The sequence below is a fragment of the Leptodactylus fuscus genome, chromosome 5, assembly GCF_031893055.1.
Source record: "Leptodactylus fuscus isolate aLepFus1 chromosome 5, aLepFus1.hap2, whole genome shotgun sequence".
NCBI lineage: Eukaryota > Metazoa > Chordata > Amphibia > Anura > Leptodactylidae > Leptodactylus > Leptodactylus fuscus.
Window position 1 is genome coordinate 118478140 of NC_134269.1, and position 72089 is coordinate 118550228.

General features: G+C 43.5%; 1 protein-coding gene across 1 annotated transcript; it reads right to left on the minus strand.

Annotated features, from left to right (window-relative positions):
- Window positions 1-990: 990 nt before the first annotated feature.
- LOC142203390 (chloride anion exchanger-like) lies at window positions 991-52942 on the minus strand. The gene is made up of 20 exons (XM_075274068.1): window positions 52731-52942; window positions 51444-51583; window positions 49023-49133; window positions 48284-48456; window positions 47848-48012; window positions 42528-42683; window positions 40908-40990; window positions 40016-40163; window positions 38848-38961; window positions 38138-38215; window positions 36687-36782; window positions 28975-29081; window positions 28387-28456; window positions 28203-28295; window positions 28013-28108; window positions 27404-27634; window positions 26515-26569; window positions 24787-24932; window positions 20378-20443; window positions 991-1055 (listed from the first exon to the last, which is right to left on the minus strand). Exons 1-20 carry the CDS (start codon window positions 52940-52942, stop codon window positions 1032-1034), a joined length of 2364 nt encoding a protein of 787 aa, XP_075130169.1. The 3' UTR covers window positions 991-1031.
- Window positions 52943-72089: the final 19147 nt, after the last annotated feature.

Genomic DNA, 72089 nt, shown 5'->3' on the forward strand with positions numbered 1-72089 from the left:
ATGTTACTAAAAGGGACAATAGGTTTTTTGGGCTTGTAATATCAAAGATCAGCAGGGATCCAACAACTGGGACCCCGGTGGACTGGCTATTTAAAGAAATTGCAGCATTCAGACAAAGGCTACATTGCCAATGAAAAGCAACTATTGCATTATACAATGTACAGTTGCAATATTTGGTATTGAAGCTTAGCCCATTGACTTGAATGGGACACAGTAACAAACAGACCATAAGCCAGGAAAACTTGTTTAAGGCTGGGGCCCCTTGTAGCCAAAATGCTGCAATTTGGCCATGATGGAAATGTCATGACAAAAACCGCTCTATTTTATAGTCCCTACAATGTGGAAGGGATTCTGGCTAAAGCCATCCACACATTGCAGAAAAATATCCGCAGCAAAAATCATGTGATTTCAAAAACTGCTGCATTTTGTAAATCGTAGCATGTCAATTATAACTAGAGGAATACTGCTGTTTTCCATTTAGTTATAATAGAGAATATTATATAGTTATAATAGAGAAGAAACTCTGCAGAGGAAAATTCTGTGGATTTTCTGTGAAAAATGCTGGGAAAAAAATGCAATGTGTTTCTGGCGTGGTCTTTTTTGCAGTGCTTTTTAGCTATGGTTTGCTACGTGGAACATTACTCTAATGCTCCAATACTTCTTGTTCTAGTGGTAAAAGGCGTAAATCTCTGCATGCTGACATTGTTAAAAGTTAGGTTATGTTGATTTTGTATGTAATTTGATCTGGCTGTCTAGAGCGGATGGAGTAATATTTCATTCATTGGGAATATAGTGCCTGTGTGATGTAGAATCTTCATGAACAGCTCTTTAGTCTAACAGAAATGAGGACTGAACTTGTAGAAAAATCATCCAAAGGATACATTTTATATTCAAAAGCAAGAAATGTGAAATATACAAAAATATGATCAAGTTAAGAAGTGCAATGACATCTGCAGAACTTATTTCCAGCGAGTGATTCGGAAGTAAGGCCTAAACATTGACTTCCTCAATAAGATGGTATCAGCAATACTTTAGAATTTGGTTTCCGAGGCCACCTAAAAGAGAAATCATTATTAAAAATGGGATCTATAACAACAACTGCTAAGTCTCCCACAATGAGTCCTCAGTATATTTTACCTACAAATGACTAACTTTAAACATCCAATGCTTAAAGGGGTATTCCCATGTACACAATCATATCCATATTTGTAGGCCATTAAAAGTTAAACATTTTTGCAAATATAAGTAGTTAAAAATTCTGCAGAGTTTTAAAGATTTTCTCCAACTATCTTAGTGGTGACAGTCTATTGTGTTGATCGGTTGCCAATGGATACGACCACGAATGCAGAAACTTTCAGTGGTCTGGCACTTGTTAAAAACCAGACATGATTTTCTTATTGTAGCTGGGATATCAGGCAGGAACACTACATGTATGAGGAGAAAATCTGGTCACAGTAAGCACATCATTTTCTGACCTTAGAAAGATCTTGCATTCATGGTCGTATCCATTGGCAACTGTTTATGACAATAAGACTGTGACAACAAGATATTATAGAAAATCTTTAAAATGCTGCAAAATATTTAATTATTTATATTTGCAAAAATGTTAAACTTTTTATTATCTACAAATTTAAAAAATGTTATGCACATGGGAATACCCCTTTAAGAGAAACAGTTAGCATGTGAAGTATTCCGAAAAGCTTATCATCTGTGATCAATTTTATTTTTAGATAGCTATTAAAAGGGATGGTGGCCATATAGATCTGCCATACAGCTACCATAACCTGTTATGGGCCTATACAGAAGCAAACAAAGATTTGTTTTTATCACAAAAAATAGTCATCACATACCTTTTTACACAGGAGAGCTTTTTCAATATAAGCAAAGTTCACCCTCTTTGAATTCTATTTTTTTTTGTGTATGAGGGCATAATGAACAAAATCTACTCCTTAGAAGTAGAGATGAGCGAGTAGTATTCGATCGAATACTCGTATCGGTCCAATACCACGCTGGAAAATTCCATTGAATTCAATGCAAAAACTTCCTCGTGCTCCTCGTCCTGCTACTTCCGGAACTCGGAGGATCCAAGGTGTCGAACTGTGGTTTCCATGGAAACCGGAACAACATTCCCATTTTTTCCCATACACTATAATAGGATTCAATATTCGATCAAATACTACTCGCTCATCTCCACTTAGAAGGGCTTAAACTTAGGTAAATACTAGAGATGAGCGAACAGTGTTCTATCGAACTCATGTTCGATCGGATATTAGGCTGTTCGGCATGTTCGAATCGAATCGAACACCGCGTGGTAAAGTGCGCCATTACTCGATTCCCCTCCCACCTTCCCTGGCGCCTTTTTTGCTCCAATAACAGCGCAGGGTAGGTGGGACAGGAACTACGACACCGGTGACGTTGAAAAAAGTAGGCAAAACCCATTGGCTGCCGAAAACATGTGACCTCTAATTTAAAAGAACAGCGACGCCCAGCTTCGCGTCATTCTGAGCTTGCAATTCACCGAGGACGGAGGTTTCCGTCCAGCTAGCTAGGGCTTAGATTCTGGGTAGGCAGGGACAGGCTAGGATAGGAAGGAGAAGACAACCAACAGCTCTTGTAAGAGCTAAATTCCAGGGAGAAGCTTGTCAGTGTAACGTGGCACTGACGGGCTCAATCGCCGCAACCCAGCTTTCCCAGGATCCTGAATGGAATACACTGTCAGTGTATTCCCGTATACCCGATATATACCCCGATACCCGTTCCAACGGTGTGCCCCCCCACCTTCACCCCAGAAATACCCTGCAAGTCCCCTAGCAATAGAATTGGGGCTATATACACCCACAATTTTTACTACTGGTATACAGTGCCATTGTCTGACTGGGAATTCAAAGAATATATTGGGAATACAAATACCCTCATTTCTTGCTACTGCCATATAGTGCCAGTTTCTGACTGGTAATTCAAAGAATATATTGGGGTTACGTGCACCCACAATTTTTACTACTGGTATACAGTGCCATTGTCTGACTGGGAATTCAAAGAATATATTGGGAATACAAATACCCTCATTTCTTGCTACTGCCATATAGTGCCAGTGTCTGACTGGGAATTCAAAGAATATATTGGGGTTACGTGCACCCACAATTTTTACTACTGGTATACAGTGCCATTGTCTGACTGGGAATTCAAAGAGTATATTGGGAATACAAATACCCTCATTTCTTGCTACTGCCATATAGTGCCAGTTTCTGACTGGGAATTCAAAGAATATATTGGGGTTACGTGCACCCACAATTTTTACTACTGGTATACAGTGCCATTGTCTGACTGGGAATTCAAAGAATATATTGGGGTTATAAATACCCTCATTTCTTGCTACTGCCATATAGTGCCAGTTTCTGACTGGTAATTCAAAGAATATATTGGGGTTACGTGCACCCACAATTTTTACTACTGGTATACAGTGCCATTGTCTGACTGGGAATTCAAAGAGTATATTGGGAATACAAATACCCTCATTTCTTGCTACTGCCATATAGTGCCAGTTTCTGACTGGGAATTCAAAGAATATATTGGGGTTACGTGCACCCACAATTTTTACTACTGGTATACAGTGCCATTGTCTGACTGGGAATTCAAAGAGTATATTGGGAATACAAATACCCTCATTTCTTGCTACTGCCATATAGTGCCAGTTTCTGACTGGGAATTCAAAGAATATATTGGGGTTACGTGCACCCACAATTTTTACTACTGGTATACAGTGCCATTGTCTGACTGGGAATTCAAAGAGTATATTGGGAATACAAATACCCTCATTTCTTGCTACTGCCATATAGTGCCAGTTTCTGACTGGGAATTCAAAGAATATATTGGGGTTACGTGCACCCACAATTTTTACTACTGGTATACAGTGCCATTGTCTGACTGGGAATTCAAAGAGTATATTGGGAATACAAATACCCTCATTTCTTGCTACTGCCATATAGTGCCAGTTTCTGACTGGTAATTCAAAGAATATATTGGGGTTACGTGCACCCACAATTTTTACTACTGGTATACAGTGCCATTGTCTGACTGGGAATTCAAAGAGTATATTGGGAATACAAATACCCTCATTTCTTGCTACTGCCATATAGTGCCAGTTTCTGACTGGGAATTCAAAGAATATATTGGGGTTACGTGCACCCACAATTTTTACTACTGGTATACAGTGCCATTGTCTGACTGGGAATTCAAAGAGTATATTGGGAATACAAATACCCTCATTTCTTGCTACTGCCATATAGTGCCAGTTTCTGACTGGGAATTCAAAGAATATATTGGGGTTACGTGCACCCACAATTTTTACTACTGGTATACAGTGCCATTGTCTGACTGGGAATTCAAAGAATATATTGGGGTTATAAATACCCTCATTTCTTGCTACTGCCATATAGTGCCAGTTTCTGACTGGTAATTCAAAGAATATATTGGGGTTACGTGCACCCACAATTTTTACTACTGGTATACAGTGCCATTGTCTGACTGGGAATTCAAAGAGTATATTGGGAATACAAATACCCTCATTTCTTGCTACTGCCATATAGTGCCAGTTTCTGACTGGGAATTCAAAGAATATATTGGGGTTACGTGCACCCACAATTTTTACTACTGGTATACAGTGCCATTGTCTGACTGGGAATTCAAAGAGTATATTGGGAATACAAATACCCTCATTTCTTGCTACTGCCATATAGTGCCAGTTTCTGACTGGGAATTCAAAGAATATATTGGGGTTACGTGCACCCACAATTTTTACTACTGGTATACAGTGCCATTGTCTGACTGGGAATTCAAAGAGTATATTGGGAATACAAATACCCTCATTTCTTGCTACTGCCATATAGTGCCAGTTTCTGACTGGGAATTCAAAGAATATATTGGGGTTACGTGCACCCACAATTTTTACTACTGGTATACAGTGCCATTGTCTGACTGGGAATTCAAAGAGTATATTGGGAATACAAATACCCTCATTTCTTGCTACTGCCATATAGTGCCAGTTTCTGACTGGGAATTCAAAGAATATATTGGGGTTACGTGCACCCACAATTTTTACTACTGGTATACAGTGCCATTGTCTGACTGGGAATTCAAAGAGTATATTGGGAATACAAATACCCTCATTTCTTGCTACTGCCATATAGTGCCAGTTTCTGACTGGGAATTCAAAGAATATATTGGGGTTACGTGCACCCACAATTTTTACTACTGGTATACAGTGCCATTGTCTGACTGGGAATTCAAAGAATATATTGGGGTTATAAATACCCTCATTTCTTGCTACTGCCATATAGTGCCAGTTTCTGACTGGTAATTCAAAGAATATATTGGGGTTACGTGCACCCACAATTTTTACTACTGGTATACAGTGCCATTGTCTGACTGGGAATTCAAAGAGTATATTGGGAATACAAATACCCTCATTTCTTGCTACTGCCATATAGTGCCAGTTTCTGACTGGGAATTCAAAGAATATATTGGGGTTACGTGCACCCACAATTTTTACTACTGGTATACAGTGCCATTGTCTGACTGGGAATTCAAAGAGTATATTGGGAATACAAATACCCTCATTTCTTGCTACTGCCATATAGTGCCAGTTTCTGACTGGGAATTCAAAGAATATATTGGGGTTACGTGCACCCACAATTTTTACTACTGGTATACAGTGCCATTGTCTGACTGGGAATTCAAAGAGTATATTGGGAATACAAATACCCTCATTTCTTGCTACTGCCATATAGTGCCAGTTTCTGACTGGGAATTCAAAGAATATATTGGGGTTACGTGCACCCACAATTTTTACTACTGGTATACAGTGCCATTGTCTGACTGGGAATTCAAAGAGTATATTGGGAATACAAATACCCTCATTTCTTGCTACTGCCATATAGTGCCAGTTTCTGACTGGGAATTCAAAGAATATATTGGGGTTACGTGCACCCACAATTTTTACTACTGGTATACAGTGCCATTGTCTGACTGGGAATTCAAAGAGTATATTGGGAATACAAATACCCTCATTTCTTGCTACTGCCATATAGTGCCAGTTTCTGACTGGGAATTCAAAGAATATATTGGGGTTACGTGCACCCACAATTTTTACTACTGGTATACAGTGCCATTGTCTGACTGGGAATTCAAAGAATATATTGGGGTTATAAATACCCTCATTTCTTGCTACTGCCATATAGTGCCAGTTTCTGACTGGTAATTCAAAGAATATATTGGGGTTACGTGCACCCACAATTTTTACTACTGGTATACAGTGCCATTGTCTGACTGGGAATTCAAAGAGTATATTGGGAATACAAATACCCTCATTTCTTGCTACTGCCATATAGTGCCAGTTTCTGACTGGGAATTCAAAGAATATATTGGGGTTACGTGCACCCACAATTTTTACTACTGGTATACAGTGCCATTGTCTGACTGGGAATTCAAAGAGTATATTGGGAATACAAATACCCTCATTTCTTGCTACTGCCATATAGTGCCAGTTTCTGACTGGGAATTCAAAGAATATATTGGGGTTACGTGCACCCACAATTTTTACTACTGGTATACAGTGCCATTGTCTGACTGGGAATTCAAAGAGTATATTGGGAATACAAATACCCTCATTTCTTGCTACTGCCATATAGTGCCAGTTTCTGACTGGGAATTCAAAGAATATATTGGGGTTACGTGCACCCACAATTTTTACTACTGGTATACAGTGCCATTGTCTGACTGGGAATTCAAAGAGTATATTGGGAATACAAATACCCTCATTTCTTGCTACTGCCATATAGTGCCAGTTTCTGACTGGGAATTCAAAGAATATATTGGGGTTACGTGCACCCACAATTTTTACTACTGGTATACAGTGCCATTGTCTGACTGGGAATTCAAAGAGTATATTGGGAATACAAATACCCTCATTTCTTGCTACTGCCATATAGTGCCAGTTTCTGACTGGGAATTCAAAGAATATATTGGGGTTACGTGCACCCACAATTTTTACTACTGGTATACAGTGCCATTGTCTGACTGGGAATTCAAAGAGTATATTGGGAATACAAATACCCTCATTTCTTGCTACTGCCATATAGTGCCAGTTTCTGACTGGTAATTCAAAGAATATATTGGGGTTACGTGCACCCACAATTTTTACTACTGGTATACAGTGCCATTGTCTGACTGGGAATTCAAAGAGTATATTGGGAATACAAATACCCTCATTTCTTGCTACTGCCATATAGTGCCAGTTTCTGACTGGGAATTCAAAGAATATATTGGGGTTACGTGCACCCACAATTTTTACTACTGGTATACAGTGCCATTGTCTGACTGGGAATTCAAAGAGTATATTGGGAATACAAATACCCTCATTTCTTGCTACTGCCATATAGTGCCAGTTTCTGACTGGGAATTCAAAGAATATATTGGGGTTACGTGCACCCACAATTTTTACTACTGGTATACAGTGCCATTGTCTGACTGGGAATTCAAAGAGTATATTGGGAATACAAATACCCTCATTTCTTGCTACTGCCATATAGTGCCAGTTTCTGACTGGGAATTCAAAGAATATATTGGGGTTACGTGCACCCACAATTTTTACTACTGGTATACAGTGCCATTGTCTGACTGGGAATTCAAAGAGTATATTGGGAATACAAATACCCTCATTTCTTGCTACTGCCATATAGTGCCAGTTTCTGACTGGGAATTCAAAGAATATATTGGGGTTACGTGCACCCACAATTTTTACTACTGGTATACAGTGCCATTGTCTGACTGGGAATTCAAAGAGTATATTGGGAATACAAATACCCTCATTTCTTGCTACTGCCATATAGTGCCAGTTTCTGACTGGGAATTCAAAGAATATATTGGGGTTACGTGCACCCACAATTTTTACTACTGGTATACAGTGCCATTGTCTGACTGGGAATTCAAAGAGTATATTGGGAATACAAATACCCTCATTTCTTGCTACTGCCATATAGTGCCAGTTTCTGACTGGGAATTCAAAGAATATATTGGGGTTACGTGCACCCACAATTTTTACTACTGGTATACAGTGCCATTGTCTGACTGGGAATTCAAAGAGTATATTGGGAATACAAATACCCTCATTTCTTGCTACTGCCATATAGTGCCAGTTTCTGACTGGGAATTCAAAGAATATATTGGGGTTACGTGCACCCACAATTTTTACTACTGGTATACAGTGCCATTGTCTGACTGGGAATTCAAAGAGTATATTGGGAATACAAATACCCTCATTTCTTGCTACTGCCATATAGTGCCAGTTTCTGACTGGGAATTCAAAGAATATATTGGGGTTACGTGCACCCACAATTTTTACTACTGGTATACAGTGCCATTGTCTGACTGGGAATTCAAAGAGTATATTGGGAATACAAATACCCTCATTTCTTGCTACTGCCATATAGTGCCAGTTTCTGACTGGGAATTCAAAGAATATATTGGGGTTACGTGCACCCACAATTTTTACTACTGGTATACAGTGCCATTGTCTGACTGGGAATTCAAAGAGTATATTGGGAATACAAATACCCTCATTTCTTGCTACTGCCATATAGTGCCAGTTTCTGACTGGGAATTCAAAGAATATATTGGGGTTACGTGCACCCACAATTTTTACTACTGGTATACAGTGCCAATTTCTAACTAGGAATTCAAAATGCGCAAGGCTCCCGGAAAGGGACGTGGACGAGGCCGTGGGCGAGGTCGGGGGAATGGTTCTGGGGAGCAAGGTAGCAGTGAAGCCACAGGGCGTCCCGTGCCTACTCCTGTGGGGCAGCAAGCATTGCGCCACTCCACAGTGCCAGGGTTGCTTGCCACATTAACTAAACTGCAGGGTACAAACCTTAGTAGGCCCGAGAACCAGGAACAGGTCTTGCAATGGCTGTCAGAGAACGCTTACAGCACATTGTCCAGCAGCCAGTCAGACTCTGCCTCCTCTCCTCCTATTACCCAACAGTCTTGTCTTCCTTCCTCCCAAAATTCCGAAGCTTTACAGAACAATAACCCAAACTGTCCCTGCTCCCCAGAGCTGTTCTCCGCTCCTTTCATTGTCCCTCAACCTGCCTCTCCACGTCACGATTCCACGAACCTAACAGAGGAGCATCTGTGTCCAGATGCTCAAACACTAGAGTCTCCTCCATCTCCGTTCGATTTGGTGGTGGATGACCAGCAACCCACCCTCATCGACGATGATGTGACGCAGTTGCCGTCAGGGCATCCAGTTGACCGGCGCATTGTGCGGGAGGAGGAGATGAGACAGGAGTTGGAAGAGGAAGTGGTGGATGATGAGGACACTGACCCGACCTGGACAGGGGGGATGTCAAGCGGGGAAAGTAGTGTGGATGTTGAGGCAGGTGCAGCACCAAAAAGGGTAGCTAGAGGCAGAGGCAGAGGTCAGCAGCTTAGGCGAAGCCAGGCCACACCCGGAATCTCCCAAGATGTTCCAGTTCGTACCCAGCCCCGAAAAACTCCCACCTCGAGGGCACGTTTCTCGAAGGTGTGGAGTTTTTTCAAGGAATGCGCCGAGGACAGATATAGTGTTGTCTGCACAATTTGCCTCTCGAAATTGATTAGGGGCTCTGAGAAGAGCAACCTGTCCACCACTTCAATGCGCCGTCATTTGGAATCCAAGCACTGGAATCAGTGGCAGGCAGCAACGGCAGGACAAAGGCCGCCTGCCGTTCACGCCACTGCCACTGCCTCTGCCTCTGCCACTGCCACTGCTGACTGTGCTGGCGATGCACTCCAGAGGACGAGCCAGGACACCACTTCATCTGCCTCCGCCACTTTGTTGACTTCTACCTCATCCTCCCCTGGTCCTGTCTTATCTCCTTCTCCTGCACCATCAAAGGCACCATCAGGCGTTTCTTTACAACAACCCACCATCTCTCAGACATTGGAGCGGCGGCAGAAATACACTGCTAACCACCCACACGCGCAAGCCTTGAACGCCAACATCGCTAAACTGCTGGCCCAGGAGATGTTGGCGTTCCGGCTTGTTGAAACTCCCGCCTTCCTGGACCTGATGGCAACTGCGGCACCTCGCTATGCCGTCCCTAGCCGTCACTACTTCTCCCGGTGTGCCGTCCCCGCCTTGCACCAGCACGTGTCACTCAACATCAGGCGGGCCCTTAGTTCCGCGCTTTGCACAAAGGTCCACTTGACCACCGACGCGTGGACAAGTGCATGCGGACAGGGACGCTACATTTCACTGACGGCACACTGGGTGAATGTAGTTGAGGCTGGGACTGCTTCCCAAACTGGCCCGGTGTACCTCGTGTCCCCGCCTAACATTCCTGGCAGGGACACGAGAAGAACACCCCCCTCCTCCTCCTCCTCTACCGCCTCCTCCTCCGCCACCGCCTCCTCCTCCGCCACCGCCTCCTCCTCCGCTGTTAGATTGACCCCAGCTACGAGTTGGAAACGTTGCAGCACTGGCGTTGGTAGACGTCAGCAGGCTGTGCTGAAGCTGATCAGCTTGGGGGACAGACAGCACACTGCCTCCGAGGTGAGGGATGCCCTCCTCGATGAGACGGCAATATGGTTTGAGCCGCTGCACCTGGGCCCAGGCATGGTCGTTTGTGATAACGGCCGGAACCTGGTAGCAGCTCTGGAGCTTGCCGGACTCCAACATGTTCCATGCCTGGCCCACGTCTTCAACCTAGTGGTGCAACGTTTCCTAAAGAGCTACCCCAATGTTCCAGAGCTACTGGTGAAAGTGCGGCGCATGTGCGCCCACTTTCGCAAGTCGACAGTAGCCGCTGCTAGCTTAAAATCTCTCCAGCAACGCCTGCATGTGCCACAACACCGGCTTTTGTGCGACGTCCCCACACGCTGGAACTCAACGTTTCAGATGTTGAATAGAGTGGTTGAGCAGCAGAGACCTTTGATGGAATACCAGCTACAAAACCCTAGGGTGCCACAAAGTCAGCTGCCTCAGTTTCACATCCATGAGTGGCCATGGATGAGAGACCTTTGTGACATCCTACGGGTCTTTGAGGAGTCCACAAGGAGGGTGAGCTCTGAGGATGCGATGGTGAGCCTTACAATCCCGCTCTTGTGTGTTCTGAGAGAATCCCTGATTGACATCAGGGATAACTCAGATCACACAGAGGAGTTAGGGATAGCATCCGATCCGTCACAGCTGGAGAGTAGGTCCACACATCTGTCCGCTTCACTGCGTTTAATGGAGGAGGAGGAGGAGGAGGAAGAAGAGTTGTCCGATGATGTGATGGTGATACAGGAGGCTTCCGGGCAACTTCGAATCGTCCCATTGTTGCAGCGCGGATGGGTAGACATGGAGGATGAGGAGGAAATGGAGATTGAACTTTCCGGTGGGGCCAGAGGAGTCATGCCAACTAACACTGTGGCAGACATGGCTGAGTTCATGTTGGGGTGCTTTACAACCGACAAGCGTATTGTCAAAATCATGGAGGACAACCAGTACTGGATCTTTGCTATCCTTGACCCCCGGTATAAAAACAACATCTCGTCTTTTATTCCGGTAGAGGGGAGGGCCAATCGCATCAATGCTTGCCACAGGCAATTGGTGCAGAATATGATGGAGATGTTTCCAGCATGTGACGTTGGCGGCAGGGAGGGCAGTTCCTCCAGTAGGCAACCAAGTTCTCACCGGTCCACACAAACGAGGGGCACACTGTCTAAGGTCTGGGACACCTTGATGGCACCCCCTCGCCAAAGTGCCGCCACGGAGGGTCCTAGTGTCACCAGGCGTGAGAAGTATAGGCGCATGTTGCGGGAATACCTTTCCGACCACAGCCCTGTCCTCTCCGACCCCTCTGCGCCCTACACGTATTGGGTGTCGAAGTTGGACCTGTGGCTTGAACTTGCCCTATATGCCTTGGAGGTGCTGTCCTGTCCTGCCGCCAGCGTCCTATCTGAGAGGGTGTTCAGTGCAGCCGGTGGCATCATCACTGACAAGCGCACCCGTCTGTCAGCTGAGAGTGCCGACCGGCTCACTTTGATAAAAATGAACCACCACTGGATAGAGCCTTCATTTTTGTGCCCACCTGTGTAAAGCACCCCAACATGAAACTCCATGTCTGTACTCAACCTCTCCAATTCCTCCGCATCCTCATACTCATCCACCATAAGCGTTGCACAATTCTGCTAATACTAGGCTCCCTCCAACATGATTTCCCCCAACTCTGCTGGTTAGAGGCTCCCTCCACCCTGATTTCCACCAACTCTGCTGGTTAGAGGCTCCCTCCACCCTGCTTTCCCACAACTCTGCTGGTTAGAGGCTCCTTCCACCATGAATTTGCCCAAACTGGGCTGTTTAGAGGCTCCCTCCACCATGAATTGGTCCAAACTGGGTTTTTTAGAGGCTCCCTCCACCATGAATTGGTCCAAACTGGGCTGGTTAGAGGCTCCCTCCACCATGAATTGGTCCAAACTGGGCTGGTTAGAGGCTCCCTCCACCATGAATTTGCCCAAACTGGGCTGGTTAGAGGCTCCCTCCACAATTAATTGGTCCAAACTGGGCTAATTAGAGGCTCCCTCCACCATGAATTGGTCCAAACTGGGCTGGTTAGAGGCTCCCTCCACAATTAATTGGTCCAAACTGGGCTAATTAGAGGCTCCCTCCACCATGAATTGGTCCAAACTGGGTTTTTTAGAGGCTCCCTCCACCATGAATTTGCCCAAACTGGGCTGTTTAGAGGCTCCCTCCACCATGAATTGGTCCAAACTGGGCTGGTTAGAGGCTCCCTCCACCATGAATTGGTCCAAACTGGGCTGGTTAGAGGCTCCCTCCACCATGAATTTCCCAAAACTTGGCTGTTTAGAGGCTCCCTCCACCATTAATTGGTCCAAACTGGGCTGGTTAGAGGCTCCCTCCACCATGAATTTGCCCAAACTGGGCTGTTTAGAGGCTCCCTCCACCATGAATTTGCCCAAACTGGGCTGGTTAGAGGCTCCCTCCACCATGAATTGGTCCAAACTGGGCTGGTTAGAGGCTCCCTCCACCATGAATTTGCCCAAACTGGGCTGTTTAGAGGCTCCCTCCACCATGAATTTGCCCAAACTGGGCTGGTTAGAGGCTCCCTCCACCATGAATTGGTCCAAACGGGTTTTTAGAGGCTCCCTTCACCATGAATTGGTCCAAACTTGGCTGTTTAGAGGCTCCCTCCACCATGAATTTGCCCAAACTGGGCTGTTTAGAGGCTCCCTCCACCATGAATTGGTCCAAACTGGGCTGGTTAGAGGCTCCCTCCACCATGAATTTCCCAAAACTTGGCTGTTTAGAGGCTCCCTCCACCATTAATTGGTCCAAACTGGGCTGGTTAGAGGCTCCCTCCACCATGAATTTGCCCAAACTGGGCTGTTTAGAGGCTCCCTCCACCATGAATTTGCCCAAACTGGGCTGGTTAGAGGCTCCCTCCACCATGAATTGGTCCAAACTGGGCTGGTTAGAGGCTCCCTCCACAATTAATTGGTCCAAACTGGGCTAATTAGAGGCTCCCTCCACCATGAATTGGTCCAAACTGGGTTTTTTAGAGGCTCCCTCCACCATGAATTTGCCCAAACTGGGCTGTTTAGAGGCTCCCTCCACCATGAATTGGTCCAAACTGGGCTGGTTAGAGGCTCCCTCCACCATGAATTTCCCAAAACTTGGCTGTTTAGAGGCTCCCTCCACCATTAATTGGTCCAAACTGGGCTGGTTAGAGGCTCCCTCCACCATGAATTTGCCCAAACTGGGGTGGTTAGAGGCTCCCTCCACCATTAATTGGTCCAAACTGGGCTGGTTAGAGGCTCCCTCCACAATTAATTGGTCCAAACTGGGCTAATTAGAGGCTCCCTCCACCATGAATTGGTCCAAACTGGGTTTTTTAGAGGCTCCCTCCACCATGAATTTGCCCAAACTGGGCTGTTTAGAGGCTCCCTCCACCATGAATTGGTCCAAACTGGGCTGGTTAGAGGCTCCCTCCACCATGAATTGGTCCAAACTGGGCTGGTTAGAGGCTCCCTCCACCATGAATTTCCCAAAACTTGGCTGTTTAGAGGCTCCCTCCACCATTAATTGGTCCAAACTGGGCTGGTTAGAGGCTCCCTCCACCATGAATTTGCCCAAACTGGGCTGTTTAGAGGCTCCCTCCACCATGAATTTGCCCAAACTGGGCTGGTTAGAGGCTCCCTCCACCATGAATTGGTCCAAACTGGGCTGGTTAGAGGCTCCCTCCACCATGAATTTGCCCAAACTGGGCTGTTTAGAGGCTCCCTCCACCATGAATTTGCCCAAACTGGGCTGGTTAGAGGCTCCCTCCACCATGAATTGGTCCAAACGGGTTTTTAGAGGCTCCCTTCACCATGAATTGGTCCAAACTTGGCTGTTTAGAGGCTCCCTCCACCATGAATTTGCCCAAACTGGGCTGTTTAGAGGCTCCCTCCACCATGAATTTCCCAAAACTTGGCTGTTTAGAGGCTCCCTCCACCATTAATTGGTCCAAACTGGGCTGGTTAGAGGCTCCCTCCACCATGAATTTGCCCAAACTGGGCTGTTTAGAGGCTCCCTCCACCATGAATTTGCCCAAACTGGGCTGGTTAGAGGCTCCCTCCACCATGAATTGGTCCAAACTGGGCTGGTTAGAGGCTCCCTCCACCATGAATTTGCCCAAACTGGGCTGTTTAGAGGCTCCCTCCACCATGAATTTGCCCAAACTGGGCTGGTTAGAGGCTCCCTCCACCATTAATTGGTCCAAACTGGGCTGGTTAGAGGCTCCCTCCACCATGAATTTGCCCAAACTGGGCTGTTTAGAGGCTCCCTCCACCATGAATTTGCCCAAACTGGGCTGGTTAGAGGCTCCCTCCACCATGAATTGGTCCAAACTGGGCTGGTTAGAGGCTCCCTCCACCATGAATTTGCCCAAACTGGGCTGTTTAGAGGCTCCCTCCACCATGAATTTGCCCAAACTGGGCTGGTTAGAGGCTCCCTCCACCATGAATTGGTCCAAACGGGTTTTTAGAGGCTCCCTTCACCATGAATTGGTCCAAACTTGGCTGGTTAGAGGCTCCCTCCACCATGAATTTGCCCAAACTGGGCTGTTTAGAGGCTCCCTCCACCATGAATTGGTCCAAACTGGGCTGGTTAGAGGCTCCCTCCACCATGAATTTCCCAAAACTTGGCTGTTTAGAGGCTCCCTCCACCATTAATTGGTCCAAACTGGGCTGGTTAGAGGCTCCCTCCACCATGAATTTGCCCAAACTGGGGTGGTTAGAGGCTCCCTCCACCATTAATTGGTCCAAACTGGGCTGGTTAGAGGCTCCCTCCACAATTAATTGGTCCAAACTGGGCTAATTAGAGGCTCCCTCCACCATGAATTGGTCCAAACTGGGTTTTTTAGAGGCTCCCTCCACCATGAATTTGCCCAAACTGGGCTGTTTAGAGGCTCCCTCCACCATGAATTGGTCCAAACTGGGCTGGTTAGAGGCTCCCTCCACCATGAATTGGTCCAAACTGGGCTGGTTAGAGGCTCCCTCCACCATGAATTTCCCAAAACTTGGCTGTTTAGAGGCTCCCTCCACCATTAATTGGTCCAAACTGGGCTGGTTAGAGGCTCCCTCCACCATGAATTTGCCCAAACTGGGCTGTTTAGAGGCTCCCTCCACCATGAATTTGCCCAAACTGGGCTGGTTAGAGGCTCCCTCCACCATGAATTGGTCCAAACTGGGCTGGTTAGAGGCTCCCTCCACCATGAATTTGCCCAAACTGGGCTGTTTAGAGGCTCCCTCCACCATGAATTTGCCCAAACTGGGCTGGTTAGAGGCTCCCTCCACCATGAATTGGTCCAAACTGGGCTGGTTAGAGGCTCCCTCCACCATGAATTTGCCCAAACTGGGCTGTTTAGAGGCTCCCTCCACCATGAATTTGCCCAAACTGGGCTGGTTAGAGGCTCCCTCCACCATGAATTGGTCCAAACGGGTTTTTAGAGGCTCCCTTCACCATGAATTGGTCCAAACTTGGCTGTTTAGAGGCTCCCTCCACCATGAATTGGTCCAAACTGGGGTGGTTAGAGGCTCCCTCCACCATGAATTTGCCCAAACTGGGCTGTTTAGAGGCTCCCTCCACCATGAATTGGTCCAAACTGGGTTTTTTAGAGGCTCCCTCCACCATGAATTGGTCCAAACTGGGCTGGTTAGAGGCTCCCTCCACCATGAATTGGTCCAAACTGGGGTGGTTAGAGGCTCCCTCCACCATTAATTGGTCCAAACTGGGCTGGTTAGAGGCTCCCTCCACCATTAATTGGTCCAAACTGGGCTGGTTAGAGGCTCCCTCCACCATGAATTTGCCCAAACTGGGCTGGTTAGAGGCTCCCTCCACCATGAATTGGTCCAAACTGGGGTTTTTAGAGGCTCCCTCCACCATGAATTGGTCCAAACTGGGGTTTTTAGAGTCTCCCTCCACCATGAATTGGTCCAAACTGGGGTTTTTAGAGGCTCCCTCCACCATGAATTTGCCCAAACTCTGCTGGTTAGAGGCTCAATCCACCCTGATTTTCAAAACAAATGTTGGTGCCAACCTCAACTTACTACAAGGGCCAAATTCACTGCTGGTGACAAGCTCTCCTCACTGCAAGTGCCAAATACACATGTTTCAAGGTGTTTTCCTACTGTCAGAGAGGTGGTATTGAGTGTGTAAAGTGTGTAGTTGTTAGGCTGTGATGTTGGGGTAATAGAGGGTCTTTGGTGTGTTAGATGCCCCCAGACATGCTTCCCCTGCTGTCCCAGTGTGATTCCAGAGGTGTTGGCATCATTTCCTGGGGTGTCATAGTGGACTTGGTGACCCTCCAGACACGGATTTGGGTTTCCCCCTTAACGAGTATCTGTTCCCCATAGACTATAATGGGGTTCGAAACCCGTTCGAACACACGAACATTGAGCGGCTGTTCGAATCGAATTTCGAACCTCGAACATTTTAGTGTTCGCTCATCTCTAGTAAATACAACTTCAGATGAAAAGCAACCCATGACAAATGACACTGTCAAAATATTTAATGTAAGCTAGGATGACAGACATCAGCAATGATCTTAGAGAAGCAATTGTTGCTGCTCATCAATCTGAAAGGGTTATGAAAAATCATTTAGGTCATTAGTTTTCACCTTGCTCTAAACCTTACATTTTTACGCCAGTTTGCACTCATTCAGCATACTCCTCAGGTCCCTCTGAATTGCTTCAGCCTCTTTACTATTCCACCTGGCAAACACCTTCTTCTTCTTGTTCAATACCGTGTTTCCCTGAAATTAGGACACCCCCGAAAGTAAGGCATGTGGGGGGGGGGGGGGTTCTGTTGAATTGCCTAATATGCTCTGGCTCTGTGCTCCGTGTGAACAGCAAAGCCGGCTGCTGCCTCTGCTGTTTTTCCATTGTCCCTGCTGCTGTAGGATGATCTCTCCCAGCTCATCCCAGAGGCAGAGACAGCAACCGGCTTTGCCGTGCACACGGAGCACAGAACCAGAGCACGGCTGCTGTGTCAGTGAAGTGGGGATCGCTAAGCCCCGCCCACCACTGTCGGGACGAACAGCAGTACCAACGCTGCTATAAAGAAGGGAAAGGTAAGTATGATATCTTCCCCCCCTCCCCTACACTACCTACAACCGGCAGTCATGCTGACTCTCCGCTAAGGAAGTGCCGGCATGACTGCCGGTTGTAACAAGACATTCCCCGAAAATAAGACAGGTCCTATATTTAGGGTGACAATTTAATATAAGACACTGTCTTATTTTTGGGGAAACACGGTAGGTATTTAAGGTCTCTTGTTAAGTGTAATTACGGAAGCATGTAGCGACCCTAACAGTCACCACTGTGTCTGTGCAGAAGTTGATGTAGTCTGTAAAGACCCCCACTGCCTGGTCAACATCCCCTCCCATTTGGTCAATAAGTACGTCTCACAGTGTAGTGTCAAACAAAAAAAACCGAGTTCAAGCTCAGCATCTCTAGTCCACATCCGGATCAACTTACTCTTTATAGGTTGTCACATTACCCCTGGCTTATAGGCAGGACTTCAGGTTATGGTCTGACTCAACCAGTGGGAGCAAGGGGATGGACTTATAGGCATTGTTAAAGATGACGACCAGCAGGTCACTAGCTCTCTCTTCACTTGTGGTGCAATCCACATATTGGTAGAAATTTGGTAGCAGGCCCGAAACTCCCACATGGTTAAGTAACCTGTCACAAATATTAGAATGTTGGGATATCTTATCTGTCAATGTGGGACCATCCCTGCGATGGCATCACCTGCATTGTTTCTTACCACAAAAGTGGGCTATGTGCACAGCTAGGAGAATCACCACTGAGAATACCCTCGAGAGGTAGTATGGACACATGGCTACTGCAAGGATCTTAGCATCCCTAACTCAGTGACCATCTTTCACTGTGGCATGCGCACTTGGATACCGCTGTTGTGGAAACAAACCCCCTACTCTTGATGGTCATACTGGCATCACTGTCCCATCTCACAGTCGTAAAGCCCGGGGATGTCACTTTTAAGCCAGGTTTCAGTAAATATAGAGCACTGCACTGTGAGAACTGCTTCTGATTTTAAACAAGGGCACAGAGCTCATGAAACTTCTTGGAAATGGAGCATATATTGCCGTTTATGACTGACGAGATAAATGGTTTGGCCTCTGCGCTTCTGAAAGTCAGCTCTACTATCAAGAGTTCTACCTACTACTATGTCTCATGATCTCCCTGGGCCTCGAGCCAGCTTCATTGGACATAGACCAGTTGGCTACAGTCCTCAGTTAAGTATGTTAAATGTTCAAGTTCATGACGGTACAATTAGACTTAAGTATGATTTGTTTGTTTGTAAAGCTGGGTTCACACGGAGTATTTTGGTTCATCATGTGGAACGTAGACGCCGCGGGATCTTTTGCGGGCCGTATACGCTCCCATTGTTTTCAATGGGAGCTGGTACCGTATACGCGGTGCTATTTTGCGGCCGCCGCAAAATCATGGCCGCAAAATAGCGCTGCGTATACGGTACCGGCTCCCATTGAAAACAATGGGAGCGTATACGGCCCGCAAAAGATCCCGCGGCGTCTACGTTCCACATTACGAACCAAAATACTCCGTGTGAACCCGGCCTAAGGGTTACCACAAGACAGTCTCTTTTGTTGCAAATTTGCATCTAAACAACCTGCAGGACTTCTGGACTGATGAGAACAAAGTAGAATATTTGGCCATAATGCAAACAAACACTTCATACCAAATTTAAAGGGTGGTGGAGGTGGTGCTGTACACATTGCAGTCATTGAGTTGACCATCAACTCCTCTGTATAAGAAAGAATTCTAGAGTGAAATGTGATCCTATCTTTCTAACAGCTAAAGCTTCCCCAAAAATGGGTAATATAGCAGGACAATGACCCTAAGCACACCAAGATCAGGGGATAATAACACTCCTTAGGGAGAGTGTGCACCTTCACAGGCGAATGGAGAACAGATTTGCATATTTTTTCCCCATAATCCCCCAGTGGAGCAGAAATGACTTGTAAGTCACCATTTGCCTGTGAAGGTGCACACTCTCCCTAAGGAGTGCTATTATCCTTTTGGAATAGAAATACTAGTTTGGCAATAATCCCCGCATTATATTATTAGGCTTATTAAAGTCATGCATGATGTTAAGGGGGCTGCCCTAGAGGGCAGCAAACAGAGGAACTGTTCTCCTAATTACATCCTGGAGAACACATTTGCATATTTTTTTCCCCTAAGCACACCAGTAAATCTGGAACAGACTGGCTCAAAAAGAAAAGAATCAAGGCATTAAATGGCCCGGTTAAAGCTCAACCATCAAATGAGATGTTGAAGAGAGCTGTCAGTATATGAATAACCAGAAATCTCAATGAGCTGTGAGCCAGAATTCTGCCAAACCATGTGAGGGACTGATAAAGTTATCCAGAAGATGATTACTTCAAGACTTTGCTTCAGGCTATCGATTCGTGGGGTGGATTTCAATTTTTAATACATGACTTTTCTATACTAATTTTGGCAAATAAATAGTGAAACAATGGAATCTGTACTGTGTTGTTTGTCTAAGGTTGTAGTTACCTAATTTTTATACCTTCTAAGTACCAGATTTTTTTTGCCCTGATATGTATAACCATAGTATTAGGAAAGCCGGGTACTTTGTTTTTCTCATGCCTGTATATGTGTATATACATACACACTATACATAGTTTATATTATGATGCATAAAAAGTAAAACAACATTAAAAAATGTAAACAATCACATATCTTGGTTGTTAAAAAATTATATGCAAAGCAAAAGTTTTTTTCTACTTACCACATGGTCATTAATGTAGATAGTTCCATTGGTGACACCTTGTAGAGACAATATTGTGCCAGGATCCTTACAAATTACAAAGAAGTATAAAGTGAGAGGTGAAGGTGTGTTTTATTTCATATGCATAGTAAAACAGAGCAGTGCTAGCATCATGTCAGCTATTTCCAAAGCTTATCTCAAAAAAAAGAAAAATGGGACGGGGACTGTACAGTGGGGTGCTTGGGTATAGGTGATGAAATCTGAATAATTCCTTTAAATGAAGTCTATCATTTGATAACTTTTTTTCAACTAAACACACGGTGGAATAGCCTATAGATAGGCTACTCTAGTCCTACCTTTCTTTTTTTCCTTTCTTTTGAATTATTTCGGTTTTGGTTTATGATAATGCAACTCAGGGAGCACAGGAGGCGTTCCCCCTGTGCTCCGAGCACAGCAATGTCATAACCTACATGCCGCCTCCTGGCCCTTTTTTTTCATGCCCACTCTATTCAAATGACATCTGGTCATCTTCTTGGCTGCTTCAGCAGCAGCAAGTGTCTCAAAGAGCGCACTATGCAGGAGCAGTATGCTTGCGTAGTTGGAGTACTTAGCTACTTAGAACTAGCCATAAATCACATTAGAGGTTCGATATTAGGTGGAGCTCACACTCTGCAGATATGTGTTGTGTATTGCATTCAACACATTGATATTTTCATTGCCTGTTCTGTGTCCGTTAGCCATCACTCTTATCTAATATCTGCACTTGACACTTTTCCCCACCAGGACCTAACCCAGAAGTTCATCAAAAGTACTGAGTAGGAACGTATAAAAGGCAGAGGCGCAATGATGTTTGCATCAAAAATGAATTTTACCACCCCAGTATTGAAGTATGTCAGAGCGCATGTTAGTGGCACTGATGCTCGGCCATCCTAAATCAGCTGAGACGCCGAATTCTTATCATTTCCACCCTCTGGGGGAGGGACTAGTCCCCCTAGTAATAAATGATCTATCTTCATCCCTACCCTCTTAGCGTGTGATGCTGATAACAGGATCTGGTACCTATAGGAATCAGAAGGGTTTCTATTCATGTCAAGTACAGGTAAGTACATAAGTCTAATATGTGCAGTCTGTGCCATTCAATTACGGCTCGGTGACATGCACACAAGACTGGTGAAGGAAATGCATGTGGATGAGATTTGTTTAATTTTTTTTTTTTTTTTTTTAAATGTAGATTGTGAGCCCCACGTAGAGCTCACAATGTACATTTTTCCCTATCAGTATGTCTTTGGAATATGGGATGGAAATCCATGCAAACACGGGGAGAACATACAAACTCCTTGCAGATGGTTTTTTGCCCTTTGTGGGATTTGAACACCAGAACTCCAGCGCTGCAAGGCTGCAGTGCTAACCACTGAGCTACCGTGTGGCCCCAAGGATTTGTTTAATTTTAAGCCACTTTGCTACAACCATACCATTCAGCAGATTATAGAATAAAAAATATAAAAAGACTGGTGCCCATAGTATAAAATAGTAGGTTGTCAGTTGCAGCTTTTCCCGGACACCATCCAATAGGTGGTGAGAAAAAAGTAAAAAAGCAAAAAGTACAGTAATAATAAATCAATCAGTTTTGACACTGACTTTAGTATCAAAACTGATTGATTTATTATTACTGTATTTTTAGTGGCCTGAAGACGCTAGATCATCGTCGAAACGCGTAGCCATATCATTTTATCTTCTGTCTTTTGGAACCATTAAAGTGATGATACCAATTAACCCTTGGACTCACTCTTCCTTCAGTAGCGCTTACCAGGTCCCGGTTTTTATCCCCTTTCTCATATCTATTCAGGAGATTAGTTACCCGCATGTCCTTTATGTATTATAATTATGTGTATAGTGTATATCTCATATGGCCATGCCTTAAGACTGGCACATCTATGTTTGCATATATATTAACATATGTATATAATTTTGCGATAAGGTACCTAGGCATTTAAAAGAAGTCTGTCATCAGGAAAAGTTGTATCAGTCTAATGACAATACCTTGTAGGAAGGACGGCTTCAACACTTTCCAAAGATGACTTTCTTATTCTGCATTGCAGCTCCATTTTCATGAAATAAGCATTTTAGTCTTATGCTAATTAACTAAAAGGGGCTTAGTGGAATGCCTTCTACTGGTGGGGCTCTGTATAACATGTTGACCATAATTCGGGTCTGTCACTTCCAAGTTCCATTTAGTTTCTTGGTAGTTACTAGAGATGAGCGAGTACTATTCTAATAGCACGCACCCATAGGAATGAATGGAAGCGGCCTGCACGCAGACTTTGCCGGTGACCGGCCACTTAACCCCGAGTGCCGGCTGTGTCCCTTCATTCCTATGGGTCTGTGCTATAAGAAACGGGAGTTTCGAATAGTACTCGCTCATCTCTAGTAGTTACTGATTTATCTGGCGCATGAACAGCACAGCTTCTAGTATGTTAACATTACCATTAGCCACGCTGTCTCACCTGCTGATATAAAGGGGTCTCGGCTAGATCGAAATCAATATTATAAAGGTGGATAACCCATTTAGTATTTGGAGCCATTATTTATATTAGGGGACAGGGATCACTCTTGGGGACAGAGAGCATTGTAGGGGGTGTGATTTTGTGTTAAAGAGAACATGACCTGAAAATTTTTGTGGCATGCCTCTCACGCCACTTTCATTTCTCAAATGGTCTATTCACATGGAGGAAAATAGTGAGGAATTTGGTGTGGAATTTTCCACGCTGAAAAAAGCACCTCCCATTGATTCCAATGGGTTCCGCTAGCTTTTTTTTCCACTAGCGGAATTTCCAGCGTGGAAAATTCAGAGCCAAATAAAGTGCCATTCTCCTCTGTGTGAATGGACCTTTACCTTGTTAAAAAAAATTTGAATCCCACCCCTGATCCCATCACTGCCCCCATACAGTATAATGGGCCCATATAGTATAATAGCCGATTTCACTGCCCCATACAGTGGTTCCCTAACATTGGATCCCATACAGTGGTCCCTATTGGTGGGCTCCATCTGGCCCCAACACATGGTTGAGCATTAGTAGAGTACTTCAGCTCTTTCTGTAGCAGGAATTAGTGTGAGGGGTTGGAGAGCAGAAAGGTACATACTGCACTCAGGTTGCCAACAGCTTGTAGGCCACAGGCCTAAGTAATTCATAATTCATCAGCTGTACATCAGATGTACTGTTACTTGTGACGGATTGAGAATCTGATAGACAATGGGAATTGTTTTGTATCCATAATAAAAGAATGGGTAAAAAATATGCAAATCTATTCTCCAGAATGTAATTAGGAGAACAGTGCCTCTATATGCTGCCCTCTAGAGGGCAGCCTCTTTAACATCATGCATGATTCAGTTAATAAGCCTATTAACATTAATAAGTTAGGCTTATTAACTGAGTCATGCATGATGTTAAAGGGGCTCTATCAGCAAAATCATGCTGATAGAGCCCCACATATGCGTGAATAGGCTTTAAAAAGGCTATTCAGGCACCATAAATGTTATATTAAACTACCCCCCAGTTTTAAAATAAAACCCTAAAAAAGAATGTTATCTACTTACGGATCGTGCACGCTGGGCGGGAATTCAGGGTGCGCCGTCTTCTTCATCCCCGCCTCTTCTTCCTCCGATGTCCTCGGGTCCCGTCCTCCTCCGGCGCTCGCGAGCGGACACTGATATAAAAAAAAATGGCCTGGGCGCCTGCGCAGTAGCCGTAGTAGCAGCCGCATGCTACTGCGCATGCGCCCAGGCCATTTTTTTCTATCAGTGTCCGCTCGCGAGTGCCGGAGGAAGACGGGACCAGAGGACATGGGAGGAGGAAGACGGCACCGGAGGACATCGGAGGAAGAAGAGGCGGGGATGAAGATGAAAACACACCCTAAATGCCCGCCCACAGTGCACGATGCATAAGTAGATAACATTCTTTTTTAGGGTTTTATTTTAAAATGGGGGGGGGGGGGGTGGTGGTGGTGGTAGTTTAATATAACATTTACGGTGCCTGAATAGCCTTCACGTATATGTGGGGCTCTAGCAGCATGATTTTGCTGATAGAGCCCCTTTAAGGAGGCTGCCCTCTAGAGGGTGGCATACAGAGTGCACTGTTCTCCTAATTCCATCCTGGAGAATAGATTTGCATATTTTTTACCCAGAATCCCTAGCAGAGCAGAAATGACTTGTAAGTCTCTGTACGCCTATGTAGGCACACACTCTCCCTAATGTGTATGATTATCCCCTGACCCTAATAAAAGAATGGTAGTCATTTTTGGATAATGCGCCTTTGTACACTGTATGTTTTATATTTTGTTCTTACTATAAAGCTCATAAAATAGAGTTTAGCATTCAGGTGACTTCTAAACGTGCTCTGTAACTTATACTAAGCAGAGCAGATATTATTTACCTTTTCTGGATCACATTTTAGTGCATCTTCCAAACCTCTCTTCTCCAGTACATGTAAAACTGCATCGTGAACCGTTAGGAAAAATATGGACGTTTTAATATCTTTGTCAAAAAACTCACTCCTCTTCAATTTATCCAAGATAGAACCTAGTAAGTAACAAATCCAGTAAGAAATAAATAAATAAAGTAACAATACAATTTAAGAGCCAAGTTGTGATAAGTAGATATTTAAAGGCATATTTAAAACCTTGGGAAATTGACCTTAACCCCTTAAAATTGCACAAACCCTCCTGAAATTGTCCTTTTTTTAATTGCAGATTTTCAATTTATGGGATCCATGTGGTTTCTGCACGTAAAATGCAGAGAGAAAAGTGCTGCTTGCAGAGTAAATTCCGAGATTTAGCATTTTTGCAAATCGGATCATGTCAATTATACTGTATCTACAGAAACTGTGGCGTTTTCTGTATAGATATAATAGAGACAGAAATTTTGCATAGGAAATCTCTGTGGACTTTCTGTGTAAAGCACTGCCAGAAAAAAGCAATGTGTTTCTGCTGTTTTTTTATGCAGCACTTTTTCGTTGCAGCCCGCTGCATGAGATCTTAGCCTTAAAGTGAAGGTGCGAGTATACACATCTTTGCTTTAACCGGTGATCTCTAAATTTATGTGGGCTGCAGACATGATCTTGATCTTATTTTAAAGCCAACATTATAGCTCTGTATAGTAACAGTATCCCTGAAAGTGTCCTGCTCATGGAGAGCTGTAATGCATTTTCCTCAAGCCCCAAATAATGCATGTCCAGAATTGTAGGGGGGGGGGGGGGGGTAAATACACTACATACATAGATCAGATTTACAGTATGTGTGTAAAATGAAATGCTCCACAATTTCAATCCTAGTCTACAACTGCAAACTAATCTGGGATAGGTGATAAATGTCATTATAATGGGAAAACCTTGGTAAAAATCACACTGTATTAGCAAACACTGGGTTAGAGTTATCCATGCTCTGGGGGGCTTTTGTTGGCATAGAGCGATATGTCAAATGTATAACCCAACATATTCCATCATCAAACATTGAAAACACAGAGACTTTGCTTTGTGCACCAGTCTCTGATGTTTAGCAATTTAGATGCATCATGGGAGATCCCATGCACCAGAATTGAAATCTATGCCTGTCCCCATTCTTGTTAAGTGGTAAGTGGGGTGTATAATTTTTGTACACTAACAGTTACAAAAAATGTATCTTTTTCATGCCATATACGTCAGAAAACTGGTGTACAAGACATGATAAATTGTCCCCAGTGAGCCATTTCTTTGCACAGGGCCTCTAATGTATTTATGAATTCTTATATGTCTATATTTATTATGAATCCACCAGAAAAATCAGTCCATGATTCATGCTATTCCTTAGACACATTCCTTCTAGGGGAGAATATATCCACACATGCTGTATAACACCTATGCAGCCATGCAGATCCGTACTAGGAAGCTGAAACACTTGCAGGTGTTTGTGCATCGCTGTACAAGCTGTGTGAATGGAGCCTTACCATATAAATAGAAATAGTGATTAAAAAATAAAATTATACACAAAGGCTATTTTGAAGGTAACACTGATGTGGCAGAACTCGAAGTCTCACTGTGCAGAGTGTATAGTGTGAAAATAACAAAATGAGTGTTCTTTACATGACACGGAAAAAAACACATATAAATGAAAGAAATTTTACTTACAGTCAGCATTGGCAATGTATGTGTCAACTTCAACCTTGTTGAATTCCTTTAACATCTGAATTAAACAAATAAAAAAAACCAAATAAATAACTAAATAATTCTCGAGGGCCCGTGCACACGGAGTAAACGCGCGTGTATTTTGGCAAAATACATGTGTAAAAAATACACGTATAAAAATAAGACTCCCATTGACTTCAATGATATTTTACACATGTATTTTGAAGTGTATTTTGATGTGTTTTTTTTTTACACATGTAAACAAATGTCATTGAAGTCATTGGGAGTCTTATTTTTTTTTTTTTTGCCAAAATACACGAGCTTTTACTCTGTGTGAATGGGCCCTTTCTCTCTCTCTCTCTCTATATATGTTTCAGGTCTATTGAAAAGTTATATGTACCTAAAATATTATTATAAAGAAGGATCATATTTATTATTCTAAATACTAATATGTAGCTTATTTACTTATGTTTTTATGTTTGGCCTAGACCTATATTTGCTTTAAGGTGGTAACTGTGAATTTCTTTCCTTGCACTATATTCACTACAAGAACAAACATTCCCTGTGCTGATCAATATTCTTCATAAACATCAATCATTTAAAATGAAGAAATCTCATTTAGATCTTGGGATTGTTTTGTCGCTGCTTGTCAGCCAGGACCAAAGATGTATTTTTTTCTACAATACAATTATTTTATAGAGACAAAATGTCATATTGAAAGTTTTCACCTGGCAGAATGTATACAATGATATACTATGATGAATAATAAATGTATGGTGGTATAATATTAATGGTAATCTAGTTGATTTATTTGACTTTGTACTAGATTAAAATTTTGCATGCATATTCAGCTAAAAAGCAATTGTCTAGGGGTTCACCCCTAAATACCTACTCCTTTTAGGACCTTCATTCCAGACATGTCGATAAATGACACTGTTGTAAAATCCAGAATCAAGCTGTGAAGTTCAATTTTTGGAACCTGGATATTTAGTGGAAGATCCTCATTCCAGTTTACAACAATAGGCAATTCTTCTGGTGGCTCATCCAGCTCTTCTATTCTGTTATTGTTCAGTTCTTCATCATCAGACAGTTCGTAGTCATTTGAAGTCGCTACCAAACCTTTCTTCAAGATCAAGAATGTGTAAAATCAGATGATTGAATGTATTTCAACAAAACTCAGCAAGGAAAACTTCTTTAGCTCACATTACTATATAGACAGTGCTTGGATCCAATATACTCTGGTCCTCTTGCACATAATTTACCCCCACACCCTGTTCATTCAGCCAATGCTCTGACCAATTGCTATGCTAAAATCATTGAGAATCCCAGAGTTTGCAGCCCGATCTTAAAGTCATGACAGAATGTCTTAATGATTTGCAATCACGTTATAAGATGGGAATACCCTTCAATCACTACAGAAGTAAATCAACACATTATGAAGCATCTGATTCATTATTTCACCCTATAAAATACTATATTTCCGACATATCATTAGACTTACTGGTGTCATACGTAATTCTCCCTTTTTGACTAATTTTGTTATTTTTCTTAGAGCCTTATTACGTTTTCGAAGCAGCCACAATGGATTAAAGCCAACCTAAAACGCAACACAATATCATGAAAGCTTCTATAAGGTTCCTTGTAAACTAACCAATCCACCAAACAAAGGAAAAGCACAGAAAATGACTTACAGCAGTTATTAGTTTTGATTTGAAGGTGTCGATGTTGGCAAAAAAAACAGGAGACGGGCATCTGAAAATTTTCACTCCCGCTGGCTCATATATCTGTAAATCAGTACAATGACAGTAAATCAATCCATCAAATAAGTCCATATGTTATAATGGGGAATATGAGGGTATATAATCATATACTTACATCACTATAGTCTTTTTTGTCTTTATAGATGTCTGTCCGTCCAATACTAGCTATAACAGCATACTTGGGGCTGTGAAATAAAATGGGTTGTATTCTTAGCAATACATCACATCTTCAATAATATCAGTGTATGATCTCAGGGAAAGGGCTTTGGGAAGATATATATATATATATATATATATATATATATATATATATATATATATATATACACACAAACACAGAGGTCATTTATGATGGGCCGGAGCTGAACAGGAGCTGATCTTGTGTGAGTCTGGCTCGCATGAAAATTTCATCTTTGGAATTGAAAGAGCGCAGAAAGAATTTGCTTCAATGGTAAACATAAGTAGTATTTGTTACCCGGCAAACAATGGTTATTCTGTGCTCTGGTAAATAACTGAACAAACAAGCAATTGACAGAGAGACTTGTTTATATGGATTCACTTGTCATGGTCTGTTCTAACATTTTCTATGGGTTATATCTATAGAAATGAGCATAGTGTATCCAAAACTAAACTGACAAACATGTTTAACTGTAAAACAGTCATCAGTTTTTTATTGGTACATGGGATCCAGTTTGTTACTTACAATTGTACTCGGAGTACTACTGTTATCAACTCAATTCCAACACCTACAGCAAGTCCAAGATCCAAGCCAAGGATAACTGAGGCCCAGAATGTTACAACCCATACCACCTATAAAGAAGATGAGCAGACTGTTATATTATTGGCAATGAATGTGTATGTCTAGGTTCATACTTCTGCTATCTAGGTTATTGTTGTGATCTGTCATAGGATCAGAACTATAGACTGAAATAGTAACGTAACATAATGATAGATGTAGATGGCGAACATTCTGTCTGCAACTATCATCACTGATTTTAATGTTAAAAACAATATGGACGCAACACTGCCAACTCCAACCACCCTGCATTAAGCCCAAATCTGACTCCTTTCACCTCTTTCCTTTTCACCCTCTTTCCTTTTCACCATCTTTTATGCAGAGTATATTTGTGTCTTTTTTGGCAATTTGTAAAAAGGCATAAGTCCTAAATATCGCCATGATAGCTATTTAGGCCACACCCCTTTTATAAACAAAAAGCAAAAGGGATAATATCTAGAGATGAGCGAACACTAAAATGTTCGAGGTTCGAAATTCGATTCGAACAGCCGCTCACTGTTCGAGTGTTCGAATGGGTTTCCAACCCCATTATAGTCTATGGGGAACATAAACTCGTTAAGGGGGAAACCCAAATTCGTGTCTGGAGGGTCACCAAGTCCACTATGACACCCCAGGAAATGATACCAACACCCTGGAATGACACTGGGACAGCAGGGGAAGCATGTCTGGGGGCATAAAAGTCACTTTATTTCATGGAAATCCCTGTCAGTTTGCGATTTTCGCAAGCTAACTTTTCCCCATAGAAATGCATTGGCCAGTGCTGATTGGCCAGAGTACGGAACTCGACCAATCAGCGCTGGCTCTGCTGGAGGAGGCGGAGTCTAAGATAGCTCCACACCAGTCTCCATTCAGGTCCGACCTTAGACTCCGCCTCCTCCGGCAGAGCCAGCGCTGATTGGCCGAAGGCTGGCCAATGCATTCCTATGCGAATGCAGACTTAGCAGTGCTGAGTCAGTTTTGCTCAACTACACATCTGATGCACACTCAGCACTGCTACATCAGATGTAGCAATCTGATGTAGCAGAGCCGAGGGTGCACTAGAACCCCTGTGCAAACTCAGTTCACGCTAATAGAATGCATTGGCCAGCGCTGATTGGCCAATGCATTCTATTAGCCCGATGAAGTAGAGCTGAATGTGTGTGCTAAGCACACTCATTCAGCACTGCTTCATCACGCCAATACAATGCATTAGCCAGTGCTGATTGGCCAGAGTACGGAATTCGGCCAATCAGCGCTGGCTCTGCTGGAGGAGGCGGAGTCTAAGATCGCTCCACACCAGTCTCCATTCAGGTCCGACCTTAGACTCCGCCTCCTCCGGCAGAGCCAGCGCTGATTGGCCGAAGGCTGGCCAATGCATTCCTATGCGAATGCAGACTTAGCAGTGCTGAGTCAGTTTTGCTCAACTACACATCTGATGCACACTCGGCACTGCTACATCAGATGTAGCAATCTGATGTAGCAGAGCCGAGGGTGCACTAGAACCCCTGTGCAAACTCAGTTCACGCTAACAGAATGCATTGGCCAGCGCTGATTGGCCAATGCATTCTATTAGCCCGATGAAGTAGAGCTGAATGTGTGTGCTAAGCACACACATTCAGCACTGCTTCATCACGCCAATACAATGCATTAGCCAGTGCTGATTGGCCAGAGTACGGAATTCGGCCAATCAGCGCTGGCTCTGCTGGAGGAGGCGGAGTCTAAGGTCGGACCTGAATGGAGACTGGTGTGGAGCGATCTTAGACTCCGCCTCCTCCAGCAGAGCCAGCGCTGATTGGCCGAATTCCGTACTCTGGCCAATCAGCGCTGGCCAATGCATTCTATTAGCTTGATGAAGCAGAGTGTGCACAAGGGTTCAAGCGCACCCTCGGCTCTGATGTAGCAGAGCTGAGGCTGCACAAGGGTTCAAGCGCACCCTCGGCTCTGATGTAGGAGAGCCGAGGGTGCACTTGAACCCTTGTGCACCGTCAGCTCTGCTACATCAGAGCCGAGGGTGCGCTTGAACCCTTGTGCACACTCTGCTTCATCAAGCTAATAGAATGCATTGGCCAGCGCTGATTGGCCAATGTATTCTATTAGCCTGATGAAGTAGAGCTGAATGTGTGTGCTAAGCACACACATTCAGCTCTACTTCATCGGGCTAATAGAATGCATTGGCCAGCGCTGATTGGCCAGAGTACGGAACTCGACCAATCAGCGCTGGCTCTGCTGGAGGAGGCGGAGTCTAAGATCGCTCCACACCAGTCTCCATTCAGGTCCGACCTTAGACTCCGCCTCCTCCAGCAGAGCCAGCGCTGATTGGCCGAATTCCGTACTCTGGCCAATCAGCACTGGCTAATGCATTGTATTGGCGTGATGAAGCAGTGCTGAATGTGTGTGCTTAGCACACACATTCAGCTCTACTTCATCGGGCTAATAGAATGCATTGGCCAATCAGCGCTGGCCAATGCATTCTATTAGCGTGAACTGAGTTTGCACAGGGGTTCTAGTGCACCCTCGGCTCTGCTACATCAGATTGCTACATCTGATGTAGCAGTGCCGAGTGTGCATCAGATGTGTAGTTGAGCAAAACTGACTCAGCACTGCTAAGTCTGCATTCGCATAGGAATGCATTGGCCAGCCTTCGGCCAATCAGCGCTGGCTCTGCCGGAGGAGGCGGAGTCTAAGGTCGGACCTGAATGGAGACTGGTGTGGAGCGATCTTAGACTCCGCCTCCTCCAGCAGAGCCAGCGCTGATTGGCCGAATTCCGTACTCTGGCCAATCAGCACTGGCTAATGCATTGTATTGGCGTGATGAAGCAGTGCTGAATGTGTGTGCTTAGCAAACACATTCAGCTCTACTTCATCAGGCTAATAGAATACATTGGCCAATCAGCGCTGGCCAATGCATTCTATTAGCTTGATGAAGCAGAGTGTGCACAAGGGTTCAAGCGCACCCTCGGCTCTGATGTAGCAGAGCTGAGGGTGCACAAGGGTTCAAGTGCACCCTCGGCTCTCCTACATCAGAGCCGAGGGTGCGCTTGAACCCTTGTGCACACTCTGCTTCATCAAGCTAATAGAATGCATTGGCCAGCACTGATTGGCCAGAGTACGGAATTCGGCCAATCAGCGCTGCCCAATGCATCCCTATGGGAAAAAGTTTATCTCACAAAAATCACAATTACACACCCGATAGAGCCCCAAAAAGTTATTTTTAATAACATTCCCCCCTAAATAAAGGTTATCCCTAGCTATCCCTGCCTGTACAGCTATCCCTGTCTCATAGTCACAAAGTTCACATTCTCATATGACCCGGATTTGAAATCCACTATTCGTCTAAAATGGAGGTCACCTGATTTCGGCAGCCAATGACTTTTTCCAATTTTTTTCAATGCCCCCGGTGTCGTAGTTCCTGTCCCACCTCCCCTGCGCTGTTATTGGTGCAAAAAAGGCGCCAGGGAAGGTGGGAGGGGAATCGAATTTTGGCGCACTTTACCACGTGGTGTTCGATTCGATTCGAACATGGCGAACACCCTGATATCCGATCGAACATGTGTTCGATAGAACACTGTTCGCTCATCTCTAATAATATCTGGAAAAAAAAAAAGTGCAAATACTTCATAAATGAAGTGCAGGGCAACAAATAAAATACAAAAAAGCACAATTTATGCCAAAAAGGCGCAAATATCTTAACAAATGATGGATGCAGACAGAATGTACACTGTCTACATCTGTCATTATATTACTTTTTCAGTCTGTTGTTCCAATACTATGATGGATCAGAACAACGTACATAGCAGAAATGTGAACTTAGCCCAATATGCCTGAAGTTGTCATTAATAGAGATGAGCGAACAGTGTTCTATCGAACACATGTTCGATCGGATATCAGGGTGTTCGCCATGTTCGAATCGAATCGAACACCACGTGGTAAAGTGCGCCAAAATTCGATTCCCCTCCCACCTTCCCTGGCGCCTTTTTTGCACCAATAACAGCGCAGGGGAGGTGGGACAGGAACTACGACACTGGGGGCATTGAAAAAAATTGGAAAAAGTCATTGGCTGCCGAAATCAGGTGACCTCCATTTTAGACGAATAGTGGATTTCAAATCCGGGTCATATGAGAATGTGAACTTTGTGACTATGAGACAGGGATAGCTGTACAGGCAGGGATAGCTAGGGATAACCTTTATTTAGGGGGGAATGTTATTAAAAATAACTTTTTGGGGCTCTATCGGGTGTGTAATTGTGATTTTTGTGAGATAAACTTTTTCCCATAGGGATGCATTGGCCAGCGCTGATTGGCCGAATTCCGTACTCTGGCCAATCAGTGCTGGCCAATGCATTCTATTAGCTTGATGAAGCAGAGTGTGCACAAGGGTTCAAGCGCACCCTCGGCTCTGATGTAGCAGAGCCGAGGCTGCACAAGGGTTCAAGCGCACCCTCGGCTCTGATGTAGGAGAGCCGAGGGTGCACTTGAACCCTTGTGCACCCTCAGCTCTGCTACATCAGAGCCGAGGGTGCGCTTGAACCCTTGTGCACACTCTGCTTCATCAAGCTAATAGAATGCATTGGCCAGCGCTGATTGGCCAATGTATTCTATTAGCCTGATGAAGTAGAGCTGAATGTGTGTGCTAAGCACACACATTCAGCTCTACTTCATCGGGCTAATAGAATGCATTGGCCAATCAGCGCTGGCCAATGCATTCTATTAGCGTGAACTGAGTTTGCACAGGGGTTCTAGTGCACCCTCGGCTCTGCTACATCAGATTGCTACATCTGATGTAGCAGTGCCGAGTGTGCATCAGATGTGTAGTTGAGCAAAACTGACTCAGCACTGCTAAGTCTGCATTCGCATAGGAATGCATTGGCCAGCCTTCGGCCAATCAGCGCTGGCTCTGCCGGAGGAGGCGGAGTCTAAGGTCGGACCTGAATGGAGACTGGTGTGGAGCGATCTTAGACTCCGCCTCCTCCAGCAGAGCCAGCGCTGATTGGTCGAGTTCCGTACTCTGGCCAATCAGCACTGGCCAATGCATTTCTATGGGGAAAAGTTAGCTTGCGAAAATCGCAAACTGACAGGGATTTCCATGAAATAAAGTGACTTTTATGCCCCCAGACATGCTTCCCCTGCTGTCCCAGTGTCATTCCAGGGTGTTGGTATCATTTCCTGGGGTGTCATAGTGGACTTGGTGACCCTCCAGACACGAATTTGGGTTTCCCCCTTAACGAGTTTATGTTCCCCATAGACTATAATGGGGTTCGAAACCCATTCGAACACTCGAACAGTGAGCGGCTGTTCGAATCGAATTTCGAACCTCGAACATTTTAGTGTTCGCTCATCTCTAGTCATTAATAATAATATTATTATTAACATAAAATAAAACAGGCTTTAAATTACATTAAAATATATAGTATTAATGACAATATCATAGTCAATTAGGTCTCTAGGCTTTCTATAAAGTTTATAAAGCTGTACAAACAATAAATATGTTTACTGAGTGAATGAGAAGACTTGTTTGTATTCAGGGGCAATAAAGTCGGCAAGTATTCGGGGGCAAATACTTTGCATAGCTCTGCCTTCAGCTGACACTAGGTTTACACTAGCATTGTGGTCTCAATTTGGGTCTGCAGGGGGACAGAACGGTGGAGAGCCAGACTGCCACAAAACAGTGCTTACACATGGACACTGGCAGACCCCATTGACTAGACAATAGACAATGCTCTGTGAGCTAAATACACTCACTAACAAAAAAACTGAATTGGATTAAACTTTCTACTGTATGTGTGAATGTAATAATGTATGTGTATATACGTATGTGATTACATAACAGTTAAAAGAAAAGATTATTGGAGAAAATGGTACAATTGAAAAGAAGCTCTAGTACCACATTTGTCCACATGTGCTGTAGATGGGCCTGTACATCCCGCACACTTGTATGTAGATAGTCCTGGGAAACCCTTGCTGTGTATGTAGGTGAGCATTATTCTGCTGAAAAATATGCTATTTGGAAGCCCTGCCACGAGAGCCAACACATGTGGCTTCAGGATGTCCTGCACATACACTGAGCTGTTAGTGTCCTTTATATCACTACTAAAAGTTATATTCCCAGATCATCACACCAACAGATATGATAATGTGTCTCTCCACAGCAAGGCCAGGATTGAAGCACTCACCATGAGGTACTGAAACCTGACAGTTGTCGGATCCCAACCAGATACTGAATTTCTCAATAAAGACAATATTGTTCCAGTCCGTAGCAAAATAACCCTATCAAAGTCTGTAAACTGGGCAAAAAGGCTTCATGTGCACTGTAGAAACTTGTCTAGCAGTCATCAATGAGAGCTCTGAGAGCTTTTGTAAGAGGCAGTGGGGGAAGAACTTGTATGCCCTCTAGTGGTCAGACTCGGAATCTAATAAGACCACACCTGTAATCATGTACTGTACATATCTTCCTGATCCAACATTTCTATCTGGGTGCATTGTGCAGCCGCACAGATTTCTCTGGAGAGTACAGTTAGCTATGCTGGTTTGCTGCTTTCAAATGTAGAAGATTTCTCTAATTCTTTCAAGGAGGAAAGACGGAAAGTAAACACGAAGTGGAAGATTTTACAAAAAGATGGAAAGTGTAAAAAGAGAATAGGTGTGAAATTCAGGAAGGATTCAGGAAGAAAACATTTGTGAATTTGCTCTGAAAAGCTTCTTCGGTTAGTTTTGCAGCACTTTTTTTTTAGTGCTCTCCACTCACTCAATGACCTAACACTTACATCCTCTATTATCAGAACCTCCCACGCTCGTATATAAGACTTCTCCCGAGTTGCACCACTTCTCTGGAATGCTCTATCCCGGACAATCAGATTAACTCCCAATTTCTACAGTTTCAAACGCAAACTAAAGACGCATCTTTTCAGACAGGCCTATCACAATTTCTAATGTAAACCCTTACGTACTATAATTAGAATTTCCAAAATGTAACCTTCCTTTGTCCCCGCTCCCACATTTCCCCACATGATATGATATCTTTTCAGGCTAACTTTATTTGTCCAAGCTCCATCCACATGTTAAAGGACACGACTGGTGACGGCTCATAAAGTTTTATGTTTGTGTAATGACAGTCACCTCTATTACAAAAGTGTCTGACCTCTGCATAAGCAATACCACCCCTGCTACCTCTTGTCACCCCCTCTACCTCATAGATTGTAAGCTCTTGCGAGCAGGGCCCTCAGTCCCATTGTGTGAAATGACTTTCTTTGTAATGTATCTTTTTGTCTGTATTTGAACCCTACAAATTGTACAGCGCTGCGGAATATGTTGGCGCTATATAAATAAAATTTATTATTATTTATTATTATTATAAATTATTATTATTATTTTTATTGGAGGCCAACAGTGGTTTGAGTAGAAGGGAGACATATAAGAGCTTCCTTTCTATTTTCCATTCCCTCTGTAGCTATTCTCGGGGCGCGGGGCCATTCAAGATTCTGGCGCAAAGATCATGCCCTATTTTTGCCATGTGTTTTTACATTTCTTTGGTATAAAATGCTTTATGAATCTCCCTCAAAGTGTAACATTTCATTTATATTGTGACTATACTTTATTGTACATGAAACTGGAAAGCAGTGAACATAATAAAAGGACATTACTTACAAGATCATACTTATCTCTTTTGAGGAGAACTGGAATTTCATTAAACTTCATCAACATCCCTTTGAGGTTTATAATAATGATAGCGGCAAGAACAGCCTAAGTAAAGACAAGGACAGCTGAATAAGGAGACTGCTGTGCTCACACCTTCATTGTCTATTAATGTAGAGTTACATAGTATGGCTGAAAAATAGACATATATCCATCAAGTTTAGACAATATATGTGGAAGGACATTACTGAACTCTCTTCATTCAGACTCATTCCCAAGAGGTTCAAGGGACAAAGGAAGACATTTTTGGAAGCAGTGATATCTGTACTAGTCACAGTATGTAATAACCCTGGTTAGCTATGACATTAAGATATTACGTAATGTTATTGTCATAATGGAATTTGTTATGGCTGTAAGAAAGTTCCTGAGCTCAAGTGCAACATTTGTAATGAGAACCGTATCTACCCTGTAACATTTAGAAAATTGTTATATTCTATCTCTCAGAAGAGCCGTTGGGGCTCCCTCAAGGTCCAGGACCCATCAGCGACTGCTACTATTGCATTACTTATAACTATGCCCCTGAGAGATATTCTAGAAAACATATCTAACTTGACACGGCTAACATATCACAACAAAGACCATTGCATTGCGGTTCTTTCCGCAGCGCTTTTAAGAGAAAGTTCACAGAGTTTTCCTCTGCTGACTTTCTCTTAACATTATATCTACGGGAAAGCCGCCGGTGTTTCCGTAGATATAATTGACATGCTGCGATTTGCAAAGCCGCAAAGGCTTTGCAAATCACAGCGTGTCTGCGCTGCGATCTTTTCCGCAAAGTGGGGATGGGATTCGCATGAATCCCATCCACTTTGCCTGCACTGTACACCGCCGTGATTTTTCCAGCAGCGTCTCCACTGCAGGAAAATTGTGGCGTTTCCGGTCCGTGGGGCCCCGGCCTAAAGGGGTTGTCCAGGCAAAAATGCCGGGGGCATTAAAAAAAATAAATGCATACTTACCTGTCCCCAATGCAGCTTCAGTGTAACTCCAGAAGAGACCCAGTAGAAGTTGCTGGAGCAGAAGAACCGGAACACACAGAAGGACACTGGAGCATTGGGAACAGGTAAGTATGCATGTTTTATTATTTCTTTTCAATGCCTCCAGCTGATTTAAGATTTAAAAGGGTTGTCCATTTTTGCATGGACACCCCTTTAAGTATGCTACAAATATGTTGACTAAACACACTCTCCAAAATAGTAAAAGAAAAAAAAAGGAAAATGGAATTTAGAATTCAACATGGTATATATACTTAGAAATTAAAATAATAATATTATAATAATATATTTATTCTAATAAAATTACTGTCTCTTACGATGGTAGGTATAATCCAAATGGTTACAAAATATTTCTCAGAAACTTGGTAAGATACTGTAGGTGCCTTTTCTAGTATAAATGATTGTTACACTTACTTTTGGAAGAGGCTCGAGGAGATATCCAAGGGCTAGTGTTACTATTAAAACAATCACACCTGATAATATACCAGCAACCTGTAGTCATAAAAATGGGAAGCATTAAATATCTGGTCATTATTAGAGATGAGCGAACACTGTTTGGATCAGCCGTTCCAAACAGCACGCTCCCATAGAAATGAATGGAAGCACCTGGCACGGCGACTAGCCGCCGGCAAAGTGTACGTGCCAGGTGCTTCCATTCATTTCTATAGGAGCGTGCTGTTCGGAACGGCTGATCCGAACAGTTCGATCATCTCTAGTCATTATATATCATTACAATCATAATATAATAGAGTTTACACAAGACATTACATTATGGTAGTGGATTTTTCTTTTCAGATATTCCCACTGAATTCTGGCACCTCTGGTTTCAAAGCCACAAAGATACTGATTCATAACTTGTTCAAATAATTCCTTAAAATCTTTAACTGTAGGGCTCATGCACAAGATGTTATAGCGGCATCCAAAATCCAAGTTCAGTGATACACCATAAGAAAATTGCTTCATTACGTGAAGGTTCAGATGATAGTACACAACTGTTAAGTGCTACAGTACAGCTACATAATCCTTTATGCAATAAAATATCATTTTTAACAATTTGTTAATAATTTCTAAGGATTATTTTAAAATATATATAAATACATATATAAAAATCAATTTCTTCCTACCTGGGTTTTACCACCAGAGCTTTCTTGTACTGAAGATCTGGCTAATGATGTGCTGGCAACAAATCCTTTGAATGCTCCACATACTACGTTACATAGTCCGAATGCTATTAATTCCTAGACCAAGTATATAAATATAGTATGGCTATCATTGTTCGCAAATAGAAATCAGAATGAATTGATAACATTTTGAAAGACATGAAATAGTACAACACACATTTATATACACTGTTTTTGCAATACCATGTTTTTCAAGTGACTTTTGCTGGTTAGCTTTATTTGGGAGCTTATTTCACATGTTCATTAATGGATTTTCTAAAAGCTCCAATACAAGATTACAGTACTAGACAGAAGTTCCACAAGAATGCAGGGACTCCTAACATTATAGAGGGTTGGTCCGGGAGATCTAGCCAACATCTAATATGAAACCGGTTGTACAAATATGTCCCAACACAAATCCTGGGAGCAGCTGTCAATCTTACAGCAGTTCCTTCCACTTTGAATAGAAATGACACAACTGCGGCTAACACACAATAATAAGTATTATCAAATCATACAAAGCATACATACTGTATATACACCTACATTGTAAGCCGATGGTTGGTATAATATTGGAAGGGATGTACATCTCACCCGGATTGCTCAGATGGGCGAGATGATAAAAATCCAGAGAGTTGGTTTCTCAGCAGACAACTATGTGTGCTGAGAATTATTTAAGTACTGTGTACGTGGGTGGATTTTTAGGAAATGGCAGGTAGGTTGGTAGTGGGACTTGCCATTCTCATCCCCTCCAGTCCACACCTTGTGGACACTCCTGAAGAAACCTAGCTGTCTGGGATTGTCCTCATTAGCGAGGCATAAGAGGTCTGCTAGGAGAGCAGACTATGACAGAGCTTGGCTGGAAAGCCACAAGGGAGGTGGCTACTGTTGGAGACGATCTTGCTATCTGAACTTGTCTTTACACTAGGTGAGGTAACCAATTTCTGTTTAGTAAGAGCCCAGACGGGCAGGTGCTTATTTTGTATTTTTTTTTGTGCTGCATCAACCCATGTGTGTTTGGAGTAAATAAAACTCAACACTTGGACTGTAACTTTGTAACTGTAACCAATGACTATGTCATTGCCAACCACCCAGCACCCCCAGATCCTGACAATATATATTAAAATATTACCTGGTTACCATCAATGGTATAATTATGTTTCACCGCATACACTTGTGCCACAGAAAATGCTACTGCAAAGCCAACGATACCAGTGGAGATAGAATTTGCTATGCTTGCTTGGAACACAGCTACACTTGGAGCAATAGGAGGCTGAAAACTGTTAAAATAATAAATACTATTAATAATAATTACTTTACAATATTACTAAAAATATGTACATAGTATTTATATTTAGAATTAAATACAGTATTTTATAGTATTTATATTGTGCAGAAATTATTTTTTAACTTAATTATTTTTATGTATTCTATGGAAAGGGGGGGGGGGGGGAGAAATTTTTTATTCCTTATATTTTATTCCCATGAGCTGCCGGGAAAATGGCCCCTCAGTCAGCTTTGACCGAGGCATCAGGGCTTTAATGCCGGTGATCAGTAGATAATACAGCAGAGACCCGGTGGCATATTTAAAATCCAACATGTGTCATACAATTACGGCGGATGTCAGGAATGGGTTAAAGGCTGTCGTACAGGTGAAATACATGGTAACATGTGCTACTCATTACTGCAGTTATAAAAGTGCTGTGTAGTCCTAGCCTAAAAGAGCTGACTCATCACATATGATCTTATTAACTTCAGACCAGCTTATTGACCTCTTGACACCCTTGGCAAGCTACCTCTATGAACAGAAATTCTAAGGGTCCATTCACACGGAGGAAAATGGTGAGGAATTTGGTGTGGAATTTCAGCGCTGAAAAAAAAACCCCTCCCATTGACTTTAATGGGTTCCTTTTTCTGCCACCATTTTCTTCAGTGTGAATGGACTCTTAAGCTGTATTGTGCTTGTATCTCGGTGTTAGAAAGTGTAACAGTTCTTTCCTATAAAGGTAATTACATTGCCTTACCCTCTCTGAATTGTTCCAACAATATTTACACCAAATCTGTGCTGGAAATCAAAAGCATAGGACACTCCAGTTCCAATTATTGTCTGCAAAGTAACGAATCATTGCAATTATTCAGAACACAAGAGCAATATGATTTATAACATGAACAGTCCTTTGTGCTACTACTCCCACCAGGCCCTGCCACCTTGGTTTCTTACAGTCTGTGCATATTCATGTAGCGCTCTTCTGTTTCAGATGCACCTGATCCTGCCACTTTGGCAGGCACACCCTCCCTTACAGCACCATACTTAACCCCTCTCTTGCCTGACCCTCTGGGAGTTTGCATGGATGTCTTTCTGGCATCTGGTTCAGCTGTCATCTACACCTGGACTACTCCTAGAGGTTATAGAGTGAAAACCAGACCATCTAGACAATGCCCTTAAAGATAAGATGTTTAGGTGGCTCAGTGGGTCCACCATCTGCTATTCTTTGTAAATGAATACCTGACAAGATGGATCAGCATTATTGTTTATACTTTTCTATGGTCCTATGGAGGACCATAAGAACAGATCAAATGACGCAGATGTCATTGCGCTCTAATCTGTCTTGCCAGTTTATGAAATCATCAATTTGTCAAGGTCATGCAGATTTAGTACTTGGAAATTTTTTATTATTATTTTCTTGTTAATAAGAAAGCTAAGATCTCTCAGATCTTAATTACAAATACATTCTTGTATAACAAGCATTAACTGTATGAAATAGCATGTCTGAAACACATCAGATAACCATATTAGTGGCAACTTGTCAGCTATTTGTGTAGGATAGACCTGGCAACCAAGCTGAGCCAACTGGAAAGCAAATGGAATGGAGTCATCCGGTGGACACTCCATATGCCTGGTACTCTTTAAAACATGGGGGAAAAAATACTAGTTTTCTGGCATAGATTCAGGCTTGTCTTGTGCCAGCTGGGTGATTGATTAAGACTGGTGTAGTAAAGGCCAATCTAAGGGCCCCTTAACACAGAGTATACGATGGCTGATTCTGAACGTGTAAACATTCCGAATCAGCGGCGTTTAAAACAGATTCCATTGCTTTCTATGGGAGCCGGCATACAAGCGCTCACCATAGAAATGAATGGACTGCTTATCACAATGAAAGCAATAGGTAAAAAAGCCTCCCATTGACTTCAATGTGAAGTCAATGGGATTCTGTTTAACTCCGCTCACTCTGAACATGCTTACGTGTCAGAATGAGCAGAGTGTTAACGCTGTGTGAAAGCAGCCTTAGGGTCCATTCACACGGAGTAAACGCGCGCTCCTTTTGGCAAAGTACACGTGTAAAAAATACACGTATAAAAATAAGACTCCCATTGACTTCAATGACATTTTTTTACACGTGTCATGTCATTGAAGTCAATGGGAGTCTTATTTTTACATGTGTATTTTTTGCACATGTATTTTTCCAAAATACACACGTGTTTACTCCGTGAGAATGGGCCCTTAATAAAATCCCGCCATACTTTGTAAAGATGGAAGTTTGTGTTCATGTTGCCTCTCGCTTGTTCATCCGAAAATTCCTAATATGATCATTTAATACTACTTGTTACATTGTTATAAAATAATACAAAAACAAGAAACTTACCAGAATGATTTCAATTGGGATAGGTACAGGCATTTTTGCTTTAAAATAGTCATTGATCTCCTTCACAATGTAAACAATAACCATTACAACAATTGATATAATAAGGGAAGCAATATTCGTTTTTGTTCGTAATTGTGAAAATATAGCATGTAGCACCTGCAACAAATAAAACAATATCAAAAACACATGTATAACTTATTTTTTTCATGATTATCTCATCATACAGGCTTATTTAGAGTTTGTTTTTTTTGTGAGATGAGCTGTAGTTTTCATTGATACCATTTTGTAGTATATCTGACTTTTTTCATTATTTATTTATTAGGAGGTGGCATAAACAAAAAAAAAGAGGTGTGCAGGATAAATAAGCCTTTTCGTTGCAGAGGAATATAATACATCATCTGAATCCGCAAGAGAATCCATTAACATCTATATCCTGTAAGGCGGACAAAAGGCTGTCATTATTAGACAATCTTCTTCCTTGTCCTGTCACGTCTTCTTCAAAAAGCGCCGACTGGGCATGTCCATCACCATCTTCCTGTGGCTGAACGGGAGAGGCCACAGGAAAATGGTGGACGGACATGCGCAGTGGAAGCAGTCGGCCATTTTCCTGTGGCCGAACAGGAAAAAAGAGGCAGAGGTGCAGAACAAGAAGAAGGCGGCGCTGGATAGTTTTCTGGCAGCACTGGGGACACCCCAGGTGCTGTTTGAGCGCTGAGGACCGCCCCCAATGCTTTGAGAAATCTAATTAGCATATGGATGAAAACTGAGATATCTAAGGAACAGCAGCACAGGGAAAAGGTAGGGGAAAAAATAGCTTTTCTTAAGGCTATTCATAATGTGGCTTTAGCTAAAACAAGATTCTAATGATAGAATCCCTTTAATATTAGCCTGGGAAGGCACCTTAGTCTTGAAACCAGGAAGGAATCTCACTTGAAGTCTGTCTTGATAAAACGATATACACTACCGTTCAAAAGTCTAGGGTCACTTAGAAATCTCCTTATTTTTGAAAGACAAGCACAGTTTTTTTCATTGATGATAATATTAAATGAATCTGAAATACACTCTATACATTGTTAATGTGGTAAATGACTATTCTAGCTGCAAACATCTGCTTTTTAATGCAATATCTACATAAGTGTATAGAGGCCCATTTCCAGCAACCATCACTCCAGTGTTCTAATGGTACATTGTGTTTGCTAACTGTGTAAGAAGGCTAATGGATGTTTAGAAAACCCTTGAAAACCCTTGTGCAAGTATGTTAGCACAGCTGAAAACAGTTTTGCTGGTTAGAGTAGCTATAAAACTGACCTTCCTTTGAGCTAGCTGAGAATCTGAAGCATTACATTTGTTGGTTCAATTAAACTCTCAAAATGGCCAGAAAAAGAGAACTTACATGTGAAACTCGACAGTCTATTCTTGTTCTTAGAAATAAAGGCTATTCCATGCGAGAAATTGCCAAGAAACGGAAGATTTCCTACAATGGCGTGTACAACGCCTTCAGCACAACAGGCTCTAACCAGAGTAGAAAGAGAAGTGGGAGGCCACGCTGCACAACTGAGCAACAAGACAAGTACATTAGAGCCTCTAGTTTGCGAAATCGACGCCTCACAAGTCCTCAACTCAACTGGCAGCTTCATTAAATAGTACCCACAAAATGCCAGTGTCAACGTCTACAGTGAAGAGGTGACTCCGGAATGCTGGCCTTCAGGGCAGAGTGGCAAAGAAAAAGCCACATCTGAGACTGGCTAATAATAGGAAAAGATTAATATGGGCAAAAGAATGCAGACATTGGACAGAGGAAGCACCAACTAAGTATCAATGTATAAATAACACAAAATATTCTTTTGATTTTAAATCTAAATTTATTGTTACAAAAATGTTTTTAATTGTAAAAAATATTGGTATCAGGAAAACACAAACACATAAAAACATTTAAAAACACCAGATGTCAAACAACAAGAGTGGAGGTCGCACTGGACTGAGCAGCTCCAGCAGGTGTATAATCTGCTAGTGGTGTAGGGGTGTAGGCTAGTTCACTTTTTTTTTCTGGTGGCTATACACAGGCGTATATAAGATATTGCTCTTGGTTTATATGTGCGGTGGCTGTGGTTTTCCCTTCTATACACGCTGTATGTGTGTCTCCTTCGGACACTCCTACTGTTTTGATTAGCTCAAGCATTGTCATGTGATGCTCTCGCACCATTGTGATGCGGGAGTCGCACCTGAATGAATTAATGGCGCCATTAATTACTATTGTGTACCCTATAAAAGCTTCCCCTCCTGCCTCCATTCTGTAGCCCCCTGAAGAAGCAGGGGCGAAACGGTCCGTCGGGGCTCAGAGTGGAGGTCGCAGCTGGTGAGCAGTGGTTTATGTATATGCTTCACATTTTTTGTCCTATGTAGGTTGGCTTATGTAATATTGGCATGTGTGTGTAACTTTACATTGGTTCTGTTACCTTATATGCTCTTACTATATAGTGGTGATGTGGGTATGATCTTTGCAATGCTACAGATATTTTTCAATTAAGTGCCCTGATCTTGTGATATTGTGGGCAATAGGAGCCTATTTACATTTATATATACAAAATACTGGGCCTCTCTATACACACATTAATTGTGGCTGTTCTCATCGCCTACACCACTAGCAGATTATACACCTGCTGGAGCTGCTCAGTCCAGTGCGACCTCCACTCTTGTTGTTTGACATCTGGTGTTTTTAAATGTTTTTATGTGTTTGTGTTTTCCTGATACCAATATTTTTTACAATTAAAAACATTTTTGTAACAATAAATTTAGATTTAAAATCAAAAGAATTTTTTGTGTTATTTATACATTGTTACTTGGTTGGTGCTTTGAGTTTTTGCGGGTATCTTTGTTTATCTAGTATTGAGATTGCTTTGGGTTTGATATTGGACAGAGGAAGATTGGAAAAAAGTGTTATGGACAGACGAATCGAAGTTTGAGATGTTTGGATCACGCAGAAGAACATTTGTGAGACGCAGAACAACTGAGAAGATGCTGGAAGAGCCTGACGCCATCTGTCAAGCATGGTGGAGGTAATGTGATGGTCTGGGGTTCCTTTGGTGCTGGTAAAGTGGGAGATTTGTACAAGTTAAAAGGGATTTTGAATAAGGAAGGCTATCACTCCATTTTGCAACACCATGCCATACCCTGTGACAGCGCTTAATTGAAACCAATTTCATCCTACAACAGGACAATGACCCAAATCACACCTCCAAATTATACAAGAACTATTTAGGGAAGAAGCAGGCAGCTGGTATTCTATATGTAATGGAGTGGCCAGCGCAGTCACCAGTTCTGAACCCCATTGAGCTGTTGTGGGAGCAGCTTGACCATATGGTATGCAAAAAGCCCATCAAGCCAATCCAACTTGTCGGAGGGGCTTCTAGAAGCATGGGGTGAAATTTCTCCAGATTACCTCAGCAAATTAACAGCTAGAATGCCAAAGGTCTGCAAGGCTGTAAAAGCTGCAAATGCAGTATTCTTTAACAAAAGCAAAGTTTGAAGGAGAAAATTTAGCATTCAGTCTGGTCACAATATGGTCTATATTTGGAAGACCCCACCTCAGGGTAATCTGATGGAAAATCTCCGGATTGAGAGACCATTCCCTGGAAACAGTGAAACCCAAACTCAGCCAGTCTGCAATTATGTTCAGGGATCCTTTGATTTGTACAGCAGACAGATGGGTCAGATTCCTATCTGCTGAGACGAATATTAATCCTATCTCTCTGAGGAGTGACTGGGAGCTGGTGTCTCCCTGTTTGTTCAGGTAAAAAAATGGTTGTTATGTTGTTTGACCGCACCTATACAGCCTTCCCATTGAGTTGTGGGGCAAAGTGGAGGAGTGCAAGGTGAACTGCTCTGAGTTCTCTGCAGTTGGATGACACGTTCCTCTCTAGGAAATTCCAGGTCCCCTTGTATCTTGTGCAAGTGGGCTCCCCATCCTGAAAGTGATGCATCGGTTGTCAACAGAGTCCAACTTGGCTGGACCATGGACATCCCATCTTTCAGATGTATCCACCATCTCAGGGAAAGACAGGTCTTGAAGGTACTCTATGATGGATCCCTCGAGGACTGTCTGCTTTTTTGCAGATAGTAAATGGGTCTGTACAAACCTGTCTCGCGGAGGATGATAGAAATCAACTGCATAGCAGTATTATATTACATACAAGACACACAAAAGGATCTTGTATGAGTTCTCTCCAGGTCACCAGGAAAATCGTCGACTGAATGAGGAAGACTGATGGCGTTAAAAATTCCAACTTCTTCTTGTTGATATCTTTGGAGAATTTTCACCCAGAAACTCTGCTCTGAAATCTACAGTTCCTCTGGAAGCAAGGCCTAGGTTTTTGAGGCTGTTAAGGGCTTCCTCCTCTCCTGGTCTGTCTGGATCTGCCCTGGAAAGACTGTGGAAGACTCTTACCGTTTTTGTCTGCAAGACCCTCCATAATGTCATACGGCCCTTTGCCAAAGAGCTTCCCAGACTCAAAGGGCAGGGAACAAATATTACATTTTGAGGCATTATCCACCCGCCAGGGTTTCATCTATAGTGGTCTTTGTACAATAGTGGTGAGGGCCATAGATTTTGTGGCTAACTTGACTTGCTGGAGAGCAGCGTCAGCCAAGAAATCTGCTGAGGGAGACTGACCTCATAAATGACAGGATGACGTCCTTGGAGACCCCAGAATCGATATATCTTTCTCCAGCTGGTGTAAATCTGTGGGAAGTTTGTTTGCCACCTTGCTGGATGCAACACCCATGGTGACTTGAGCAGAGGCACCTGAGTGAGACTTTCTGAAGGTACACTGCACACCTATCCATTGGTTCTTGAAGGTTGGAGCCATAATCAGCAGGCACAATGGCAAGAAAGTTTGGCTACAGCTATGTCCTTGTTAAAAGCCACAAAGAAGACTAGACGGTTAAGTAAGAAAAAAAGGAGGGAGGACAAAAGAGACCTGGTCTACCATACAAGACAGAAAAACATGGTGGGGGGAGGTCTCCTCTGTCCTCTCATAGGGTGGGTAATATCTAATTATTTAAATTACAAATACCAGCACAAAGCAGCAGAAATACCCCATATTGTGCTGCTGGTAGGATGTAAGGGAACAGTGTTTCTCTTTACAGTGGTTCTTCAAGAGCTTGGTTTAGCAGAGTACAAGACATGGTACTGGTGGTTTCCTGGTGGTATTGTGTGTATAACTAATTTGTCAATCAAAATGGTATACACAGTGTCAGCATTGACTACTGGAAAATAGCAGATTTAAAGTATAATGTCAAATACCATACAGGCTGTACTTACTCTGAAATTTGCAAGTGGCCCATTAAATGCAGGAATTTTAATTCCGAAAACATACTTTAGCTGTGATATAACAACTTCAATGGCAGCAGCGGTGGTGAAGCCATTAATTAGGGGTTCTGATAAGTATATGACAATGAATCCAAACTGCAGAAATCCTAGAATCAACTGAATAAATGAAGAAAAAACAGGAGAATTTGCAGATTAGGACACTTTTACACATTTGTAGTTGAGCAGAGATAACTGTATGCGGATACTACTATTTGCCATGCGGCACTTATACTTGCTGTGGTTTCAATCCACAGGTACAAGAAAGAGCAGGACAACAATTTTCAGTAATGCATTTTCCGTTACTGAGACTTGACCACACTTATGACAGCAACCTAATGCCAACACTGAAATCAGCTTTATAGTTTATAACAAATACCACACTACTCACTTGAACTATCCCAACAAGAAAGGTTAAAGATGCTGCAACCATTACTTTTTGTTCATTCAGCAGTGTCTCATCAGTGCCATTACCTATGGTGGAATTACCTTCACTTGTGGCCGCACCAGTAGCGAGATTAGTTACTACCGAGCCAACCATCAAGCAGGTAACTGGAAAAGGACCTACAAAACACAAACCCATGCTTCTGAATAAAAGATAGATAAACAGTATATATGATGCTTTGACTTTAATATAAATATACAACACAAAATGCAAAAGGCTAAATGACACGCTGAAAATCATCTCCAAGTAAGAAAAGGTGAAATACAACAGGTGCTAGTTAATAACATTGGCATAGCTGCCAAAGTGAATCAATATGCCCAACAGGTAAAGTACAATAAAACACACAATGTGAAGAAAGCCAAGCACAAGAGTTATAGCATTATATATCATATAAATAGTAATAACATGCCTACCGACAATACTGGTGCGCCCGACGCACGTTTCGCCACCTAATGGCTTCGTCAGGGGATGGATTTTTTAAAAAACAAATCGTGCCTCCCACATACTGGTTAACATTTGGTCGCATTGGTCTTCCTTTTTACTACCTGTCATTATATTAGTCTACATCATATTGGTTTTATATTATATTCTAATAAAATATTAATTTTATGGTGATCCTGTCTTTTTGACAATGTTTTTCTTTTAATATAAATATAGAAAATACAAATATTGTATTCTTGCTCACCAGCAGATATATGTTTAGATGTTCCAAAGAAAAAGTAGACAACAACAGGAAAAAAAGCTGCATATAGTCCATATCCTGGCGGAACATTAGTTAGGAGAGCATATGCCAAACCTGAAACACAACAACAAGAGTATAATAAAGGAAATAAACTGCAAGAAACACATAAATGTAAAGAAGCAGTATGATTGTCTAAGGCTGGGTTCACACCAACGTTGGCTCCTGTGCTATGATTCTGTTCCCTCTCTGCTTCAAAATTGCGGACAGAAAAGCACTGCGGGTAACCACTATTTTAACTGGACCGAATCTAATCTAGTCTAACAGTTGTATGTGGCATGGCTTCTACTATGGTAATCCATGACCATCACCTGATTCAAGGGGTAACTAGAGCTGGTTACATATTTACCTGACAATTAAAATATATCACATGAATTCTTGTTAGAATCAGCGGCCTGACCAAGTCCTTATAAATGGGTTCCTTTTATACACAGGATATTGTAAACAGTGTCCGACCTTACAACCTGTCTTTGTCACTACTCATTTTTATGGCTATAGATTGTGTCAAGTGGCTAAACGGCCACTTTTGGAATTATCTTAGCTCCCATCTATTATAGCATGTATATCACAGTCATCAGCTAATAGTGCCAACATCTGGTTGTAGTTTTTTGCTGAGGTATGTGTGAAATTGCTGTGTCCATTTTACATTCAGTGAAACAATATTTCTGTATACTGTGAATTGTCTGTGCTTTGGGTAATTGAAACAAATGAATATTGTGACTTTCCAGAAATTATGTGATTTCTTCTATGGAATGTCTTCTAATGAAATGCTGATAAGCTTTGTGCCTGAGTTGTCTAGTTAGCAGCCATCTCCCCTTTTCTAACTATAACATCTTAAGTTTTTTATTAAACAGAGAAACTGGCGACTTCTAGCTGAGATTGATAAAGCTGAAGTGCACACATGGCAAGAATCATTTCTTTTTTCACCAAAAGAATTGTCCATCTCTGGTTGGTAGGTCAGGTGGGTGATAGGGAATTCAATGCTAAATTCCAAATATGTTCATCTGTGGTGTATTATTATTTCTGTCTATAGTGCGCCAGTGTTGGAATATAGCATCAGATCAAAGAAAGATTGTAACTGTACTGGTGTAACAAGTGTCCATATAGTAGACCTAGGAATAATTGCATTCTTGAGAGTGTCCAAGAGAAACCTAGGAATAGCTGTCTTCTTACAAGTGTCCAATAGGACCTTGGGAAGTAATTTTTACAATGGGTAACACAAGTAGCATCAAGAGTCTAAATGGGGGGAATACTGCCCTGCAATGCCCGCGAACAAAATCAGTGGAGACCCAGTTGTTATAGCGGTTGCACTGCAGTAGGATGGCCGCCATCTTTAAAGACCCGACATCTGCTGTACTATTACGGCAGATGTCGGGAAAAGGTTTAAGCCCTATATATTAGAAGCCCTCATAAATCAACCCACTTCCAAACTGCTCCCCTGAAATAATTCAAAAATAGATTTGAGATGTCTGTTAACACTTTAACCATTTCACGGAATTAAAACAATATGCAGGTGAAATTTACATTTTTTTTTCCAATAATTTAATTTACCCTAAAATGTACACATTCACAAGGGATAAAGGAAAAAAATGCATCACACAATTTGTTATGTAATTTCTACCCAATGTGTGATATAAACAGGTGCATGGGCACATGGCAGAATGCCATAGGGAAGGAGTGCCCCTGGGCTTTTCAAGAGCAGATTTTGCAGGATTAGTTTTCAGGTACTGTGTCTCATTTGCAGAATCATTAAAGTTTTGGTGCAATTTACCCCCCAACAAAAGTGACAGCATTTTGAAAACTATACCCGACAAGGAATTTTTCGAGGATTAGTGAGCATTTTGACCCCACAGATGTTTCACAGAGTTTATTATTATCAAGTTCTGAAAATTAATAATTACTTTCTTTTTCCAATAAAGTGTTGATTTAGTGCTAATCATTTCACAAGGGGTTAACTGAGAACACACAACTTCTCCTGAACATTGCAATATCCCATATGTTGTCGTAAACTGTTGAATGGTTACATGGTGGGGCTTGGGCAGGAAAGAGCGCTGCTTAGATTCTGGAAGGCACATTTTGCTGGAATAGATTTTGCCGCCATGTCCGTAAAGTACCAGTAAAGTGATCCCATTTGTGAAACTACATTCCTCAAGTGATTTATCAAGGAGTATAGTGAGCATTTTGACCACAAATCTGTTTCACTGACTTAACCCCTTCAGAACCAAAACAGTTTTCATTTTTGCATTTCCGTTTTTTCCTACACACATACCATGCACACATGGTTCTCCTCAATACTATGACATAAACTAGGTCATGCAGACTGAGACTGGAGAACCCATTTCATAAAAAAGTGAACAGTAAAGTCACCTTGTAAAACTGCTACAAGTCCAGTTGTGAACCCAGAAATGATGTCACTGAGAATCCACTCTTTGAACGCATATGGAGGAAGCCATGATGCAATTGGGAAGAAGGTAAAGGCAATTCTCTTTGCTTTCTGAGCAGAGCAGCTGTGATAGAAAAGAAACATTTTTTTACTATTTCGTTTTACCTCAGTTGCATCATGTGAACTAATGCGTAAAGGTTTTACATAATAAACACTTAAAGTTACCCTGAGCCAAAATGATCTGCTTTTTCTGTTTTTAAAGAGGATCTGTCTCCAAGTGCAAAATTCTAAATGCCATAAACCTTTTCATGTGATCCTGATCAATGTGACGGTTTTATTTTTAAAATCTGTTCCTTGCAAAAGATATGGCCCTAGCTGAAAATATTCTGACTTAGCCAGCTTAATTCTCAGTGATCAGTGATCAGATTCCCCATCATCAGATTGCAGGATCTGAGGTGTTGTAATGGCAGCCAGGAGACCAATCAATTGCACATAAGGATGCTATGTGTGATGTACTATATTCCAATGTATTGCAGTACATTGCACTGGGGAACAGGAAATCCCTCCTTCAAATTCCCTTGTGGGACAAGAAATAAAAATGCATAATATAAACAAAGTAATAATGTAAACAAACATAATAGGTATCCCCTCTTGCATATAATGATATAGAATAAATAATAATAATATATATAAATAATGATATATAATAAATAGTATTATTTATCCCATACAGTGAATGGCATAAAAAAAACCCAAAAAACATACCACAATATGCGATAATCCCAGACAAATCATCCATTTTTGAAAAGTGACAATTTATTTAGTAAAAGCAGTGAAACATAATAAAACCAATTAATAAACATGGTATTGCTCTAACTGTAATGACTTGCTGGACAAAGTTGCCATGTCATTTTTAATGAAGAGTGAACCCCCACAAAACAAAATGCAAAAAATAATGCTAGAATTGTGGGATCTTTCACATGGACCCCCAAAACTTGAATAAAAGCTAATCAAAACATTATATGTACCCATAAATAGTGCCAGATGAAAGTACTTCCAGCGTCCTTACAGGGTTAATGTTTATTAATATAGCCAAAGGAGCTAACACACAGGAGAAAAACAGGAAAAATGGACAATTTCTAACTCAGGAGAATACTGGAATCCTCACACTTAGATGATAAAGTAATGATAAGCTTATTATCTTCAGTTGACTTGCTTCTTCCATGATGTTAAATGACCATACGTATCTGTATAATCCAAACACAACTTACCCACAAGTCCTTTTTAGATGATCCAATATACTGGTGTGATGTCTTTGCACTATTTCATTTTCAGAACTAAATGCGTCCTCCGAGTAGATGGGTCTTGCCACTAAATATTTATTTTCCAAAGGAATCTTAACTTTTTCTACTGGAGGTTCATCTGGATTTTCATTTCCTTTACCTTTCCTGAACTTATTTAGTATGGTCCTATAGTTGAACATTTCACGATCTGGATTAAAATGAAGAACGTTAAGGCAGATAAATATTATGGTTCATACATGATGTAGTAAAAGTGTAATTTTGAATTATTGACATATCACTTTGCTGTCTGGTTTAATGAGTTAATAAAAACTGGAGCCCACTTAGGGTACATCTACCTGACATGTCTGCTGCTGATTTTCTGTTTGCCCCATTACTACCCAGGTGGAAAAGAAATGAATTTCATACTCATCCCATTTGCTGATGTACAACACAGTAGATTAAGTACCAACAAGCCTCTGGCGGCTGATCTACTGCGTATATATCCTCTTAAGGATCTCTAATAAGGAAAGAGTATCCACATCTCTGGTAGACCAGAGCATATATGCATGTAGCCCATGTATTATTTTTTTCTTAATACATTTTTAGTATTGTAGATATCTTCCAAGTGGCATTTTATAAGGAATAGCTTAAAGTTAACTTTAGTGATGTATAGCTAATATTATTACCATCACCATTCTCATATTGTGATCAATGTGGAATATCTCTAGTATTGTACATTTGTGTTAGATGGATAGTAGAAACATGTTTGAATTAAGATATAAATTATAATGTATGAACACTGAATACTTTACTATTATAATATATTTAATACCTATAATATAATCTTCTTACCTTTCTTTTAATACAAGTGATGTCTGCATATCAGTCGTCCTAGTAAAGGTGTGCTTTTTGTCTGTCAGTAAGCATTTCATATATGGCCCCAGATATTTAGAGGTGTTACCATATTTTCTTAAGGGTATTGATTTACTAATCTGTTCAACCTACAAGAAAGTTTGGTTGACCTTTGAATGGGCAAACCTGCGATCATAAGTGTATTTATTAGAAAATTATGTGATGTATACAACTTAAAACATCTTTTTTCAAGTCTTTGACTATAGTAATATATTACATTCATGATACAGATTTGAATACAATGTATACAGTTTACCATGAAAATTGCTCAATATTTAAGGTACACCAGTTCTGAGAGTTAGGAACAGTGTATGAGAACACTTAAAGGGGTTGTCCGGTATAACTATAAAACCCTACACTAATATAAACACCCTCCCCTCCTAGTTTCTAAATTACATTATTAATCAAAAAATGTATATTTACCCATATACCTGGGGTGGTCATGTGACTGCACCAGGGACATTTTCTGATTATCTGGTGACAATCTGTTTCCCCATTTCCGGAAACGGATCGTCACTAGAGATGAGCGAACACTAAAATGTTCGAGGTTCGAAATTTGATTCGAACAGCCGCTCACTGTTCGAGTGTTCGAATGGGTTTCGAACCCCATTATAGTCTATGGGGAACATAAACTCGTTAAGGGGGAAACCCAAATTCGTGTCTGGAGGGTCACCAAGTCCACTATGACACCCCAGGAAATGATACCAACACCCTGGAATGACACTGGGACAGCAGGGGAAGCATGTCTGGGGGCATAAAAGTCACTTTATTTCATGGAAATCCCTGTCAGTTTGCGATTTTCGCAAGCTAACTTTTCCCCATAGAAATGCATTGGCCAGTGCTGATTGGCCAGAGTACGGAACTCGACCAATCAGCGCTGGCTCTGCTGGAGGAGGCGGAGTCTAAGATCGCTCCACACCAGTCTCCATTCAGGTCCGACCTTAGACTCCGCCTCCTCCGGCAGAGCCAGCGCTGATTGGCCGAAGGCTGGCCAATGCATTCCTATGCGAATGCAGACTTAGCAGTGCTGAGTCAGTTTTGCTCAACTACACATCTGATGCACACTCGGCACTGCTACATCAGATGTAGCAATCTGATGTAGCAGAGCCGAGGGTGCACTAGAACCCCTGTGCAAACTCAGTTCACGCTAATAGAATGCATTGGCCAGCGCTGATTGGCCAATGCATTCTATTAGCCCGATGAAGTAGAGCTGAATGTGTGTGCTAAGCACACACATTCAGCACTGCTTCATCACGCCAATACAATGCATTAGCCAGTGCTGATTGGCCAGAGTACGGAATTCGGCCAATCAGCGCTGGCTCTGCTGGAGGAGGCGGAGTCTAAGGTCGGACCTGAATGGAGACTGGTGTGGAGCGATCTTAGACTCCGCCTCCTCCAGCAGAGCCAGCGCTGATTGGCCGAATTCCGTACTCTGGCCAATCAGCGCTGGCCAATGCATTCTATTAGCCCGATGAAGTAGAGCTGAATGTGTGTGCTAAGCACACACATTCAGCACTGCTTCATCACGCCAATACAATGCATTAGCCAGTGCTGATTGGCCAGAGTACGGAATTCGGCCAATCAGCGCTGGCTCTGCTGGAGGAGGCGGAGTCTAAGATCGCTCCACACCAGTCTCCATTCAGGTCCGACCTTAGACTCCGCCTCCTCCGGCAGAGCCAGCGCTGATTGGCCGAAGGCTGGCCAATGCATTCCTATGCGAATGCAGACTTAGCAGTGCTGAGTCAGTTTTGCTCAACTACACATCTGATGCACACTCGGCACTGCTACATCAGATGTAGCAATCTGATGTAGCAGAGCCGAGGGTGCACTAGAACCCCTGTGCAAACTCAGTTCACGCTAATAGAATGCATTGGCCAGCGCTGATTGGCCAATGCATTCTATTAGCCCGATGAAGTAGAGCAGAATGTGTGTGCTAAGCACACACATTCAGCACTGCTTCATCATGCCAATACAATGCATTAGCCAGTGCTGATTGGCCAGAGTACGGAATTCGGCCAATCAGCGCTGGCTCTGCTGGAGGAGGCGGAGTCTAAGATCGCTCCACACCAGTCTCCATTCAGGTCCGACCTTAGACTCCGCCTCCTCCGGCAGAGCCAGCGCTGATTGGCCGAAGGCTGGCCAATGCATTCCTATGCGAATGCAGACTTAGCAGTGCTGAGTCAGTTTTGCTCAACTACACATCTGATGCACACTCGGCACTGCTACATCAGATGTAGCAATCTGATGTAGCAGAGCCGAGGGTGCACTAGAACCCCTGTGCAAACTCAGTTCACGCTAATAGAATGCATTGGCCAGCGCTGATTGGCCAATGCATTCTATTAGCCCGATGAAGTAGAGCTGAATGTGTGTGCTAAGCACACTCATTCAGCACTGCTTCATCACGCCAATACAATGCATTAGCCAGTGCTGATTGGCCAGAGTACGGAATTCGGCCAATCAGCGCTGGCCAATGCATTCTATTAGCCCGATGAAGTAGAGCTGAATGTGTGTGCTAAGCACACACATTCAGCACTGCTTCATCACGCCAATACAATGCATTAGCCAGTGCTGATTGGCCAGAGTACGGAATTCGGCCAATCAGCGCTGGCTCTGCTGGAGGAGGCGGAGTCTAAGGTCGGACCTGAATGGAGACTGGTGTGGAGCGATCTTAGACTCCGCCTCCTCCAGCAGAGCCAGCGCTGATTGGCCGAATTCCGTACTCTGGCCAATCAGCACTGGCTAATGCATTGTATTGGCGTGATGAAGCAGTGCTGAATGTGTGTGCTTAGCACACACATTCAGCTCTACTTCATCGGGCTAATAGAATGCATTGGCCAGCGCTGATTGGCCAGAGTACGGAACTCGACCAATCAGCGCTGGCTCTGCTGGAGGAGGCGGAGTCTAAGATCGCTCCACACCAGTCTCCATTCAGGTCCGACCTTAGACTCCGCCTCCTCCAGCAGAGCCAGCGCTGATTGGCCGAATTCCGTACTCTGGCCAATCAGCACTGGCTAATGCATTGTATTGGCGTGATGAAGCAGTGCTGAATGAGTGTGCTTAGCACACACATTCAGCTCTACTTCATCGGGCTAATAGAATGCATTGGCCAATCAGCGCTGGCCAATGCATTCTATTAGCGTGAACTGAGTTTGCACAGGGGTTCTAGTGCACCCTCGGCTCTGCTACATCAGATTGCTACATCTGATGTAGCAGTGCCGAGTGTGCATCAGATGTGTAGTTGAGCAAAACTGACTCAGCACTGCTAAGTCTCTGCATTCGCATAGGAATGCATTGGCCAGCCTTCGGCCAATCAGCGCTGGCTCTGCCGGAGGAGGCGGAGTCTAAGGTCGGACCTGAATGGAGACTGGTGTGGAGCGATCTTAGACTCCGCCTCCTCCAGCAGAGCCAGCGCTGATTGGTCGAGTTCCGTACTCTGGCCAATCAGCGCTGGCCAATGCATTCTATTAGCCCGATGAAGTAGAGCTGAATGTGTGTGCTTAGCACACACATTCAGCTCTACTTCATCAGGCTAATAGAATACATTGGCCAATCAGCGCTGGCCAATGCATTCTATTAGCTTGATGAAGCAGAGTGTGCACAAGGGTTCAAGCGCACCCTCGGCTCTGATGTAGCAGAGCTGAGGGTGCACAAGGGTTCAAGTGCACCCTCGGCTCTCCTACATCAGAGCCGAGGGTGCGCTTGAACCCTTGTGCAGCCTCGGCTCTGCTACATCAGAGCCGAGGGTGCGCTTGAACCCTTGTGCACACTCTGCTTCATCAAGCTAATAGAATGCATTGGCCAGCACTGATTGGCCAGAGTACGGAATTCGGCCAATCAGCGCTGGCCAATGCATCCCTATGGGAAAAAGTTTATCTCACAAAAATCACAATTACACACCCGATAGAGCCCCAAAAAGTTATTTTTTATAACATTCCCCCCTAAATAAAGGTTATCCCTAGCTATCCCTGCCTGTACAGCTATCCCTGTCTCATAGTCACAAAGTTCACATTCTCATATGACCCGGATTTGAAATCCACTATTCGTCTAAAATGGAGGTCACCTGATTTCGGCAGCCAATGACTTTTTCCAATTTTTTTCAATGCCCCCGGTGTCGTAGTTCCTGTCCCACCTCCCCTGCGCTGTTATTGGTGCAAAAAAGGCGCCAGGGAAGGTGGGAGGGGAATCGAATTTTGGCGCACTTTACCACGTGGTGTTCGATTCGATTCGAACATGGCGAACACCCTGATATCCGATCGAACATGTGTTCGATAGAACACTGTTCGCTCATCTCTAATCGTCACTGCTACTCCTCCCCCATCCTTTCCAGCATACTTATCTATCTTCTTCCTGTCTAGGCTTCCTACTCTGGGGAACGACTCCTCCTCCTTCCTTAACATTGGCACACACATGTACAACAGAGTCAGAGTCCTGGGGCAATGTAGTGGCTCAGTGGTTAGCACTGCAGCCTTGCAGTGCTGGATTCCTGGGTTTGAATTCTGCTAAGGACATCTGTAAGGAGTTTGTATGTTCTACCTGTGTTTGCGGGGATTTCCTCCCATACTCCAAAGACATACTGATAGGGAAAAATGTGCATTGTGAGCCATCTATGGGGCTCACAATCTACATTAAAAAAAAAAAAAAAGAAAAAAGTCAGAGTCCTGGCTTAGAGCTGAAGCTGACAGTACATCTCTATTGTGCAAGCTGGGAGCCTACACAATAGAGATGTATTGAAGGTTACAGCACAGTGCTGCGCGTGCCCCACAGATGGAAGACAGGTAAAGTGTAATAGGGATTAGGCAGAGTGAATTGGGAAGGATTAGCAGTGGGAGGAATAGCTAAGGAGACAGGGAGGGGGGAAGGAGTGACAGGGAGATAGTGTGAGAGCTTACAACTACTAGAATGCATTGCAGAAGGAAGCTACACCTTGTAAACAAATGCAGAAGATGCTAGGCTTTCCCAGAAAAACCCAGAAATCACTAAAAACACTGCTAAAGTTATATGGATGTACTTATTAACCCATTAATAGCACTAACCAACCTTGTTTTTAACAAGTAAATTTTGCCCGAAAAACCCTTCAAGGGGAGTCTGTCACTAGGAAACTCAATATGAAATAATTCACAGTGCATTGTATATTATGTGGAGCACCCTCATGAGGAGCACCATTTTGTTGAAAAAGCCATTTTATAACTGTGCAAATGAAACTCAAGTCCAATAGGGGCATGCAAGAGCCTCAGGTTCTCACACCTGAATACAGAGCCCTCGGAGGCTCGGGTATGCTCCCATTGCACTTGTGCTTCATTTTCATATTAAGGCTCCGTTCCCACAGAGTAACGCGTCGCGCATTCAGACACGTATACACGTGTCAGAGTGTGAGCGTTCAAAACAGATCCCATTCTCTTCAATGTGTGCCGGCTTACAGGCGCTACACATTAAAGTCAATGGGAGGCTTTTTAACCCATTGATTTTAATGTGTAGCGTGCGTGAGCCGGCACACATTGAAGTGAATGGGATCTGTTTTGAGCGCTCACACTCTGACACGTGTCTGAATGCACGGCGCGTTACTCCATGGGAACAGAGCCTAATACACACAACTTTTTAAAGCAAATGGTGCATCTATTGGACTATCTAAAGTTATGATGGTGCTCAGCATAATGTGCTTATTGTGTTATATGCCACTGTGTTTATATACAGTTTGTATATATTGTTTTATATGTATTTTGTATTCTATATATCCTTCCACTGTGGTCTGGCTCCCCTTCAGTTTGAAGGGACTTGGCTTATCCCTTGTCAATCACTGGCGAGTCTAAGGGGTGGAGATAGGGAAGAAATTGCTGTCAGCCTCATAGAGGGAGAAAGTGTGCACTATTGGAGAAGTGGTGGTTTGCCTCTCCCCATAGCCATAGTGGTAGAGGCACGGAATAAATATTATTGGAGTGGAGAAAAGGCATGTGTTTTGACCAAATATGTCTGAACTGCTATTATTATATTCTGGGGTCTGTTCAGACCCTATAGCAGTGATGGCGAACCTTTTAGAGACCGAGTGCCCAAACTGCAACCCAAAACCCACAAAATTTTCACGGAGTGCCAACACGACAATATAGACTTAATACTATGCGGATCCACAATTGCGGACAGTTACTGACCAAAAATTACAGTCATGTGGGGCTTTACAGAGCTTTCAATAATACAAACAACGTTGTACTGAAATGTAAAGGTCTCGGCATTTGGTACTTTGAACAATTAATTTTCACTATTTACATCGCACAGGATCTGTTTTATAGTTACCGTGTAATATTCTTACATCCTGTACTAATATCACGTCTGCTATAAAACAGATACTGTGTGATATAAATAGTGAGGGGACCCCAGACAGTATTATATGCTCTGCAGTGGGCCCACCACACAATATTATATTCTCCACAGTACCACAGTAGCCCCCCAGTGTTATATGCTCCGCAGTAGGTGTCCCCCCCCCACAGGATTATATGCTCCACAGTGGCATCCACACACAGTATTGTGTGCTTATAAATAGCCCCCCCCCCAGTATTATATGCTCTTTAGTACACCCCCCAGTATTATAAGCCACCCCAGTATTATAAGCCCCCCCAGTATTATACACTCCCCCCAGTATTATAAGCCCCCTCAGTATTATACACTCCCCCCAGTATTATACACTCCCCCCAGTATTATACACCCCACCCAGTATTATAAGCCCCCCCAGTATTATACACTCCCCCCAGTATTATAAGCCCCCTCAGTATTATACACTCCCCCCCAGTATTATACACTCCCCCCAGTATTATACACCCCACCCAGTATTATAAGCCCCCCCAGTATTATACACTCCCCCCAGTATCATACACCCCACCAAGTATTATAAGCGCTCCCCCCAACATCATATACACAGTGAGCCACTCTCATACTCACCCCTGAAGAGCCGCCGGCATCCACCTTCTTGTCACTGGCGGCGCTGATTACGTCATCGCGCCCGCGTCGGGGCAGAGGTCAAACTCTGCAGCCAGTGTAGGCCGCGGTCGCGCGATCCGCGGCCTACCCTGACAGCTTTCAGCTGTATGTGCATTTGCACATACAACTGAAGGCAGTGATCGCTCATCAACGGGGAATCCTGTACCGGATTCCCTGTTGGTGAGCGATCCGGGCGACCGCACGCGTGCCAGCATGGAGGGCTCTGCGTGCCCTCTCTGGCACGCGTGCCATAGGTTCGCCATCACTGCCCTATAGTATAATGATCGGAGGTCCAGGGGAGGTTAGCAAACATAAAAAAACAGTGCTACTTACCTCTTCTGGGCTCTGGCACAACTCTCTGATGTCTTGGGACCTCTTTAGTGATGTCATAGATGTCAGGTGGGTCAGGCTGACATCATGACGCATAATGATGCCAGTGTAACCCATTTCTGTGATATCATTAAAGGGGCTCTATCATTGGGAAAAGTCATTTCTAACTAAGCACATACTTGTATTGCCTTTAGAAAGGTTATTCCACATGTACTTTTTGTATGTAAATGTAGTTTTTGAAGAAGTCCATTTTTATTCATATGCTAATTAGCCTTCTCTGTGCACTCCAGAAGTGTCTATGATCAGAGTCTGTTCTATGTGTGTGAGAGCAGAGAGATGAGTCATCAGCACAGCAGCCTCTCTGCTCTCATACACATAGAACAGACTCTGATCACAGACACTTTCGCAGTGCACATAGAAGGCTAATTAGCATATGAATAAAACAGACTTATTAAAAAACTACTGAGGCAATTTACATACAAAAGGTAGGTGTGGAATAGACTTTCTAAAGGCTATGCAAGTATGTGCTTAGCTAAAAATGACTTTTCCCAATGATAGAGCCCCTTTAAAGGGGGCCAAAAACAGCAGGCAGTCAAACTGGAGCCCAGGAGAGGTAAGCAACACTGGGCCTCTGATCATTGTACTCTGGGGTCTGAAAAGACCCTAGAGTATAATAATAGATCGTAGATGGCGAACCCCCAAAATATTGGGTACATATGATCTTGAAACGGGATTTTTATTAGTGATTATTTCTATATATACATTTTTTTTTATCTCTATTTATTCTTTGACATATCCCTAGGAGATTCTCTTGGTAGACACCCCAATACGTAGTCTCAATTGCAATAGCTGAGCTACAAACATATCCTGCTATGCAGTTCAGTAGGAGCACAGGCGCTGATTTACAGTTGACGCCTGCGATATAGTTTTTCCTATCTATCACACATTAGTACGCTTCAACAGCCAGTCAAATTGAGTTACAATCGCACATACATGGGCCTCGTCACAGACCACGCATGTGCAAACTATCTTGGCCGCCGCTTGGGTTAACAGACTTGAAAAAGTTGACATACAGGTGCGCAGGACTCCCACAGATATGTGCTGTTTGTTTTTCTCCTCTCCCTTCGACCCTCTAGATAACTTGGACAACCATGCAAACCAACTATCTGCACAGAACCTGTGACTTCACCCACCTACTATGTGCTCTCTCAAGATCTGCACCCCCAATAGCAAGATTACATTAGCAAGATTACATTTTCAAGCTTGCAATTGCTAGAGTGGCGGTCCTTACTATAAAGCATGTAACTATCTGCTTATTAGGGAAAACTACATTTCCCAGGTGTACCTTGCTCTGTGCTTCCTAACTGTTCATTCTTCCTAAGAGAAATATATAAAAAAAAACAAAAAAAACTTGATAGTCTTCAGTAGTTGATACCTTTTTAATGGCTAACTAATAATGATGACAGAGTGTTCTGAAACGTTGCAATCTGTCATCTTTATTAGTTAGCCATTAAAAAGGTATCAACTACTGAATACTATCAAGTTTTTTTGTTTTTTTATATTTCATACCCACTGGCTAACACGGTACGAGAACAAACATTTTCCTTAAGAGAAATCATTCATGCCCAGCACACGCTCCATCCATTAGGATGGCACAAACGTAGTTATGCAGCCCATATCTGATAAGCAGCTATAGGGAAGTCAAAGAAATACTGAGTGCGCTTGTCCTGAATAAAGGTGAACTACAAGTTGTATTCATTGGCAACAGTGCTCAAACAGTGGTAGGAAAAGGGGGATTTCATTGGGCTTTTTGAGTGACATATACACTTTTACTGATTGCTTTCAATGGGTGACAGTGATATTGTGCAAAGTACTTTTATATGGAATATGATTATTTTTGTGGGAATACCCCTTAAAGGGTGTGTTCACACGATGTAAAATTGAGCGTGATCTGGCACGTATACGGCGTGTCAGAGTTTGAGCGCTCAAAAAGATCCCATTGATTTCAATGGGAGTTACGAGCATATATGCTGCGTTATTTTGCGCCCGTAATTTTGCGGCCGCAGTGATTTTTTGCTGCAGTGGAACCTTAGCCTAAGAAGTACATTCCACATTATTAAGCAGGCCACAAGTTTCAAGCAATATGGGAAAGGAAAAGTATTTCTCTGCTGTGAAAAAGTGTCAGATAGTGCAATGCCATGGACAAGGTATGGAAATATTAGATAGTACAACTCATCCAGCTGTTACCTACAGAAGTACTCCGATCACTCTGCAATAGTAGGCCTTATCACTGATGGTGACGATAGGGAATACAGAGACTCCAGGGGCCACTTCTTAGGGCCTTTTTCAACTCTGTGGTTGCTTCTGCCATCTTTTTCGGTGTGGCCTGCTGTGTATCAACCAGGGATAGAAATAGACTTGACAGGCTGATTAGAAGTGCTCTCCGTGGTCAGCTCCATGCAGGAGAACAAATCCCACCCCATGTATGAGACCTTGATGGGACTTGGCAGCACTGTAAGTGACCGTCTGCTTCACCACAAGTGTGAGAAGGAGCGCTATCGCAAGTCCTTCCTTCCAACCGCAATCAGGCTGTATAATCTACATCAGACCAAGCGAAGATCATTCCGCACAGAAAACTAAATGAAATGGTTATGATGTCTTCCTTCTTTCTTCTTCTGTTCCTTAGCTGCTATGGACTCCTAGTATATCTTCTCTTCTCAGCATATGTGTGTCTACGTCTGTATTATATTACTGTGTTTTATCCTGTATCTGTATTACTATGCTGCTGTAACATACTGAAATTTTCCCCTGTGGGACTATTAACCCCTTCCCACCGATGGCATTTTTTGATTTTCGTTTTTCATTTTTGACTCCCCTCCTTCTAAACCCCATAACTTTTTTATTTCTCTGCTCCCAGAGCCATATGAGGTCTTAATTTTTGCGGGACAAATTTTTCTTCATGATGCTACCATTAATTATTCTATATAATGTACTGGGAAGCAGGAAAAAAATTCAGAATGGGGTGGATTTGAAGAAAAAATGCATTTCTGCGACTTTCTTACGGGCTTTGGTTTTACGGCGTTCACTGTGCAGCCAAAATGACATATCCCCTATATTGTGTGTTTCGGTACGGTTCCAGGGATACCAAATTTATATGGTTTTATTAACATTTTGACCCCTAAAAAAAATTCCAAAACTGTGTTAAAATTTTTTTTTTCTAAAAGTCGCCATATTCCGACGGCCGTAACTTTTTTATACGTAAGTGTACGGGGATGCATAGGGCGTCTTTTTTTGCGGGGCCGGGTGTACTTTTTAGTTCTACCATTTTCGGGAAATGTTATTGCTTTGATCACTTTTTATTCAAATTTTTATCAGAATCAAAACAGTGAAAAAACGGCGGTTTGGCACTTTCGACTATTTTTCCCACTACGGTGTTTACCGAACAGGAAAAATATTTTTATAGATTTGTAGAGCGGGTGATTTTGGACGCGGGGATACCTAACATGTATATGTTTCACAGTTTATAACTACTTTTATATGTGTTCTAGGGAAATGGGGGTGATTTGAACTTTTAATTCTTTTTATATTTTTTTAGAAAACTAAATGAAATGGTTATGATGTCTTCCTTCTTTCTTCTTCTGTTCCTTAGCTGCTATGGACTCCTAGTATATCTTCTCTTCTCAGCATATGTGTGTCTACGTCTGTATTATATTACTGTGTTTTATCCTGTATCTGTATTACTATGCTGCTGTAACATACTGAAATTTTCCCCTGTGGGACTATTAACCCCTTCCCACCGATGGCATTTTTTGATTTTCGTTTTTCATTTTTGACTCCCCTCCTTCTAAACCCCATAACTTTTTTATTTCTCTGCTCCCAGAGCCATATGAGGTCTTAATTTTTGCGGGACAAATTTTTCTTCATGATGCTACCATTAATTATTCTATATAATGTACTGGGAAGCAGGAAAAAAATTCAGAATGGGGTGGATTTGAAGAAAAAATGCATTTCTGCGACTTTCTTACGGGCTTTGGTTTTACGGCGTTCACTGTGCAGCCAAAATGACATATCCCCTATATTGTGTGTTTCGGTACGGTTCCAGGGATACCAAATTTATATGGTTTTATTAACATTTTGACCCCTAAAAAAAATTCCAAAACTGTGTTAAAATTTTTTTTTTCTAAAAGTCGCCATATTCCGACGGCCGTAACTTTTTTATACGTAAGTGTATGGGGATGCATAGGGCGTCTTTTTTTGCGGGGCCGGGTGTACTTTTTAGTTCTACCATTTTCGGGAAATGTTATTGCTTTGATCACTTTTTATTCAAATTTTTATCAGAATCAAAACAGTGAAAAAACGGCGGTTTGGCACTTTCGACTATTTTTCCCACTACGGTGTTTACCGAACAGGAAAAATATTTTTATAGATTTGTAGAGCGGGTGATTTTGGACGCGGGGATACCTAACATGTATATGTTTCACAGTTTATAACTACTTTTATATGTGTTCTAGGGAAATGGGGGTGATTTGAACTTTTAATTCTTTTTATATTTTTTTATATTTTTTTTAACTTTTTTTTTAATTTTTTTTTTGCATTTATTAGACCCCCTAGGGGTGTTGAACCCCAGGGGGTCTGATCACTAATGCAATGCATTACAATGCTAATGCATTGCAATGCATTGCAAAAAAGCATCCTTTCTTTTGCAGGCTGCAAAGACCAGCCTGCAAAAGAGAAGATTTGCAGACAAGCCTGGGAGCCTGTACAATGCTCCTGGCTGTCATGGCAACGGGACGTCAGCCCTGGAGCATGCTCCAGGAGCCGGCGATCCCGGCCAAAATGGCGGCGCCCATGCGCCGCCGGGAAAATGGCGCCTCCGGCGCCTTTGATCGCAGCGCCGGAGGGGTAATGCCTCCGATCGGTCTGGGGACCGATCGGAGGCACTAGAGCCGGTTGTCTACTGCTTAAAGCAGTAGACACCCGGCGGCTATGGCGGCCGCCCGGCTCCCGGGCGGTCGCCATAGTTACAGACCCGACATGCGCCGTACTATTACGGCGCATGTCGGGAAGGGGTTAAAGGATTATCTTATCTTATATTTCACAAAAGTTTAAGTGTAATCATTGTACTGTGAAGAGATTTGTGGCTGATTCAGAGCACAGAAGGTTTAGTGCAGATAAAGGTATAAAGAGAAAGGTTTCTGCCAGAAAAAAATTTCAGATGAAGAGAACAGATGCTAAAATACCATTACAAAGCAGCAAACACGTATCTGAATCTCTTTGTACCTCTAAAAAGTGCTCACAGTCAAGGTAGTTGCAGTGGGCCCAGACATACATAAAGACTAATTTTGGATGGTACAGATAGATGGACTAGTGGATTATTGGTAGATGGCAACCATGTCTCACCAAGGATGCAATGTTAGAGGTGGCAGACTCATGTTTTGGGCTGGGATCATGGGAGAACTAGTAAGCCCCTTTAGGGGCAGCTATGGATATAAAAGGAAAGAAATTCATGGTGGGGCCACCATCCTTCCCTGATCTCTCAACCCTGTTGAGAACATTTGGAATATCCGGAAGAGGTAGATCTGTGAGTGTGGGTGGAAGTTCATATCAAAATAGTAGTTCTGGGAAGCTAGTCTGACATCCTGCAAAGAAATTCAAGCAAAACTATCGTCACAAGTTCAACTGATGCAAGAATTGTGAAGGCGATAACAAAGAAGGGCTCCTATGTCAACATGTAACTTCGTCTGGTAAGTGTTTTTTGATTGAAATAGCTTTTGATTTGAATAAATGTGAACTTTTAATGCTACAAATTCAACAAATGATGATTTTCTGTCCTTTAAAACCTATAAAATGTTTATAAATTCTGTTGTGCATAACAATTTGGAACAGTGGATTTGTTTTTTTTAGTTTGTGAAAAAAAGTGTTGTTATTGCAATGTTTGTCCAGTAAAATTTGATTTCCCTGTCGTCCTCAACAGCGGCACAATGTGGGGTATTTCTGCCCCTGTGTGCTGGTAGGACAGGCGGATATTTAATTAGCCAATCAAATGCGTGGCAGGCCCTATAAGAGGGCACAAGAACCTCCCCTCTGCGTGTTTTTTTCTGTCCTGTGTGGACAGAGGACAGGTGGGAGGACTTGTGTCCTCTTTGAGAAGCTCAGCAGGATCACTCACCTCCTGAGCGGTTGTTTTCTTCTTGTCACCTTCTGTGTCCTGCGGGGAGAAGGTGCTTGTTAGCCATGTGTGGCTACCCCCCTCTATCCCCCCTGCCCCCCCTCTCCTCCGCTTCCCCTGCTCCTTGTGACTTACCTGACATTTTGGTGAGAGTCCGGGGACTCCGCATGCCACCTCTGGTGGCCGCTGTAAGCGCGCACTTCCGGTTTCGCCGGAAGTATCATAGCGCCATGGCAACGGCCTGGCGCTGGCGGCCGCTCACTCAGGGAAGATTCAGGCCTTATTAAAGGCCGGAAAAGACGGGGAGATGTGGGGGTAAGTGCCCGTGTTAAGGGCCTCTTGGTGGGGGGGAATGTATATCTTTGCAGACCCCTGATTACAGGGTTAGTTGTCTGGGCAGGTTGCCTCACCTGCTTTGATTGTGGCTCCGCCCACTTCCAGCCGGCCAGAATTAAGAGGCTGGCTGGCCTGGTGTCAGAGACCTTCCTGCAGTATCTGCTGAAGGCGTGCGATTGTGGTGTTCATTGATCTTGAACTCTTTTCCAGTTTGCAAACTTTATTGGGATCCGTCACCTCGCTGTCCGGTCTACAGGACCTGGTAAGATTTACCCTTTTTTTAAAAGCTGGTATGATGTCATGGTGACAGTGTTGCATGGTCTATTATCTCTCTCTGTAGGATATGTCATCCTCTACTACCCCTCCTGGGGATGGTAGGAGGAAAACCTCTTCCAAGAGGAAACATCTTTCCTGCTTCGATTGCGACACACCGCTCCCTGATGGTAGGTAGCGGCTTGAAAGGTTGTGCCCTGCGGGGTACTACTGGTCCTATAACTTGCCTATTTTCAGGCTATGAGTGGGCCCGTTGTCACGGGTGCAGAGGTCCTCCACCTGTGGATCCCTCTCCCAGAGATATGATGGCATGGGTCAAGGAGATGGTGAGTTTGGGCATCGCTTGGGTAAATAGTTTTTCCCTTGCTTGTACTCTCCTTTTTGTTTTGCAGGATGATTCCCTCAAAGGGATCCATTGCACCTTGTCTCAGCTCACCAGGAGACCATGCTCTGAGCTCCGTTCCTCGTCTCTCCCCCCCCCCCTTGTAACACCTGCGGGTGGCAGAGGATGATTCCTCCGAGGACGACTCAGTCATTTCCAGCAGACCTGCGTTCCATTATGAACAAACGGGCAGGCTGCTGAAGTCCATCCGGTCTACAGTGGGCCGAGATGTTGACGGGGAAGCCTCCACGTCTGCCTCTGGGGGACATATTGCCTTCCATGCGGACGCCACGCTGACCGACCTTATGGCGCAGCAGTGGAAACAGCCAGAGAAAGGACATTCGCTTTCCAGGATCTTCAAGAGTTTGTTTCCTGTTAACACTACCCAGTGGGATTCCTGGGGGCCTCCCCCGAAGGTGGATTTGGCCGTAGCAAAGCTGTCCCGCAGAACCCTGGTGCCCTTGGAAGATGGTTCAAATCTTCAGGACCCTCTGGATCGTAGGGCGGACTCCGTTCTGAAGAAGGTCTACTCAGCTTCCTCCGCGCAAGCCTCTGTGGCCATAGCCTCCTCTATGGTTGGTGACTTTTTGCGCAACCGCTTAGCCGCCTTGGAGCGGGATATAGACTTGGGCGTAGACAGAGATGAGATTCTGGCCTCTATGAAAAGAGTTCATAGGGCTGCAGATTATTTGGCGGAATCCTCCTGCCATCAATTAAAAATCTCCGTCAAATCTATGGCGTTGTCTACTGCGGCCCGTAGACCCCTTTGGCTAAAGCCTTGGCGGGCAGATTTTGCGTCTAAAGCAGCACTCTGTGCTCTCCCCTTTGAGCCGGGAAGGGTGTCTGGCCAAAGCTTAGACGCCATTATGGAGGGATTAGCTGAAGGTAGGGGAAGGTCCCTAGCTCAAGCATCCAGGGGCAGACGTGCTCCCTCTAGAGGCAGAGGTTCTTCCTCTAATTATAGACGCCCTTCCCAACAACGGCGTTTTAGATATCGCCCTAGGGGAGCTGGTCGTGGCGCTTCCAAGGAGGACACCAAGAGGAAGCCTGAGTTTTGACGTGGGGCAGCTCCCTGTGGCCCCCCTTCCTGTGGGAGGACGTCTTTCCTCCTTTTCCAGAGCATGGTTCACCCATATCCAAGACCCATGGGTGTTGAAGATCATACAACACGGGTATCACATCGACTTTCATCTTCCACCTCCAGATCGGTTCGTTTCCACCCAAACTCTTCCACCTTCTCAGCAGGCCAGTCTAGAAGCCTTGGTTGCCGAATATGTTACCAAGGGCGCCCTGGAGAAGGTACCAGCCTCAGACCTCGGTCTGGGAGTCTACTCCCCCGTCTTTCTGGTCCCCAAAAGGGGGCTGGAGGATGATAATAGATCTGAGGTACCTCAATCGGTTTATCAGGAAGAGGTCATTTCGAATGGAAACCGTGGATTCCGTGGCTGTGTTTCTTCAGCCAGGAGAGGTGATGGTTACCCTCGATTTGAAGGACGCCTATCTACATGTCCCTATTGCTCCTTCCCACAGGAAGTTCCTCAGGATTGCCGTTTCTATGGCAGGCCACAGGGAGCACTATCAATTCACAGCTCTGCCATTCAGCATCACATCCGCCCCACTGGTATTCACCAAGGTGATCGCTCCGGTCGCCGCAGCCCTCAGACTTCAGGGTCTTTTCATCGTCCCTTATCTAGACGACTGGCTACTGAAAGCTCAGTCTCCTGCTGCTCTCCTCCAGCAGCTCAACCTTGCCATCAACTTCCTACAGGAGTTAGGATTATCAATTGGGAGAAGTCCGAAATCGTTCCATCCACCTGAAGAAAATTCCTCGGATTTATAGTGGATTCAGAAGCGATGCAGATCTTCCTCTCCAGTCCAAGGAAGGAAAGAATCCAAGCCAGTGCACGATTCCTATTGCGCACTCGGCAGGTAACCATCCGGACCGCCATGAGAGTCCTGGGCCTGATGTCATCCTCGGCCAGGGCGGTGCCTTTGGCTTTATGGCATTTGCGTCCCCTGCAGATGGAAGTGTTGAGAACCTGGAACAGGTCTCCACGGGGATTGCACAAGAAGATCTGCCTTTCTCCCGCTACCCGTCTTTCCCTCAGATGGTGGATACACCTGAAAGACGGAAGGTCCACGGTCCCGACAGTGTGGACCCTGTTGACAACAGATGCATCCCAGTGGGGATGGGGAGCCCATTGTCAAGACAAAACTGTACAAGGACGATGGAGATGTCCGGAGCTGGGGTCATCCAATCTCAAGGAACTCAGAGCAGTGTACCTGGCCCTAGTACACTTTGCCCCAGAATTGAAAGGCAAGTCTGTCAAAAACCGGTCAGACAATATGACGGTGGTAGTCTATATAAACAAACAAGGGGGCACCAGGTCACCAACCTTGCTGAGAGAGACGAATCTCATATTTGCCTAGGCGGAGAAGAATCTGGTCCAGTTATCCGCTGTTCACATAAAGGGCTCCCTGAACATAGTAGCGGATCAGCTGAGTCAGGGTATTACCGTATCAGGAGAATGGTCTCTCAATCCAGACGTATTTCAACAGATCGTCCAGAGATGGGGTCTCCCGGAGGTCGATCTTATGGCTACCCGACTCAACGCCAAGGTGGGGACCTTCTGCTCTCTGTACCAGGAGGACAATCCCTTGGCGGTGGATGCCCTGTCCATCCCATGGAGGTTCAGGCTGTTTTACATATTCCCTCCAATTCCAATCATACCGAAGGTATTGATAAAAATAAGACAGGACCAAGCCTCGGGAATAGCCATAATCCCGTTCTGGCCAAAAAGGGCTTGGTTTGCTCAGCTCATACAAATGAGTCAGGGCATATATTGGAGGCTTCCCCCACTCCCAGACCTGGTAACCCAAGGAGAGCTGAGATGCCAGGATCTGAGGAGACTCAACCTGACAGCCTGGAGGTTGACCAGTCCCTATTGAGGAATAGAGGACTGTCACAAGCCGTCTTGAAGACCCTATCCAGCACCAGAGCAGATTCGACTAACAGGAACTACCGTCGAATAGGTAACATCTTTAATGCCTGGTGTCTGCAGCATCAAGTGGACTCCACCCCCCCCCCTACGGAGGCGATCCTGGACTTCCTTCAAGACGGACTAGACAGAGGTCTTGCTGCGGCCACACTCAAGGTACACGTAGCGGCCCTGTCCGCCTATCTGGGGAGGCGTTTGTCTCAGGATCCTTTAGTGAGCACCTTTATTAAAGGGGCAACTAGGCTGAGACCGGTGGTAAACACCCCTGTCCACCAATGGGACCTTATTCCGGTCCTGAACGCCCTATGTGGCCAGCCATTTGAACCTCTGGAAGAGGTCTCCCTCAAGTCGCTAACCGGCAAAATGGCGCTGCTATTGGCAGTCACACCTGCCAAACGCGTTAGTGAACTACAAGCTTTGTCCGCTGAGGAGCCATATACCACCTTTTTCTCTGACCATGTACAGCTTAGGTTCCTCCCTGGGTTTCGTCCCAAGGTGCCATCTGCTGTAAACAGGAACCAACTGATTTCCCTTCCAGTATTTTTTCCGTTCCCTTCTTCTGCTGAAGAAGAAAGATGGCACAAGCTGGATGTAGTTAGATGCCTGCAGATCTACTTGCAGCGCACTCGCCCCTTTAGGTGGACTGAAAACCTGTTGGTCAGCTACACGGGGAAAAACAAGGGCGCCAAAGCCGCCAAAGCTACAATATCCCGGTGGGTTACCGAGACTATTAGAGTCGCCTATACCGCCCAAGGGCTGTCGGCTCCATCTTTCCTTCATGCCCATTCAACCAGGGCAGTGTCCACTTCACGGGCAGAAAGAAGTGCTTTGTCTGTGGACCAAATATATGCAGCTGCCTCTTGGGCATCTGAATCCACCTTCATTCGGCATTACCGCCTGAAGGACCAAGTGGCAGATTCCACTGCCTTTGCCCAGACCAGTTTAAGTTCGGTCATGGGTTTGTCCCACCCATCTTGGGG

Excerpts from the sequence above, each read along its gene's own strand:
- LOC142203390 (XM_075274068.1), bottom strand. The coding sequence starts at position 52,942 with ATGTTCAACTATAGGACCATACTAAATAAGTTCAGGAAAGGTAAAGGA. Across the intron at positions 38,216-38,847 it reads GCTCTGGTGGTAAAACCCAG|GTTGCTGGTATATTATCAGG; the intron begins GTAGGAAGAAAT and ends TTATGACTACAG. Across the intron at positions 20,444-24,786 it reads TAAAATGTGATCCAGAAAAG|GATCCTGGCACAATATTGTC; the intron begins GTAAATAATATC and ends GTAATTTGTAAG.